Genomic DNA, 72,089 nt, shown 5'->3' with positions numbered 1-72,089 from the left:
CGGGACGAAGTGTACATCGTGCAAAGGCTTAACGAGGTCAGAGAGAAACTTGTGGATGTCAGCAGCGAGCAGATCGTCTACGACGCCGTGGACAGCTGGAAGGGGGTCGCACCAGCCGTTTGAGATGGGGAATGTGTGCAGCGCTACAGGATTAGCAAAGAGTCTGCTTAAACGCCGTATTAGGTGCGAGATGTCCGGTCTGTTGTACAAATACCTTACGGACCGTGTTGGTGTATCCGTAGTTGTAAACGGATGCGATGTTGACCCGAGACGTCTAACAAATCTCGTGAATCAGATGTGTCTTGTGCGAGGTACGGTGTGTGATTGGACTGCTTTGGTACATATGTGTATTAACGCATGCGTACCGATTTTGGTCTCTATCACAAAAATACTAGATATTGTGACTGAATGTGGCAGACGTATTAGAATTGCAGACATTTTATGTATGTGTACGTATGTGTATGATGTGTGTGAAATTCTGATGTCGAGAAATGACCAGACAGATGTCTGTGAAATAATAGACGCATTTATAGCGTATGTGGTTGACAAAAACATTGTGATGTGTATAAAATTCCTACACTCCCTCAATGATGTTGTATGATAACGTTTATGATCTTTCACTGAAATAAATACCAAGACGTTTAAGACCGTCTGTGTTATTCTATTGTACTTGTTAAAGTGTCGACATGTCAGGAGACATGACAGCAGACCTGAAAAAAGTCTATTACACACCTTCAAATGCGGGGTCTTTTGGTGGTAAAAAACGTTTAAAAGACGGTGTTTTAAAGGAAACAGGGGTTCGTCTAACAGATAAACAAGTTTCGGATTGGCTCGCCGGCGAGGATGCCTACACGTTACACAGAACTGCACCGCTAAAATACAAAAGAAATCGTGTTTTTGTTTATGGTATTGATATGCAGTTTCAGGCAGATCTGGTCGATATGTCTGCATACGCCAAGGAAAACGACAGCGTTCATTTTCTGTTGACGTGCATAGACATGTTTAGTAAATATGCGTGGACTCGGGTTTTAAAAAACAAATCCGGTGTCGAGGTGTCTAAAGCTTTCCAATCTATACTGGATGAGGGCAGGGTGCCCCGTAAACTACAGACAGATAATGGGAAAGAATTTTTTAATAAACATTTTCAAAGCATGACAAAAAAGTACAACATAGAACATTTTGCAACAGCCACCGATTTAAAAGCGTGCATCGTCGAGCGGTTTAATAGAACCTTAAAAGGTCGGATGTGGAGATATTTAACTGCTACAAACTCCAAACGCTATATCGATGTTCTACAAGACATCACGGACGGATACAACGCCAGCTATCACAGGAGCATTAAGATGAGACCTATTGATGTGTCCAAAGAAAATGAATCTGCCGTGTATAAAAACCTATATGGATCTAAAGACGGCCCCGGCGTAACCCCTAAATTTAAATATAAAGTTGGCGACGTTGTTAGAATTTCTAAAGTAAGAGGGCCGTTCGCAAAAGGTTATAAAGAAAACTACACGCACGAGTTTTTCACTATAACAGAATGCATATCACGCGAACGTCCCGTCTATAGGTTGTGTGATTATGACGGCGATGTCATCGATGGTGTATTTTATGAAGAGGAATTACAAAAAATATTTGTGAACAAAAACAAAACATTTAAAGTGGAAAAAATTTTAGACAAGAAGAAACAAGGTCGAAAAACAATGGTATTGGTTAGATGGCTCGGATGGCCCTCAAAATTCGCATCGTGGATCGACCAGAAAGAATTGGTCGATGTACAGAACCCCATAAAAACAGACGAAACCTCGTAGATGGCACACATTCATGTAAAAACCAACCATGACTGCTGGTGGTTTTTATGTAACGCTTCCCTGTAATGCCTCAAGGACCGTTTATCCGGAAAATAGTATCTCGTGTTATACAACTCGATTATCGAAAACTATCAATCTAAAAGGAGAATGGCAAGTCGGGTTAATCGAATTTGAATATCCGCTGTCGTGGTACACATTTAATGAGGAAGATGCTACGTTAATTTTCAACTGTGGTGAAACAACGAAGACTGAGAATCGGGTCACCGAATATAATATTGAAGGCAGTATATCAAACGCATCTTACAGGTTAAAGACTGGATATTATGACGACGTCGTTTTTTTGATCAGGGAGATCAACGCGACTCTCACACAACGTGCGAGTCTCGGCTATGACCATGTTAAAAATAAAAATTTTCTCAAAGGCCCCCCGAAGACATCGCTGACATTTTATGGGAAGATGGCCAACATTTTAGGATTAAAACCGGGAGTTGCTATTGAAACTACGGACCATGCTGTTGAAAGATCTGGCATGACTTATGCACCTTTTCAGGCTGATATTAACGCGGGGTTTTACAGTATGTATATTTATACTGATATCATAGAATACCAGAACGTGGGGGATTTCTACGTGCCGCTACTGAGATGTGTACATATAGAGGGGGAGAACCACAAGAATGTTAGTGTTAGATACGACACCCCACACTACGTATCGGTTAATAAATCGTCCGTCAGTGAGATAACCATACAGGTGAAAGACGATCAAAATCGAGACGTGCGCTTCAGTTACGGGAAGGTGTGTGCCAAGCTGCATTTTAGGCCTGTGAAACAATTTGTTTAAAAAATAATCATAATGGCATATTTCAACAATCACCACACAGACCCTTTGCGTTACGTGCAATATTACCAGAATCAAGCGGGGAATGGTCTCCCCGGTTATGCAGGGGGCGGAGTTATGTACGGAGCCGGGTTAGGGGGTGTGTTTAGAGGTCTCTTTAGAATGGCCATTCTTTTGCTAAAACGCGGTTTTAGCATAGCCAAACCACATCTTAAATCAGCAGCAAAAAACATACTAAGCGATGTTGTTAGCAATACATTATCGCATACATTTAATAATAATAACAACAACAATAATAACACTCAAGATGGATCCGGACTAATGGTGATGGCTCGCAGAAGAGCATCTAAACCGCCAGGGACTCGGAGGAGTGGCCAAACGACGAAGAAAAGAAAACATAACACCAAGAAATCGTCAGTTGTAAAACGCAAGCACAAGAAGACGCCAACCAGCTCTACAGCAAAAAGACCAAAGACCTGCGTTAAAACAATATTTTAGACCATGTCTTTACTACACAATATGTCAGAAGAATGTTTAAAAACCGAGCTGGACCTATTCACAGTACCATTAACACAGACCGTTATTGAAAAAAATACATATATAGAAGTGCCACCGTTGTCAGCAATATCAGAAACATCGCCTCTGGAGTTTTTTATAGCGGGGACTGGCGAGGATTATGTGGACCTAAACAACACCTTGGTTTTTTTACGTCTCAAAATCACTAACGCAGACGGCACAGACATAGTAGACGGAGCCCTCGTGGGGCTTATTAACTATGCCGGATCTATGATATTTTCACAAGTGGACGTGTCGCTTGGAGACCGTCGCATATCACAAAGTTCCAACACATATCCTTATCGATGCATAATAGAGTGTCTCACCAATTATGGTAAAGACGCTTTTGAAACGCTGTTTTCAGCGGGGCTCTTTTACAAAGACACCGCCGGTCACATGGACGTAACGGACCCCGCTGGCTGTAACAGAGGTTTGACCAAACGAGCTGCATTTACCAACGCCAGCAACGTTGTTGAACTACTGGCCCCCATTCACAGTGACATATTCTTTCAAGAAAAACTAATGCTTAACGGCGTGGACATTAAACAGATTCTTTTTTTAAAAAAAGACGCTTTAACTCCTAAACTTTTTATTCAAAGGTAAAACGGGATCCCTAAAAAACATAATCAACAATTGTTTTCATTTATTTCACAAAACAAATATTCTACTCATATATGTACACATTCAAACATCATGCTTTTCTAACAATGTGTTTACACAAACGAAATAACGCCACAAAGTAACACAAACACAGCCCCATATTAAAAACATTATTTCTTTTCAGACGTATTTCACCCCACCAAAAACCAAACTCATTAACATAAACACCTTTTGTCGGGAGGGGGACTATTCCCCCCCAACACACACCTCTCCACAACACCCCCAGACACAAAGGAGCCAGATTGACCATCTGATAAACTCCATAGGGTTACCCCCCCTCACCACCCCTACAGACCTGTCAGTCAGGGAAGCACAGAGGGTCATAAATTATCACACACAACACTTTGATTGACAGTTTGACAGAAAGTGTATGATATAACTACTATGGTAGTTGTATTTGAACAATGAGAGACAGAATAACAACAAAAAAAATTCAGAAAAACGCATGTCAAAAATTTTATAAATTAATTTGCATTTTAATGAGGGAAAAAAGTATTTGACCCCCTCTCAATCAGAAAGATTTCTGGCTCCCAGGTGTCTTTTATACAGGTAACGAGCTGAGATTAGGAGCACCCTCTTAAAGGGAGTGCTCCTAATAACAGTTTGTTACCTGTATAAAAGACACCTGTCCACAGAAGCAATCAATCAGTCATATTCCAAACTCTCCACCATGGCCAAGACCAAAGAGCTTTCCAAGGATGTCAGGGACAAGACTGTAGACCTACACAAGTCTGGAATGGGCTACAAGACCATTGCCAAGCAGCTTGGTGAGAAGGGGACAACAGTTGGTGCGATTATTCGCAAATGGAAGAAGCACAAAAGAACTGTTGATCTCCCTCGGCCTGGGGCTCCATGCAAGATCTCACCTCGTGGAGTTGCATTGATCATGAGAACAGTGAGGAATCAGCCCAGAACTACACGGGAGGATCTTGTCAATGATCTCAAGGCAGCTGGGACCATAGTCACCAAGAAAACAATTGGTAACACACTACGCCATGAAGGACTGAAATCCTGCAGCGCGCGCAAGGTCCGCTGCTCAAGAAAACACATATACATGCCCGTCTGAAGTTTGCCAATGAACATCTGAATGATTCTGAGGACAACTGGGTGAAAGCGTTGAGGTCAGATGAGACCAAAATGGAGCTCTTTGGCATCAACTCAACTCGCCGTGTTTGGAGGAGGAGGAATGCTGCCTATGACCCCTGGAACACCATCCCCACCGTCAAACATGGAGGTGGAAACATTATGCTTTGGGGTTTTTTTTCTGCTAAGGGGACAGGACAACTTCACCGCATCAAAGGGACGATGGACGGGGCCATGTACCGTCAAATCTTGGGTGAGAACCTCCTTCCCTCAGCCAGGGCATTGAAAATGGGTCGTGGATGGATATTCCAGCATGACAATGACCCAAAACACATGGCCAAGGCAACAAAGGAGTGGCTCAAGAAGAAGCACATTAAGGTCCTGGAGTGACCTAGGCAGTCTCCAGACCTTAATCCCATAGAAAATCTGTGGAGAGAGCTGAAGGTTCGAGTTGCCAAACGTCAGCCTCGAAACCTTAATGATTTGGAGAAGATCTGCAAAGAGGAGTGGGACAAAATCCCTCCTGAGATGTGTGCAAACCTGGTTGCCAACTACAAGAAACATCTGACCTCTGTGATTGCCAACAAGGGTTTTTAAACCAAATACTAAGTCATGTTTTGCAGAGGGGTCAAATACTTATTTCCCTCATTAAAATGCAAATCAATTTATAACATTTTTGATGTGCGTTTTTCTGGATTTTTTTGTTGTTATTCTGTCTCTCACTGTTCAAATAAATCTACCATTAAAGTTATAGACTGATCATTTCTTTGTCAGTGGGTAAACATACAAAATCAGCAGGGGATCAAATACTTTTTTCCCTCACTGTATATATATATATATATGAAAAGATGACCCAAAACATCAGATTTTTACACAAGTCCTTGTATCCGGGTCCGCACTTGTTCAGGAAGTAGAGTAACCTGTGCTGAAGGCCTGTTGTGGTGATGACGCGTCATGACATGTTTTGGCCCAAATCTGCAGTAACTTTGAAAAAGTGGAAGCTCCTCTGAATATTGTGGAGTTTCTTGATTTTGTGTTAATTTCTGTGATCACAAAAAGGTGAAATTCTGGACTGACACATGGAAGATATGGAATGATGACAGAAGAATGTGACTTTGGGTTGTACCGTGTATTTTATTTTATTTTTTTCATGTAGCTTAATTATTTAGTATAAATGAAGGCAAGTGTGTGTTCTGTTCATCTTTGCAATCGTGTGTTCCCTGATAGTCAATGATTGCTGGAGCTCTGGAAATAGCAGGTGAGATTGCAGGCCGGAGTCCCATTGCTGTCCAGGGAACCAAAGTCAACCTCCTCTACTCCTGAGACCACAGTGTGACTGAGAGCCTAGACTACATGGTAAGAATCTGCTTAAGACATGAATAGCATTTTTAGCCTCAAGGTAGACCCATGCACACACAGTATGGCCACAAACACAAAGTAGAGCGGTCGAAATCTGAGATTTCTGCTCTGCGTCTCCAGGCTACTTGGAACATGAACATGTTGCAGACACAGGATCTTATGAAGTCAGCGCAGGCAGCCCTGGAAAAGAAGAGTCCGAAAGACGTGCCCTTCTCCAAGCTTTAAAGGAGAAGATCCAGGGCTGTTGAAGCTGCGGTGGAACTGAGACTTCATCATCCACATATCTTCAGTTCTTCTTGCTAAGTCTGTTTCTTTTTAGTCTTTTTATTTTTAGACTGGTCAAAAGACTGATTAGTGGAAGTGAAATGATAGATGAACTTTTAATTACTTGCTTTATTATTTGCAGGTGCTTTGTACAGTAAGACAGGGTAACTAATACTCAAAAGCTTGTTTTGTGTGTTAACATGTACAGTAGATGTACTTTTTTTTTTTTTTCTGGTCCTGTGTGACTGCAGAATGTAGTGCAGTTAACACAGTAAATTTCCTTGGATGCTCACTTTTAATTCGAGGAGGTCACAATTTGCCTGGACATCTTTGTTTAAATCCATCAATCCGTCACCCACACGTCATTCTGGGGGACGAAGAGGAGGAAGCTGGACAGATAAATTTATTTATTTATCATTGCTGTGTTTCCTCAGTCGAGTGCAGAAAGAAGAAAAACACAACTGATTTAAAATAAAAATATAGAAAACAATCTAATGTAAGGTTCTGATCCGGTTTGCTTTCAGCAGGAAGGCTGTCCTCTTTCCTGTTGCTCTTTCTCTTCTATTAGTCCATTTGTCCAATCTGAATCGGTTTGATTGTTTGATTCGTCTCGAGACGATTCGGAGTCAAATAATTTTCTAGTGAGAGTCGCACACTTCCAAATGAACTAGACTGAGATGAGTATTTGATTCTCACTAGAAAGTGATTTGACTCTGAATGAACTCGAAATGAATCAGTCAAACTGATTCAGACTCTATAAAAGGACTATGAGATGTGATTAAGATATATATTCCAATGTTTTGCTTTACAATTCTACTCTGTGTGTGTGCACGCATGTGTTTTTTTCAGGAGAACGAGAAACTCTGACATGAGTACATCCTGACCATTGGTACTGTGTACACATCAACATACACACACGTCTCCATGCTGGACATCTCGGGGAGCTTTCACACAGTGCTAGGAATATCCCGGGACAGAGAAACGCACCTCCTAAGTGAGCGAGTTTAGCGTCAACCGGTGAAATTTGCTGTAGCGTGAACACTTCGCCTCTGTGAGCTTCACTCTCCGTCAGGTTCACTGTAATTAGACATAAAATGTACATAATGTTTATTTTTCATACATTTAGGACTTAAGGTGGTTTTTTAAAATTTATTTTTATTTATTTTTTTTACCCTTCGAGGAACAGAAATGATATTTCGAGGCAGCTTCTTCATCACTACCTGCTCCATTTGACTCAAAAATGCAACGACCGGTTTCAAAAAGTCACGATGTCTTCAGTTCATGTGATTTTACTGTTGAATTTAAACAGGAAATGTGAAATATTTTTGTTCCTTTGTTTCCTCTACTGTCTTTTTGCTGTGATCTTGAACACAGTTGTAATTTTAAAAAAAATAAAAATAAATAAATTATCATTCTAGTTCTCACTTTGCTTGTCCTAATTGTCCTGTATCTGTTAAATCTGTTTCATCTCTGGTCTTTCTGTCTGTATGAACACTTGTAGAAATTACATGTAGTCCATATTTTTAAATGATTTTATTCATGATTTTGAATTTAAATAAAGATATTCTTTAATTCTGTATTTTGTCATTTAATTATCATTAGAAATCAGAAGATCAGATTAAAGCCACGGCTTCTTTACCTGCCGAAGCTGTAAACCTTTCAATAAACCAGTCAATAGATCAACTGAATAAATGTACATTTTTAATTTACTGATTAGATGTATTGATGGTGTTGATAGATTATTTGAAGATTTTTATTGATCTTGAACAATCATTCAGTTAAATATTTTTTTTAAACTTGATAAATAGTTGATTAAATAAATTTAGTGTAATGTACTGAGTCAAATATGAAAACTACAAATAAAATATATCTGTGTATAATTAAAAACCTCACTTAATACAAGAAATTCATATCCTAAATGTTGCAAGTGATTAATATGATCATTTTATTCAGCTGTTTAATTATTACTTTCTAAATAATGAACAAATGAATGTTCTGGATTCATGAGGAATGTTTACATTTTGTGTCCAAACTCAAAAGTTTATACAAAGTGTATATTTATGATAATAACGCACAAAGAACGTGAAACCTCAACATGTCTACAATCATCGATTAATTAAAAAAATTAAATTGAACAAGAGTAAGAAAGTATATTTTTAATTAAAATTTAATTAGAAAGGAGCACTTTTTTTATGTATTTGTATATCTTATCCTGTATCGTGTTTAAGAAGAAGGGAATAATGAACCTTTTTATGAAATAATATTTGGGTTTATTTTATTTTATTTTCTCCTCACAGATTCAAATTTACGTCAACGTCCGTTACGTTGGTGACGTCACCGCGAGCGCGAGAAGACGAAGTGAGGAGCAGAAAGCGGTGTTCGTGTTAGTTCTGGCCCGTTTGGACCCAAACTAAAGTGAGTTTATTCGGTTCTGTGTAACCGAACCCGTTTTGTTCTGTATCGTGTGTATGTGTGTAGTTAACGGTGTTAACACCTGTGTTTCAGGTGTATCAGTATGAAGCAGGCGGTGACGGCGCAGTGGTTCACTGTCGGAGCTCGGTTCACTAATGACCGAATCACCGAGGAACCGACCAAAGATAACTCACACCCGCACAGAGAAGAAGAACAAGAGAAGTGAGAAATAACATTTTATAACATTTTTTTATTCAGTCCTCTGGTTCAATATTAATGTTAATATTATACAAATATACTAGCGGTGCTAGCTTTTGAGGAGGCAGTCCAGTCCACGCATGCGCAGTGTAATTAATGAGCAAGCTAATCGAAATGAGATTAGCAAATAGGTCGATGTTATTTTTGATTCTATTTAAAACGATGAATTCACTCTGTCAATAACTGCTCAGTCTGAGAATACTGCATGATTTACTTTTATAAGTGGACGTGGCTGAACGACATTTAGCTTCACTGGCTAATTAGAGCTCTTTTGCTAGTTTAATGGCGGAGTCATCCGGCTTCGCGCATGCGCAGTGTGGGTTAAGGCGCTATAGTTCTCTTTTTTGTTTTAACGCTAAAGGTGCATTACCGCCACCTACTGGACTGGAGTGTGGGCAGAAAAAATCAAATAAAATGGGGAAAAAAAATTATACCAAAACAATACTACGTAAATAAAGGAAAATAAAGAGATAAATAACTATATACTGGATATTCAGCCACAGTTCTTGTATACTAACTTACAACCACTGCATATAGACATGTGCATAACCTAATAGACCTAATAGACCTATATAAGATATAACCCAGCACACCTATACTATAGCACTTGCATTGGAAACATGCATTACCGTCAAACATTTAGACACATTCATTCTTTATTCACCCCCCGAAAAAAATAAATCCAAAATAGATAAAAAATAATTTAGGATATAAATTTTTAATTTTTAGGATCTTCAAAGTAGATGCCCTTTTTCCAGAAATGTATTCTTGGCATTTCTCACTTGATATCTTGAGGAATTTCCCTGAGATGCTTTTTAAACAGTAGCTGAGTTTATGTGGACAACAATAATCCACTCTTAATCCGATTAAGACCATACTGTAATTAAGAAACTACCATGTAAACAGCAATTTTTACTTACCTTAATCTAATTAAGGTCATAATCGAAGTAAGCAATAATCTAATTAACCCTCTTACCCCGTATGGCTGAAAAACCGTGTTCCAGCTAAAGTTACACCTACAGTGAACACAGGTACATCTAAAACAGTGAAAAAAAGAAAAAACACACAGTTACACAGGTGAGAGCGAGGATTCTAGAAGCCGAAACTGATAGAGACGCAATCTCTCCTGATTCAGACCCTGATCCGTCTTCATCTTCAGCATCAACCAGTGCAACTGACACTGCAGGGGTCTGGAGTCATAACGGGACCATTTCTGTGCATTCGTGAAAACACTACCTGCTGGTCTGATTATCACCAGAAACTTGACTTTTGGCGCTAAAATGCATTTATTTATTTATTATTTATAAAGGCATTGACCACGCTGATGCTCGTGTGGTACTTCTAAACGAGTAGAAGGATTTTAGCGAGCATTTTTTCGTAATTTCTCTAGTTAAGAATTGTGGTCTAAGTTTAGTAAAAACACTGAACTGCTTCATTTTCAAAGTAATATTACACAAATACATTATTATAAGTTGTTTCAAGGCCTAAAAATGTTCAAATTAAAATGTTGATTTTGGCCCAGGAACTCAGGGTTGGCGTGCTGTTTCTCTGGGGAATATAGGGTTATGGGACATAATACTGTGGGAACTTAGGGGTAAGAGGGTTAAAACAGGTGGAGTACTCCTGTTTTAGTCGCATTATGGACGTGTATTACAGACATGTAAACATCTTAATCACATTATGAACGTCGTGTGGGAGTTTTCACCGCATTTTGTGACAGGACACGATCACACACGGCAGTTTTACGGTGAACAAGAGAGCTCCACTGTGTCCCAAATCGCATACTTTCCTACTACAGGCCTGTAGGGGGGAAAAATACATGTATCTCAGCTACTATATAGAAGGTAACTACGCGATTTGGGAGACACCCACCGCTTCAAGCAGTTGTCTATTAGCACGTACAGCATGACAAATAATTAACTGCACTTAAAGCGTTCGTAAAAAAAATAAAATAAATAAAAACACTCAAAACTGTATACGGTACCATAACGAAGACGAACTGTATGTTGATGCGTGAAATTCTGGAGGGACGGCGTGGCGCGGTGATGTAATGACGCAGGCTGTTAATCTAATTATGTTCTAAAACATGTAAAACGGGAACATGACAGGAGTATTCTAAAAGCGACTCATGTAAACACCTTAATCACATTATCTTACTCAGATTAAGGTCAATAATTAGATTACTGCTGTCCATGTAAACGTAGTCAGTATTAAAGGAGCCTCATTTCACTGCTGACTTTGTTCCCGTCTTAATTTCTTTGTGGGATATAATATATATTTTTTAGGAATACGATCTGCAGATCACTGATAGGAACCAGGTTCTGCTGGTCAGTCACGTTAGGAGGTTGGGTCCTGCAGGAGCTCCTCCACCAGGACCTGTCTTACTCATCCCGGAGTTCTGCTACCTCACAGGTCTCCCTCACAGAGCGGGAGAAACACAGCGCTTAATCATTGTCTGCTTCTTATCGCACTAATTGTTGTAACTTGCTCAGGTCTGACGGATAAGATGCGCACGACTTTAACATCATGAAGGACCTTTCCACTCACACCAGACTGACCCCAGAACAGTGGGAGAACCGCCTCAACAGATTCATCAACAACATGAGCAGGTACTGGATAAAAGCGACTGCATTATTAATTCAATTCTGCTTTTGTCTGAATAGCGTGTTTAACAGTGTACGATGTCACAGAGCAGCTTTACAGAAACTTATACATTCTTTACATTTAGAAATTTATGTGCATGCCAGAGACAAATTTTATAAAAGAAACATTTGTAGCATGCATATAAGGGATGTGTATTTACTTTACAGAGACTATCCCGGGCAACACGAGGCTGAACATATAGCGTGATGGTTTTTCTGATTATATCATTCTTAAGTTTAATGATAGATATACACTACCGATCAAAAGTTTGTGGACACCCGACTAGAATGTTTTTCATGATCTTAAAAGCCTTTTGATCTGAAGGTGTACGATTAAATGTTTGAAATGAACGTTATACCAATTTACGCTGCTGAATTTTTCAGTGAATCTCTTCCAGGAATGCCAGTGTTCAGACTACACTCAGCACATGGGGTCTAAGCTTTGAGAACAAGCTGCTGAATCTGACTGGAAGAGTTCTTCCTGCTGAGAGGATCCTACAGGGAGCGAGAGCAGTAAGGGGGACCACAGAGAACACAACTGCACACGACACGTGTCGCACTCTTGCTGAGTGTAGTGTGTGTGCGCAGTACGAGTACAACCCATGTGACGCGGATTGGTCTAAAGAGATGCGAGGGCTTCCTTTGATGACCAGCATGCCTCTGGAGACCTGGCTGCTGTCCCATACGCGCCGTAACGCTGAAGTCGCTCACTCACTGCTGCAGACCCTCAACAAAGTGCCCGTGGGCATCCACCTTCAGAGGCCGGGAATGTGAGCCAACACACTTGACCAGTGTTTAGAAAGAAATTGTAGCCTGTGCCATTACTGCGTCCTGGGCACATTTTTAAAATTCACTCCTCGTGAGCTTCATGAAAGGGACGCTAGTGTGTAGCACTGTTAATTTCAAATTATTAAAGCGGTCCTCGTCAATTAGGTAGTGCAGAACTTTGCTCTCATATTGTCCGTATTCAGCTGCAGTCCATCAGTTAGGCACAAACGTTTCAATGGTCTCTGCAAATAAACGTGTTTCTCGAACTGCACGCTCTAAAATGAAGAGCTTCTCGACAGCTTTTCTTTCATTCATAGCGGAAGGCAGTGGTTACTGTGCGTAGTGTTTTATTTGAACCAGAGCCATGTTGAGCAAGGATCATGTCTTAATTGCAGCATTAACACTTTTTATCCCCCCCCACATTTTTTTTCTGTGTGCAGGATGGAGTACGATGATCGACAGGAGGCTCTGCTCAGAGCTCTGCAGCAGAGAGTGGGGCAACAGGTTCAGATGGTGGGTCTCACACACTGGGTAGAATCAAGTGTGACCATGTAGTTTGTTTAGGATTCAAATATTAAAGTATTTTACTATGCTGAAAATGTTCAGGTGAGCAGCCGTACTTTTTAGGGGTTAAGGTATAGAAAATGTATTGTATTGCTTTGAAAAACCATACATGTGACTAGTAATGTAACGACCGTTATATTCATTATTTGAATGAATAATTAATGCACTCGCTGTCCATTTTATTAGAAACACCCTCACATTCATGGGGCAGCGGCACGATGCATAAAAAGAACTTGAGTTAACGTTCACGTCAATGCATAAAAAGTTACCGTTCATGTCAAGCATCACAATGGGTGAAAATTGTGACCTCTGTGACCTTTACCGTGGCATGGTTGTTTGTATTAGATGGGCAGGTTTGAGTATTTCAGAAATTGCTGATCTCCTGGGCTTTTCACACAGAACAGTCTGTAGAGAAAGGACTTTGATTTAAAAATAAATAAAATAAAGTGGCGCGAGAAGAAAAAACCCACATTACTTTGGGTAAATAATATAGATGGCACTAGTGCTGCACAATTAATCGAATATCGATCGCGATTACGTTTTTGACGGCCCACGATTAAATGAACATGATCGACTGCGATATTAATGTTTAAAGTTCGTCCTCCGCTAATAGAAAACTCAGCTGCAGATCAAATCAAGCACTTCCTACACTTATAGCCAATCACCATAGGGCAGCGCAGAGATGAGGTCATTTTGTAGTGCCAAAACCCAGAAACGGCATTAGCATTTTATCCCTCGAGCTGCCAGGTTCGCTTCGAGCTCCAGCGCTTTGCGTGAGGAGAAATCATGACATTAACACGCTATAAGGTGGGTTTAATTCAAACTTCTTTATTAAAAAATTCCTCACCAATCACAATCAAGAGTAGCAACTGTTCCGTCTGTAAACATACAGTGCACTGCCGCTCTCCTTCACTAACTCTAATTCACTTCATTTAAACTCACGGTTGCCAGATATCACTAGAAAAGTCAACTCCAGTTTCCATGTTTTGATTTAATCCCCCCAAAACATTATCAGCAGACATGGACACTGTACTGGGGAACTGATCTATCTATATATATATATATATATATATATATATATATATATATATATATATATATATATATATATATATATATATATAAAATAATATATTGGGCACACGGTGGCTTAGTGTTTAGCACGTTCGCCTCACACCACCAGGGTCGGGCTCGATTCCTGTGGCCCTGTGTGTGTGGAGTTTGCATGTTCTCCCCGTGCTGCGGGGGTTTCCTCCGGGTACTCCGGTTAACTCCCCCAGTCCAAACACATGCATGGTAGGCTGATTGGCGTGTCTAAAGTGTCCGTAGTGTATGAGTGGGAGTGTGATTGTGCCCTGTGATGGACTGTCCAGGGTGTACCCCTCCTTGTACCCGATGTTCCCTGGGATAGGCTCCAGGTTGGATGGATGGATGGATATATATTATTATAATAACTTCATTAAATATAAATGAAATGAGAAATGAAATAATGTTTAATTACTATGGGTTGCATTTAATATCAATTTGACATTAAACTTAGTTCGTTATTTCATTGAAAGCTATTAGCCTTTTTCCTAATATGGATCAGTTTTGTGTTAGTCTACTTTTAATTAGGACTCTTTATTGTTTTTAAGATATCTAAAAATAAATATTTTATGTTTGTTTATTTATCAATTAACCAACAGTATCTCATTGCTATTATTTTAATTCAGTTAACAGTGTCCATGAGCAGAGAGCTTACATTTAACTGTTTATGATAGACTGTATGATTAAAGTTTAAATAAAAAAAGATTGGTATCTGGACCGGTTTCGTCTATAAAAATCCTGATCGGAGCGTCCCTAAGGAACACCATTAAACTAAAGCGCTCTGCATCTGACGGGTAAATGAACTCACCCAATCACATCCTATATGAGATTATTCAGATATCTACACAATACACACAGAGCGGTTCGAGAACTGACTCCAGCCCAGAACCATGACAGTGGAAATGTCTAATAGTGCAGCTTTAAATATATTTAAGAGGAGCAGACTCCAAACAGGTTGACGGTTGTTTTGTGCATACAGTCTGTAAAATGAACTGAAAATATTAGATTTAGTTTATCAGAAGGTAAATTAATGTGTCATGGCTCACACGATGTTCCTAAATTCTGTCATAATTGACCAGCTCAAGTTTTCTCATGCCTACTTGTGTGTTGTATTGTGGCATGAGAGAACTTAATAAATGTGAAAGTGCAATAAAAAATATGATATCAATAAAATCAATGAATAATCGTGATAATCGAGATCTCAGTATTAATCTAAATAATCGGGATTATCATTTTGGCCATAATCGTGCATCCCTAGGTGGCACTGATCCAGGACCTGATAGCAGCAAAAACACGGTGGATCAGCTATCAGAGATAACAGAAATCAAATATAACTGATGCATGTAAAAGAGACGTGACTGTTCTTTCGCTAGGATTGAATTCGTTATATTCATACTTTATGTATGGGTTTCTGTATGAAAGTTTAATGGTAAACCGAGTGCTTCAGTTAAAATAATGAGCGTTGTAGATCTTAAAGAAAACAATATCGGATCATGACACTTCTAGTAGATAAGTCAAATGAAACTGTTTTTATTTATTTAATTAATTTTTAAATTGAATGTTTAAGGATATTGCTGTTTGATTTTCTTTGTTAAAGTCGTTTCACCTTTTGTGATGTGACACACGCAGTGCAGTGCAACTGCTTCTATGTGATTTTTGTCACAGTATATCCTTTTACGGGTCTAAGCATACGGCATAAGAGAATTTCAGATTAACAGCCTCAGTCTACAGATTACCATTACTTCTTGTTCTGAAGCACTCACTTTAAATCATGTGTGTAAGGTGGTTGTGATCCTGTCAGCCAACCGTAAGGATAAATACGATTGTGTGAAGAAGTACCTGTGTGTGGACTGTCCCACTCCAAGCCAGTGTGTGGTGGCTCGCACCCTCAGCAGACCTCAGACCCTCATGACCATAGCCACAAAGATCTCCTTGCAGATGAACTGCAAGATGGAAGGAGAGCCGTGGAGCGTCGAGATCCCGGTACGGTTCTGTTCTTCAAGCACTGGGAGTTTTTCAAGTAACTGAAATATATCCGGCATTGGGATTTCAACTACAACCAAAATCATCACTTAAAAGCATATCTGATCTTGTAACTGATCAACAGTGGTACCTCCTAACCCTGATGTTATTCTATTAAAACATTGTTTTAGTGACTTCTCCTGCTCTTTCAGTTGAAGCACCTGATGATGTTGGTATCGACTGATACCACGACAGTGCCGCAGGAAAGAGATCCATCGGTGCACTGGTGGCCAGCCTCAACCCGGGCATGTCCAGGTACTTAAAGCATGACTTGTGTGGACTCTGTAAACAGCTTTAAGAAGGCTTGTGTTTAATGAACTAGATTTTAGATTTGAACTTTTCCACCAGTCTTCAGAAGAGAGGGCATTACCCTTTGTGGTTCATCGTAACTTTAGGAGAGAGAAAAAGTACAATATCGTTCTTTTAAAATGATTAAAAATGGTTCTCTTAATCTCACACACTGTTCTCTGTATTTCCATTTCCTTCCGGTTGAAGGACAGAATCACAATTTTTTAGACTTGAATCCTCTGAATGTTGTTTTCCTCGCTGCTACCGCCACCTTCATCCTCCTCATAAAGGGTCTGGGCCATGCTCTGTATGCTATGTGCTCTGTATGCTATGTGCCACTGCTCTGTAACCATGAGAGCACCGTCCTTCTCTCAGGTGGTTTTCAAAGTGTGCAGGGTATGAAATGCACTCTGGGAGGAACATCATGCTCATAAATGACCTCGTTACACTGCAGTCTCTTTGAATTCCGACTTTACACTCAGGATGAAATACTCACGCTGCAGTCTGATGGAACGTTGGAGAAAAAGCGAGCAATTTTAGAATTGTCGCTTCATTTAAGAAGTGCATTAAGACATGGCTTTTTGTTTTGATTTCTTTTCCTCAGCTGCGCTGAAGGCCTACTTCAAATACAACGAATGTTTGCCGTCACGCATCGTGGTGTGGGCGACGGCGTGCTGCTGAGCGTAGTCGACTACAAAGTGCCTCAGTTCACGCAGTCCATCAAGGCCATGGGTGAAGATTACGCGTCTTTCTGATCGCAGCTTCAGGTTGCGTTCGGTGTATTTTAAACGCTGATGGCTTGATTTGTCAGGTACAACTTCTTCCACGTGAGTCACAAAGTGCGCTTCGGCAGTGTGGCCCCCACTCACTACAACATGGTGTACGACAGCAGTGTCCTCAAACCAGACCACATGCAGAGACTCGCTTACAAACTCTGCCACATGTATTACAACTGGCAGGTAAAAGCCACACACACACACACGTGTTCATACAAGCCCGCTTTCTACACAACCCCAGATCATGCTGATTGATGATGTAAGGATTGAGGATGTGGTCATTTTCTTTAATCGCACGTCTATCATTAGAGAATCCGCATCGTGTGATCAAAAACGGAGAACGCGCATGAATTTGTTACAGAATTTGTCCAAGATTTTATTGGGAATGTTTCGTACAGTGTTGACGATCTAAATAGCTTAATTTAGCTTAAAACCATGTAATTGCAGGGTTAAAGATACGAGCTATACGAGATCAAGCCTGCGATCGGAGCGTCCGTATACTCGATGTTTACAAAACCGCAAGAACGGAAGCGAAATGCTATCAGTCAAACAAGTCAGAGTTAATGTATTGTTCTGATGACTGAAGGAAAATTTTACTTAACGGTTCTATCTTAAGGGTGAGCTGAGGTTGTGTATAATTAGTTTAGTAGAGAGAGAGTGAGTAATGTAGAAAAAGGAAATAAAGAATTAACAGGTGTTGTGAATTGAGGATGTGTAGAAAAAGTATATTTAAAGCAGATGAATGAATGTATTAGAAGCCGGGAAAGATGAGGTTTCCTTCACGTGTTTCCTGGAGGATGCAGTAGAGGTGTGTGTGTGTGTGTGTGTGTGTGTGTGTGTGTGTGTGTGTGTGTCTGTGTGTGTTTTCATATGGTTGTGTGTAGTTTTAGAAACATCTGGCACTTGAATTTTCAGTGTGCACATGATAGATGTGCTATATATTGTAATTTAGAAACAGGTGGATTACACGAATATTTTACACTAAATATGAAACTTATTCACTTCGACTGAACATTAAATGAATCTCAGAACTGAGACAGTATTACACAGTCAGTAACAGAGGCCCCTGTGAGAATCAGAACCTCAGGTTTAATCAGTGTTGTGGAATGTGATATGATCAAATCAACAAGTTAGTATATTTGACTTGTACTCAGCACTTTCCTTTAACTGGAGCTGAAACTTGTTGTTAAAGCGTTTTTGGCCTTTTGTCAACCCTACAGTTCTCTGTTCACGTTTTCCTACAAAATGTCACCTCCTGTAATAACACGAGCACTGCTTTTTATTTATTTAAATATTTTACATATATGGATTATATACTTTATGTACGTTTACAAAAGGCTGGTGTAGATTTAAAACGCTCTGAAAGTTTTCACCAAAGGAACAGAAATTATTATAAATTTTTTAAACCGGTTTATGATGCTCGTGAGTGTGGCTCTGTGACATTTAACACCTTCAGCAAGACTTTAACGCGAACACGCTTTAAACCGGTATTTCCCGTCGCAGCACGCGCACAGGTTTGTTTAAGATTAGCACGCGCACACTCATAATATCGTCACTACAGAGCCCATGGAAATTAATGCTACTTTTGAATGGTTTTACTCTTCACCTTATAAATCTGAATTTCCTGCAGACGATACTAAAGTGAATGCATTTCTTCAAGACCTTTGTAACCCTGTTATTGATTTGAATACTGCCATGCAACTGGACTCCCCACTCTCTCTTGAAGAAATGTGAAATTCAGTTAAAACTATGCAGTGTAACAAAGCTCCTGGCCCGGACGGGTTCCAGTTGAATTGTTTAAAGCATCTATTGGAAAATTAGCTCCACTGCTTTTATCTGTGTTCAACGAATCCTTGGAATGTGGGTCTTTGCCTCCAGCTCTGACACAAGCCACGATAGCTCTCCTTCTTAAGGAGGGTAAGGATCCGTCCTCCTGCGGTTCTTATAGGCCGCTGTCTCTGCTTAATGCAGATGTAAAGGTGTTGGTGAAAGTAATGGCATCTCGTTTAGAGAACATTATCCCTTATATCTGAAGAGCAAACTTCTTTTATAAAGGGACATCAGTTGTTTTTCAATACCCGTACGCTCTTTAAATTATTCAAAGCATTCGGCTGAGATTGGGATTTCTTTAGATGCTGAAAAAGCATTTGACAGGGTTGAGTGAGTTTAATCCACATCAGAGAGGAATGATTTCTAGGATTTATGATTTTATTCTGGCGTTAGGTAGTGAGGCGAGTACCAAAATTAACAATGCGTGGGAAACGGAGTTAGGAGTACAGATAAGTGAAGAGTGTTGGGAATGTGCTATAGGTAGGATACAGTCTACCACTTCCTGTGCTCGTCTTGGACTCATCCAGTTCAGTTTTACACAGAGTCCATTTGTCCAAGTCGAGACTTTCTGTAATATATCCAGAAGTAGAGGACAAGTGTGATAAATGCCATGGCTCTCCCTGTCATCTTGGCCATATGTTTTTCTTTTGCCCAGATCGCTATGGTTTTTGGACTGGTTTCTTTACTGTCATGTCCACTATTCTCAGAGTAGATTTAAATCCTTGCCCATTCATTGCTACATTTGGGATTCCTGATGCCTCAGTTCTATTACGCTGTGTACAAAAAGATATTATCACTTTCACATCCCTAATAGCAAGACGTTCCTGCAACTGGTTCATGTAAATAACTCGTACAGTCAGGCAGGTGTTGGTTGTTTAAAGAAACCTTTTAACAAAAAACAAAATAAAAATCAGCTCCTCAATCTTCCACCTCCTTCTGGAAACACAGACGAAATAGAAATCACACGCTGCAAGGACACAGCCAGGTTCTCTTTTACACACACCTGAGAGGAGATAAACCAGCTGAACTTTCTAATCTTACATTAAACATCCAACAAGCAGCTTTCGGGTCACAGTGAGATATTAATGACAAGTTCCTGTAACGCTTCTTCTGCTTTAAACTCGAACCTGAGGGTGACGACGCCATCTCAAACTAAAACAACTTCTATCTACAATGCTACAGTGCAGAAGAGTTACTCTGACCGGGGTGGAGTATTTCAGTGTAGTACCTTCTGATCGGCGATCAGCCTGCCATCATGCAGCTCACCTTCCGTCACCATGTCCTCCATCTCGGCTGCACGTTAAATGCAGTCAGTGAAACCGGTGCGTAATGAACCTGTAGAGAGAGAGAGAATGACAGTGAATGAGTTCAGATGTTACTTGAACACATCTGTGATCTGAGTGCCTTGACCTCAGACATGATCTGCCTGCGAGGTAGGAACTGTGAGGTTAAACGCTGTGACTGTAAATAAACACTTGAACAGGTGTTGACTCCAAGTGTGCGCTTACCCTATGCGCTGAAGTTGCTGCCTTAGATCACGGATGATTGCAATCAGAGTCGCTCGTCTCTGCGCCTGAGCTGCCAACACCTACAGGAACACAGCTGCTGGAATAACATATTGATCCTATTGATCAGATGGTTACGTCTCGCCAACACCTACAGGAACACACAGATCTTTTAAACTCACGCATGTTGTTTTACATCTAAACCGTTATCCATGGACAGAACACACACTCTCCCCAAACAATATAAACACAGTAAAATAAAACTCAAGTGATCGAGTCACCGATGAATCGTTAGCAGAGTGGTTGAACGTAGTTAAAAAAAAAAAAAAAGGACAAGTTTTAATTAGCTGAATTGTGCATCCTTACTGCCGGGTCTGGAGCTGCAGCCTGTTGGCCGTGCCCTACGCCACGGTATGGCGCATTTCCTTCACCCTGTCCTCCTTCTCGACTGCACGTGAAGCGTGAGGTTAAACACTGTGACTGTAAATAAACACTGATAAACAGGTGTTGACTTACCCTACTGAACTTCCAGCCTTAGACTATTGATCCGAGCGATCAGAGCCGCACGTCTCGCCCGCTGAGCTGCCAACAACTACAGGAACACACGGGTCTTTTAAACTCACGCACTTCGTTTTACATCTCCATCAGAAGACGCAGTAGGCCTAATCAAAGGCCAGATAGAGGTCATCTAGTCCAGATACCTTGTTGTTCACTATTGACTGAACAAACAAGTAAACAAATAAATAATATTTTAAATTCATTTAAGATCTGTTGCACTTTTATTATTATTATTATTATTATTATTATTATTATTATTAAATTATTCAACTGTTGGTTAAAGGCGCAAAAAAGGAATCCACAATGCAATTAATGATTAACCACTTTAAATCGAATACATGTATGTTCTAGTATTTCCCCCCAGAAGTTTATGTAAATATAAATAAAAGCTTCTCATTGTTGCCAGATTGAACAATCGAGTGCAATTTGAAACGTTTTTTTTCTTCTGTGCATTAATTAGTTCATTATCAATTTAATCACAGTTTGCTGATTTATTCCTAAAATATATTTATTACTAAAATAAAAAAGGAAATCCAGTAGGCAGTGATGTCAATAATTAATACATTTAAATATTAAAATTAAATAAAACTATTTTAGTATTTTCCTCCAGATATTGTACACTTAAAAAAAAAAGTAAAAGACAAAGAAAAACACAGCTTCTCATTGTTGCCAGAGAGAGAGACTGAATGCAAATTACATATAAATAATTTTATTAGCTCATTATTTGGTTATACTTTGTTCTGATTTATTCCCAAAATGGAAATAGGAATTTCCCTGCTGAAAAAATCTAAACAAAAATCAATCACAACAGAAACCCTCATAGAATCTGTAATGTCCCTGTAGGTCTGCTGGTAATTTGTTGCTTTGGTGGCATGTTGTGTCTAGTGGATACCATTAAGAACCAATAATGGCACTGGTTTTAATGGTTAACAAATTAACATGCGTTCTCTGTTTTTGATCACACGATGCGGATTCTCTAATGATAGACATGCGATTAAAGAAAATGACCACATCCTCAATCCTTACATCATCAATCAGCATGATCCGGGGTTGTGTAGAAAGCGGGCTTGTATGAACACAGGGGTGTGTGTGTGTGTGTGAGTGAGTGGGGTCCACGCTGCTGAAGTGCACTTTGACTCACGATGAAGAAGTCGTACCTGACAAATCAAGCCGTCAGCGTTTAAAACACACCGAACGCAACCTGAAGCTGCGATCAGAAAGACCGCCAGAGAAAGAGAAAAAGATGGATGAACTATGCCTGAACACACCACTCGGGTCACGTGACTTCGCCGTCGATGACCGTTCCGGGAGGAGGGTTGCTCAGTCAACGATTTTCATTATCGATTTTCATCAACTATTATGGATTAGTTGTTGCAGCTCTATTTACAACACATTATACTAAGCATTGTGTGGTATTTAAAGATGTATGTTCAAGGTAATGCAGTTAATACCCATTGCAGTTCTTTATACTTCGGGGTTATTACTCTGATTATAAATGTATTTGAGTGAGGACATTTATCACCTGTGTGCTTTTTCTGCATTGTTATTAGTGTATGTACTGTATGATTTAGTAAAATAATCATTAGCCACGTTGTGAAGCTCTGTGCAGTAGCTGATGTGAAAGTACATTTTATGTGGTGGCGAGGTGGAAATATGATCCATACGTATTATGAATGAGATAAGAATGATCTGAGACAACTTCAGACTGTGGAAGTGTTATAATATTTTCTATATTTAATCCGTACGTATGAGGTCAAGAGTGTGACCACCATTATGAGTAGGTCCGATTACGTTCTGATTGACCTCTACTGAATCTAAGATGGACACAACCGCTGTTCTCAGAGGGTCTTCTGGGTTATCTAAAATGAATATTAAAGTCTCAGACGATTAATGCTTTATCTACAGACACAACCAGGTTTGAGATAAAGTCTGTAAATTCACTAAGAAATTCAGCATATGGCCCTGGGGGTCTGTAAATAATAATTAGAGGAATTTACTTATTTTTTGTGGCTACATAAGTTATGCTGGTATAAAGAATTTCAAAAGAATTAAATTTATGACTAGGTTTTTGTGTGACGACTAGATTTTGACTATGGATGAGTCCAACACCTCCTCCTCTACCAGTTGAACGAGGCTGATGTACATAACTGTATCCAGGAGGACTGGCTTCATTTAATGCTATGTACTCGTTTGGTTTAATCCAAGTTTCCGTTAAACACATTAAATTACATTCCTGATCAGTAATGATGTCGTTAACAATAAGAGCCTTAGACGCAAGAGATCTAATGTTTAATAGTCCTAGCTTCAGATTAAAGGTGCTGGATGTGCATTCAGTATGATCTAATTTTAGGTTAATTAGGTTACTAAAACAAACATTCTGAAATTGTCTATGTATTTGTATAGCTCGGGGAACAGACACAGTCTCTATAGTATGTACTACAGGTGTTGGACTATTAATTGAACATTGCTTATGATGAACGTTGTTATTGTAGATGATGTGCTTACTGTAGTCACTTGGAGTGTAGCGTCTTGGAGATGTTGTTAGACAGCAGTTCCGCTCCGAGGCTGCTGGAGTGCAGGCCATCAGGACGAAACAACCTAGGACGCTCAGAACAGATTCCAGTTATTAACAAACAGCAGATTCTGTTCATTACACTGTGAGGGAAATTATTCATTTTTACTTTGAAATAGTTTTGTTCTTGTTCTGTTTCATTCTCATGTGAGGATAACGACTCAGAAGGCCATGTGATGTCACTGAGATCAGAATGTTTATCTGCTTAAAGAGACACAAACATGTTCTTCTGTTCAATGTTCGTCTAAACATCATCTAAGATCCTAAAACAAAGCCTGTTTGAACTGCCTCAAACTGCTTCTTATCGGTACACAGAATGATGTCATGCTCTGAGTTTCGTGTGTGTGTGTATGCATGTGTATATATATATATATATATATATATATATATATATATATATATATATATATATATATATATATATATATATATATATATATATATATATTAGTAGTGGTTTAGTACAAGGACTTCAGAGCGCTTTCATTATTCTATCCTGCTTTATTCTATCCTGTATTAACCGTCTGAGAGAGGGGGCGTCGCTGCAGGGGTCCCGGCTCAGGAGTATGGGGGCGCTTGCAGGTCTTTAGTTTATTTATCGAAAACATTGGATTTGGTGTCACAAGGATCGCCAGCACGTTTGCGTGCCATGGCTCGAGCTGCTCTCTTAGTGCAGATCACTGGGAAAATTGCTCTCACACATTGATCTTACACTCATCACACCAGGTCACTTCTATTTTGAATTAGATCCACATGCAACACGACAGCTCAACAAAGAACAGGATATGAAGTTATTCTATGTGTCACCCAAAATTTAAATATTAAACCTAATTAGTGTGTCTAATACACCAACTGTAGTGTTGTATTGCCTAATTAATTCTGTGGAGCCAGTCACTGAGAACACTCACGATTGCCTAGCCGAAATTCATATTTCCTCGAGTTAAAGTTTGAACTTTTTAGACGTTCCATCTGGAAGATTTTGTGAGCACCCTGTTCTGCCCAATTGGCCGAATTAAAAGCTATCACTACAGAGTGCGAACTGGTTACGGTAGAATTGCTAATATATACACTGACTCTGATTGTGCCCATGGATTGTGTCATCCGTTTGGAGCTGTTTGAATGCAGTGAGGTTTTAGTAAAAGTGCTGGAACGCCACTTTAACATACCGAGCAAATAGTTTAATTGAATTCTGATTGTACCTACTGCACTTCTCACTGTATGAATTTCAGATGCACATGGTTTTAACCAGTGCGCGAGGGGGAAGTTATGGGAAAAGATAAAACAGCAAGAGGACTGGTCTCTGTACTTACAGGCAATTATGGATAATTATTATTATTTTTTTAAACTTCCAGGCAATGGTGAATAATAACCTGAGTGTGAAATTTATGCTCAAAACAATGTCAGAAAGGGAAAATCAGTATCGACAGGGCTCATATCAATGCTAGAAGGACCGTTTAAGCACCTGGTGATAGACAGGTTTAGCAGATGGAGGGAGGCAATACAATCAGCAGACTAAACTGCTGGAACAATGATTCAATTTTTAACCAGAGAGGTAATTCCTAGAGACAGCATACCATCTCAGATTAGCTCTGACAATGGCTCAGCGTTCGTTTAAAAAACAGTGTTACAGTAACTGTGATTAAATTAAAATTTTGATGTGTTTATCACCATTAGTCACAGGGAATAGTGGAAAAGGTAAGTGGTACCTTTAAGGCTAAGTTTAACGCAATTTGTGCTGACTCTGAACTCTTTTCGGTAGATGCTCTACCTCCTGCAATAATGACCTATCGCATGCAGACTAACAGAAATATGCATCTAACACCGCATGAAATGCCTATGGGCCAACCCATGTCTGTGTCATACCTGAGAGGTCCTTATGAAGAACTGCCGCTGAAGTAATTACAGATGGAACTAAGAGCATATATGCGATAACTAACTGCTATGTATGAAGCTATCTATTCACAGGACCAGAGCTGGGGACTGAGAGAGGAGACAGAAGTTCCTTGTCCTGTGACTCCTGGAGAACAGGTGTACCTAGTGGTGTTCCAGCCCAGAAGGGAAAGGCCGTACAAAGTGAGCACTTAGATTAAGACCTAGGAGAAAGGAAGATCAGCTGATCGAAGGGGACGATCCAGTGGTTGACATTGCAGAAGAAAGAACAAGACAAGACGTGAGAGAGGGTCTAAATGAAGATAAAGGAGAATGGCAGTCTCAGGTGATGGCAAAGAAGAAGGTCTGTCAGGGGTCGTACCAACAGAGCAGGAGGAAAGAAGGGCTCCTGCTGCTGAGAGCGGTTCTGACGAGCCTGATACACCTGCTGAAGGAGAAAGAGGCCCAAGCAGACGTTCTTTACAGGACAACTTTTCCATAATTGACTTTTCAGCCCTTGACTAGTCTCCAAAACAGTACTGAACTAGAACTGAATGAGACAATCAGTGAGCCAGATTGGAACTCTGATCGGCTGCAACAGGATGGAACAGATTCCAGTTCCTCCTGTGAGGACGAAGAAGTAGTATGATGAGCCATGCCATGGGTGTAAGTGCTAGTTTGACCTCTCCTCAAGGGTGGTCCCCGCGATATGCAAAGTATCTGGGTCGAAGACAAACATTAACACATCCCCTGAAAAAGGATGTGATGGAGTTTTTATTTTTTGCTTTTTCCATTTTTCTATTTTTAAATTTTTACATTTTCTATTACAATATAAAGTGTGATTAAGAGACAGGGTGATCACTGTCATGATTAATCAAACTGAGAAAATTTGATTCGTATTCATGTTTATTAGTCTATACTTGTATCAGCTATATGTGCTTAATCAACTGTGTACTCTACATAACGATGACAACCACAGGCAAGTGCTGAACCAAACGCATGCTCACGCTTACAAACAATGTCTTGATTTTTGTGGGTAGGGAAAGAGACAGAATCTTTTACTCCTTTCTAGCCAATGGGAGATGTTTGTTTCTGGTCTCCAGAGAGTGGTTTCAGGATTTGGTCATTGGTAGAAGGCTGACGTGGTCATACATTGATCACTAGTTAGTGTAAATGAAGGGACTGGATTGTGAGATTACTCTCTCTAGCTAGATGGGGCTTAGTTAGCCCCAGAGGGGGAGAATATATGGAAAATATCTGAAGTGCAAACAATATGTGTAACTGACATCTGGATATGTTAATGAAGTGAATTCAATATGTAACCAACATTTAGAATTATTACTTGAGCATTATCATATAATCAATATTGGTTAAAAAACATAATCTATATGTATAATCAATGGTTAGAAGCATAATCTAAATCCATAGAACAATGTTTGATCAGGTTATATTCTGAGTGGATTTGAGTTGAATGAACTGTGTTTCAGTGCACAACAATTGTTCTTCTGTATTACCTGTCTCCTGTCTCCACAGCAATAAAAATTGGCAGTAGATATTCGCATGCGTGAGTAAATAACTTTGAGGCAGATACAAAGTAGGGATTAAAAGAGATTAGAGAAATTAGAGAGGGCCTCGGGAAAGGAGGTAGATATCAGCGGGGAAAACCGATAGAGACAGACAGATGCTCATTGAGGCCTAAGAAGGGAGTCAAGGTAAAGACACACAAGCCTGTGTGAAACCTTTTTTTGTAAAAGAAACCTTGTGCTCATGAAACCTTTTCAATAAAAACAACTAACTGCGCATGTTCCACAAATTTAAGATAACGCATAGACATGAATATTTAATTGTGGCAAAAGAAGATTGGTCTATTTTCAACGAGGAAAAGCAAAACCTTACCTACAGAGACTATGCTGTGGAGATAGGTATATAAAGACATGTTTGTGTATGCATAATCCGGACACTCTGCAGACTGTCACACTTTATTGATTTCCAATAAAGTTTATTTACTTTTTGACATCTACTAAACTCTCTCTCTCTGAAGTTTTTGACCTAGGCTAAAAGGTTGATTTTATTCACGACACTCGCAGGCCACAATGGGTTCTACAATTTGACAGAGGGGCCGGGCCAGGAACAGACGGATGGAGTGTTTGTGTGAACTAATATAAATGACATGTAAAAGCCATTACATGAAAGGATTTGGCCTTTAACAGGTAGCAAAGCATGAATATGCAAGGCTCATTGTACCAATTGTTTTTGAAAATGCATCAATTTGATAACACAGTAGAGAAACCCGCGTCCAGTTTCAGAGGGAACAGTGTTGTTGATCTCCCTTTTTTGCCAGTGCATCAAACTTTGGAGTTAGTTTTGTTGTGGCAATTCTCAGGATAGATCCGAGGTGTTGGTCAGTTAACCTGGATCTGTGAGGGGCTTTGTTGATGTTCATGACGCTGAATGTCTGCTCACATACATAGGTCGAGCCAAACCATGTCAGCATCTTCTGTGCCGTCCTCTGGAGGTTTGGAAACGTCTCTTCATTAAGTGAAGCATAAAAGTCATTCAGTTTAAGAGAGTTGAAGTTCTCCTTTAAGTCAGATTCAGTCAGACTGAAGATCGATCAGTACCAATTGCAGCTCCTGTGGTGCTGTTTCAGGGTCTTGTGACAGGGGACAGGACACCAGCTGAACCGACGGCAGAATTCTCTGTGCAGGTCGCCCAGTGATCTGTATTTCTTCACGTTTCGGGACGCCTCTTTCTCCATGGCTAGTGTGGGGGAATGAGAGAGAGATTTGTTTGAAATTTGACTGGAGAATAAAGTCAGCTTGGATTTGAAGGCTCTAACATTTGTGTACATGTCGTGCACAAACTGATCTTTCCCCTGTAGCTTGACGTTCAGCTCATTCGTGTGTGTCCACAGCAAACGCAAAGTCACAAAGCCAGTTGTTGTCGCTTAGCTCAGGAAATTCGTCGGATTTCCAAAATAACTCCAAAAATGCGATAACTTCCTCTTTTAGCTCCCACACTCGTTGAAACACTTTTCCCAAACTTAACCAGCGGACACGAGAGTGGTAGAGGAGTCCTGGTGATCCGCATCAGTTTCCTCCAGGAACGTAAGAAACTGACGATGCTGAAGTCCCCTTGCTCGTATAAAGTTAACAAGTTTTATGACCGGATTCACGACATGATTAAGCTGCAATATAGACTTACACAGAGATTCCTGATGAATTCAGAGATTCCAGTGAAGGAAAATAACATCCTGCTCAGGGTTTTCCTCCTTCACTTTGTCCTGGATTCTTTTCAACACCCCAACGTTTTTTCCAGTTAAATTTGCGGATCCATCCGTGGTGACATTGGCAAGTTTACTCCAAGGTATCTTCATTCTCTCGATGACAGCAGACACCTGGTTATACAAGTCCTCTCCCCGTCTTTTTCCTTTCAGGGACTCCATGGTCAAAAACTCCTCCGTTATCTCAAAACTGTCGTTAATCCCTCGGATAAAATTAGGAGCTGAGCAGTGTCTTTTATGTCGTTACTTTCATCCAGTGCTCGTGAATATAACTTAAAAGACTCCGCCTTTTTGTTCAATTCGCTGGTGATATCTTCGTCAATTAGTTCCACACGGCGAGTCACAGTCCTGTGTGATGAACTGATTTTTTCAAAATTGCCTTTGCTCTCCGGACACAGGAGACCTGCTGTCTCTACCATGCATTCTTTCAAAAACTCGCCTTCGGAGAAAGGCTTGCTAGCTTTTGCTAATTTGAATGCCAGCAAAACACTTTCCTTGGTACTTGACTCCTGAATCGCAGCTTGTCGGTGAAATTTTTTTTGCTGAGTCTGTAAATTATCCATCAACCTCTGAGCCGTAGCCGCCCGTTCTTGCGTTGACTGCTTGCTAGCATAGTTGGCATGCTTCGTGGCAAAGTGACGGCTGATATTGTATTCTTTGAAAACCGCAACAGTTTCTTGGCATATCAGGCATACAACCATTGATCGGACTTCAGTGGAAAAATATTTTGTTGTCCACTCCTTATTAAACACTCGGCACTCACTGTCCACTTTTCTTTTCTTTGGTCCACTCATTTTTACAGAAGGGCTCAAAGGGCAAAGCGAAAAAGTGAAGTAGAGAGTAATACACCACACTGAGGTTTAATCATATAATTTGGACAAGTTCGGATTAAAGCCGGATTAAAAATCCCAACGGGCCGTATATGGCCCTCAGGCCGTAGTTTGCCCATGCCTGTCTAAACATACATGCATCGACAGCTCTGTGTCAATAACACGATTTCCTACCACAAAAACGTGAGCGACTGCAAGCAAATATGACTCATTTGATCTACAGCTACTGTGCGGCTAGAAAGTTTAACGTTTACAGTTTTCTGTATTTCTCCATACATTTGACCTGAAACCTGATCAGATCTTCATCTAAGTCCTTAAACTAGGTAAAAGAGAACCCGGTTAACAACAGATGCAAAAAAAAAAAAAACAGTAGTTTTTACAGTTATTTATTAAGCAAAAATGATCCAGAGTTAAATATCTTTGTAGGAGAAGGAATGTGAAGTCTAGGAGTACGAGTTCATTTAAATGGGGCTGATTGAAGTCAGGCGTTTCAATCAAGGGAATGGCAATTAGGCCCGCCCATGTTTCAAGGACATTAACTTGGGTCTTCACCTTCAAAGTCTGGTCTTCACCTCACAGGTTTATGGAAGTGTGCCTTGCCTCGATCAAAGGACATTCCTGAGGACCTCAGAAAAAGAGAGTTGTCAATGCTCACCGGCTTGGAAAGGATTACAGAGCCATTTCTAAAGAGTTTGGCTTCCACCAATCCACTGTGAGGTAAATGACATACAGATGCAGGAAATTCAGCACCACTGTTACTCTCCCAAGGACTGGGCGTCCAGCAAAAAAGATTACTCCAAGGGTGTGGTGAATAATATCACAGTAAGTCATATAGGACCCCAGGGTAACATCTGAGAACCTACAGGCCACTACTTTCCATAAAAGAACACTGCTGCCTGTCTGAAGTTTGCTCACAACCATGTGGAAATGCCAGGAGCCTACTGGAAGAATGTTCTGTGGACAGATGAGTCCAGAATAGAACTTCTTGCTTTAATTGAAAATCATTGTTCGATACAAACCGAAAATAGCATCCCAACATAAGAACTTCATCCCAACCGTGAAGCATGGGGGTGGCAGCATTATGGTTTGGGGCTCCTTTGGGTCCGAACCAGCTGGCGATTATTGATGGACCTATGAATCCTAGATTGTACCAGGAGAATGTCAGGGTATCTGTCTGTGAACTCAAGCTTAACTGTAAGTGGGCCTTGCAGCAGAGACAACAACCTTAAGCACACAAGTACGTCTACAGAGAAATGGTTAAAGCAGAAGAAATTGAACATTTTGGAATGGCCAAGTCAGACCTTAACCCAATAGAAATGTTGTGGAGGACCTAAAAAGAGCAGTTCGTGCAAAGAAGCCTGCCGGCATCGTTGAGTTGAAGCAGGAGGAGTGAGCCAAAATTCCTCAAACCCATTGTGCAGGATTGAGTGAGTCATCGGAAATGTTTGCTTCAAGTTATTGCTGCTCGAAAGTCTCACACCGGTTACTGAAATCAAAAGTTTACATACTTTTTTCAGCAAAGGTGTTTAATGTTGGGTAATTGTGCTCAGTGAATAAATGTGAAAACTATAATGCATTTGTTTAATTGGGTTCTCTTTATCTAGTTTTAGGGCTTGGATGGAAGTTCTGTTCACATTTCAGATCAAATGAATTTAATTTTATACTTGTTTGCATTCTTTTTTGATTTTGGCTATACAATCATCATATTTTTATCTTTCATATATTTTCTGGATTGTTCTGGTAAAGTCTTTAAATTGCTGCTCCTGAAATCAAAACTGGTGTTTCGAGATGTTTTTGTATCTGTTATGGCCTCCAATACCATAGTTAAAAAAAAATTAGAAAGTCACTTCTGGGGAAAAATGATACAATATTAATGCTTCAACATGCACCAGACTTTGTCCAATTAAATGCTCTCTAGAATGTGTAGGAATGTGGGGGTCTTGAGGCGGGTCTTGCTCAACAGTAGCAGCTCATTAGCATCAATGTTCTTCAGAGCTGGGCGTATCCCAAACACTGTTAGCTGTTGTGTAACACTTCAACATGCCGCCACTCTTATTTCCTGTTTCAAAAAGAAATACGTCGTCATACTGAATCAAATCACAGCTCTCAAAGTTGTTTTGTGGGGACTGTAAAGTAAAAAAAATGAGCGCATTGTTCATCTTCCTTTAAAAGGTGCAATAATTTTATTTATTTATTTATTTTTCACTTGTACAAATAACCTGGGAGATGTGTAGAACATGATAAAAATAATGGATTAAGTTGTGGCCTTAGCAAAAGTGCATCAAGTCACTTAGAAAACCTGTTTAAAAAAAACAGACTTCTGGTCTGGAAAGCTTGTTTGTGTTTGGATGTGCCTCCTGTCAATCATTTTAGAGACACTCTATGGGCAACCATAGATCCCGGGCTGGAGCTTTGTGAACATGAGCGGGAAACATTCAAATGTCAAAGTTACTATTCCATCAGCTCTGCATGACGTGACATCAATTAAATGTGCTAGAGCTCTGCTTCTCTGCACTTCTCCTTACAGTTTAGTCATTATGATGTAGTTCAACGCTACAAAAGGTTTGAGCAAACAGTGCAGCCCTTCCTCAAACTGGGTTGCCTTGCAGAATGTTGTCAAGTTGCCTGGTAACTTTTAGATTAAATATCCGTGCAGTTAAAAGGATGTTAAACAGTTTTGTCCCTGTGAGCCTTTACTCTTTCAATTTTGACTCCAGCATGAGCCAGTCTAGTGTTTCTGACAACAGCTGAGTACCAGTAACAAGTAACAATAGTCTTCACAACACTGACACTGCAAATCTGCAGTTTGACCAAGCATGTGGCCTGAACGAGTGCGAGTTCAAATCCTGTTTGGTTCCCGAAGATCCATAATCACTAATATCCCTCCAACTATGTGCTAAACGTTCATCACCTGTCAGTTACTTTGAAACAAAAAGTTTCTGCTGAATATATGGTTTGTACAGTATGTAAGATGTACCTTTTTATAAGTCCTGATTCTTTTTTTATTTTAAAGTGCACCTATTATATTTAAAAGTTTCAAAAATCAAAGCGTACGACAAACGGGTTTATTAACCCACAAAAGAAGGAACCGATTCTCAAGAGCTGAAACGAGTCGTTAGTAATTCCAGACTTACTTCCTGTACTAACCTACATAGGTTTGTAATAAAAATCCCTGGATCTGGTCTTCATCGGCTGCTCGGGAACAGACTGAGCTGAAACTCATTATGGTAGTGGGCGTTTCCTTTTCGACACGCTGACAGCGGTAGACCAATCACAACAGACTGGGACACCTGACCAATCAGAACAGCGTATGCTCTCTGAAAGGAGGACTTTAGAGTGAATCTTTTAGAATGAATCATTTAACGAGTCGTTTTTGACGCTGGGTTGAAAAAAGGTAATGTTGCAATTTAAATCATGATGACATTAAACCCTCACCCTATATATATATATATATATATATATATATATATATATATATATATATATATATAACCTTGGATGCATATAAATCTATTGTACAAGACCTTTTTATAACAAAATTAGGCACGTTTCAAAGCCATAATGGGTGCGGTTTAATTTTCTGTAAGATCAACTCATACAGTAATGATGGCTTGAAGGGAATTGCAGGTTTATATTCACAGGCTCATAAAAAGTATGATGTATTGTTCTTTAATTATTGTAGGGCTGCAACTAACGATTATTTTGATAATTGATTAATCGGACGATTATTTTTTCTGATTAATCTGATTTTTTTTTAACTAAACTTTTTTTTCAATTAGATTTTGTTTATTATAATAAAATAAACCCCCAATACCCTCAGGGTATTTGTGCTTGGACTTTTTAAAAAAAATGCAAAAGGCACATACAGTTTTACTAATATAATCTTTCATTTTTACATTTAAACCTTTCAAATGTTGGTCATTTGTCTACAGTTTGTCCAGTTTTAAGCAGCAAAACTTTAAATAATACCCAAAATATAAATAATCAAAAACAAAGGTAAAAATTTTGTTTTAGTGCATGGGGGATTTCTCCTCCGAACAAATTCACTCATGGAGAGCTGTTTCTTTCTGAAATAAATAAATTTAAAAAACAGCAATTGAGTATGCAAGAAGCAATTTATATGTAAATTAATATTTTCATTGTTTATAATGATAATTGCTGATGGCAACCGTGATTAATATAAGAAATCTAAATAATATATAATTAATATAATTTTTGTTAAATTTCTTTTACACAGACATGCTGTACTTCAGATGTGACAATATAAACATATAAAATATCATAAAAATAACATAACATAACATAAAAATATCTCAAATATATAATTCATTCTGTTAATGTATATAACAGTAGAGCCGCAGTAGATGGCATTTGAAACACAGATCAAAGTTAACTGTAGCAGACACACAGAGAAACGCAGCAAGCTAACAGGCTTGTTTAAAAGGACAGGAACAATTATACACTAACACATAAGCATTCGATGAAAACCACTACAGTGACTACAAAATCTTTTACTGCTGCTGTTATCAGCTGCCTTTACATTCACTGCTTGACTTTGTTCACACCGTGTTTAATTTAACCTGTTTCTGTGGTAGCGCGATTTTAATCCATCAATATGCTGCACGACCTGACGCTCCAGACAAAATACATCTAGTGTGACTGTCCCGAAGTTAGTAAACAAAGCTTTCTACACAATAGCATGGAATTAAACTAGACTACACCATTTTCACATCTTCATATAATGTGGATATACTCAGGTTTTTGCTTACCGTGCTGATGTTCCACCTTCGTCCGTGACACCGTGTTTTCGTTTCATGTGCTCGTGCATCACTGTGGTACTCCCGCGTCACACAAACTCCACTTTGAAGAACATGCACGTTACCATCTTCTTTGCTGCATTCAATGTAAAATGCTCCCACGCCTTAGATGACTTGGGATGCACACTTTTTTTTACCTCCAGGTTATCTGTTTTGCACCTGTGTTTTCATGAAAGCGACATCATACGTAAACGCCACCCGTGACGTCAGCAGACTAATTAATCGATAATGGCATTCATTGCCGAAGGTTTTCATAATTGATTATTATCGATTAGTTGTTGCAGCCGTAAATTATTGTAATCGTAATCACTCAGTACATCGTCTATTTGCATGTATAGCATGACAAATAATTAACTATGAAGCGTTCATCCATCCATCCATCTTCCATACTGCTTATCCTCTTCAGGGTGACGGGGAACCTGGAGCCTATCCCAGGGAGCATCGGGCACAAGGCGGGGTACACCCTGGACAGGGTGCCAATCCATCACAGGGCACAATCACACACATCCATTCATACACTACGGATGCTTTGGACATGCCAATCAGCATACCATGCATGTGTTTGGACTGGGGGAGGAAACCGGAGTACCCGGAGGAAACCCCCGCAGCAAGGTCCATCGAGGAAAGGAATTCCGTATTATAAGCTGATGTTTTCCGACTTCACTAACCAATTTAAAGATCTAAACATCGATTGGGTGGAAGACTCGAACAAAGAAATATATCTTTTAATTGTTGATCGAGTTTATAGTAACCCTGTGGCTTTCAGAAATTTGGAGGAAGACCAAAACAACGAATGTCTCCAAAACTTACAGAATAAAATCCTATCTGAACACCTGAGAGATACAACTTGGTTAGTCGCTGTAAGAAGGCTCCCAGTAAGAGCGGTTGTTAAATGGAGCTGTTTTGTAAAAACCAGTAGATGCCTGATGCCTAACTGTAATGAAGAGGAAACACTCGAACACTTTCCTGTTAGAGTGTTATCGCTTTAAAGAAACATGGGCTAAATTAAAAATCGCTGGTCTCAATATAGAAATAAATATGAACTCAATTTTCTATGGCATTTTTAAAGAAAATTGTAGCAAGACTCAGCATGACTTCATTTGGTTCATAATATGTTTGACTAAATCTAAACTCTGGAAAACAAGGTCCAGAATGACTATAAATCAAACGTTTATATCCAGTGATGTTGTTCTCAAAGACATTCAAAAAGAGCTAAGAAGATTAAAAAGCAGCACATCTTGGTTTAAAGACTATTCAGTGTGGGACACTTTTTTCGTGTAATTGTACCTTGACTATGTAAGTTTTTTTTTTCTTTCTTTCTGAATATGGTCAGTTTTGGAAAATTGCACTGTTGAGTGTCTAGGGAAAATGCGTCTGCACATTCCTCAGTAATGTCTTACGATACATTCTTGAATCATTCAACGCTATAAGCTCACGAGGAGTTCGTCTGTTGCATCACTGTTAGATGTTTACACAAAAGGGGAGGTTTAAGTGAAATATTAATCAAGTTGTACATGATTTTTGTATCATGTGTAACTTGTTATTCCTCCATTACAGTGAAGAGGAAATGGAAAATCATTACAATATGATTGAACAAATCAGAGAGGATGTCAGAGTGGGGGAATATGTGTAAAAGTAACCCCAACACATGCACAAGATTTGCAATTTATTTATCCACATCATGAATTATTCCTGTGTTTCCATTTGATTTCAAGCCCTTTAAAGTGAAAAAGCCATGCTGTGTTTGTGACACTCCATGCTGATCTGGGTTTTTTTTTCTTCTTCTTTTTTTCTTCTTCTTTTTAAGCTTGGAAGTGGAAGGATGTGAATTTTCTCAGGAATAAAATGTTTATCATTCATCAGTGGTCGTCTGCTATGTCTGGAGTTATGTTATTGCATCAACGTGTACAGATATTAATCTACTCTCCCTGATGATAGTGACTCTACCTGTTCTACCTACTCTTTATTATTTACATTTTTGTGCACAAAGGGCTAGCTTCAAGAGCAAGGTATAATCAGTAGTCTGATTTCACAATAAGCTAGAAACCAGAAAACACTTGATAGTGCAGATTTGTGCTTGCTAAAAACTGCTGCTGTACTCATCCTAGGATGTTGACACGAACACATTTGTTTGCCTTTTCCTCTATTACATCTGCATACTGGTAATGATTTGTAATCCCACTATCCAGTGTCAACAGGACCCTTTTGAGTTTGCTTCCTCTCTTAGGTTTCTTCTTCATGATGTCTCGGGGAGTTTTTCACCTCCAGCTTGCTCGATAGGGATCTAAATCTACATCTGTCAGTCCAGATGCTTTGTGACGATGTCTGTAAGTGCTATACAAAATGAAAAGTTCAACTAAAGGAATCCTCCAATAGTGATTTGCATTACAACAGCGAAATCGGAGAATAATGTCACTTTCTTTTTAATTAAATACGTAATATCTTTAATTGTGTATTTACAATGCAGCATTATTTCATTGATAGAAAAATAGTGCAGTCTCCTATACACACACACACACACACACACACACACACACACACACACAATAGTTTTAGGATAGTTGGTTGCTTGGGAATGAACCCCCACACTCTGATGGTCCCTGAAATAATTACTTTATATAATACCACTTAGCTCAGCTTGGCAAGTCTGAGAATATTCAACAGCATGCGATGAATCTTCATGCCACAGTGGCTTCTGTAGCCACATCTATGGCAGTTAGTGTCAAATAGGTTCAACAGGTTACACTTCTCGCTGGATGCTGTGGGCTCAAATTTAGCCTATTACCCAAAAACATTTTAAATTCAACTTAGAAGCCAATACTCACATCTACCTCTGAGACCAGTTGGAGATAGAAAAAATACACCAGCCGTGAGTGAGAAGAAGCAAGGGTCCAGCTTTATTGTTCCATTCCACCACACGAGATCCACACCGATGAGAATTCTCAAAACTGATCCCCCTACCCTGAGCTTAAGCTCCAGTATTTATACTGTATTTAAACACTAAATAACCCATATGTTTCAAGAAGACTATGATCTCACTACCAATAGGGTTAAAAAAGAGCTCATTTACCTTACTCTTATGTTCCAGAAAAGGGCTATTTTACTTACACATAGAATTGAAACCAGGGGTTTTAATTTACACATAAAATCAGAACCCAGGCATTTCTAATAACCCAGAAAATAAAAACCCTGAGTTTCTAGTTACTCAGAGGATCAGAAACCAGAATTTTCAGTTACCTAGGGCATCAGAAACTTCGTTTTTCAGTTACCCAGAGGACAGAACGTGGACAAGACTAAACAACCTAGAGGGACCTTGGTCTTATCGTTATCTCGGGGGGTGGGGGGGCAGCTTGACTCAGCCACCCTTATAAATGGCTCCTCATGGTTCTTTCTTAAAATTAAGGCCTTCCTTGCGAGCCAAGAACCCTCACCATTTGAGTCATGAGTAAGTTTACATTTTCCTGTATTTCTAGTTTATAATTTATTTTCATATTTGCACTATATTTCTTATTTATATATATTTATACTACTTGAAAAGCGGTTTGCTGTACTTCCAACTTCTTAATATCATTACAGTTCTACTGTCCTGCATATCCTACTATTCTGTTTTTTTTATAGAGTTTCTCTATTACTATAAGATATTATTAAAGTTATTCATGTGTGTGTATGAGAAAGAGAGAGTGTGTGTATGTTGTGTCTGCTTGCCCGCCCTTGACTGTACGAGCGTGTGTGTGTGTATTAGCCCTCCTCAGCTCAGCTCGTATACCTCTTTTTGACTTTTTTGACTATTACTGCTCTTAAAGATCTTTAAAGTGTAATTCCAATTTGTCAATGTCCGCCTAATCCCGCTTCTATGTGTCTAGGTGCCCGTCTTTTCTTCTTCTCCCCTTTGCTGGATGCTAGGTCTCCCTTATGTTTATTTTATGACATTTTTTATCCACAACATTTTCCCCCTCTGAGGCTATAAAGCCTCATACACTACCTTAATTAAGCGGGTATCTGTGGAGGAACTGGTTCTGCCGCACCCTATGGCCGTCCCCCGCTAGCTGTCGGAGGATTACTCTAACGAAGCCATAATCCCTGCGCCCGTCCCCGTACTCAAATGGGTCTCTTACATTAACCACTTCTACGCAACACTGATCCAAATAGGAGCTGAGGAGGTTTTGTAGACCTGGTGGGAGACGTGCTAGCGTTGTGCGCCCTGGGGTCTCATAGTAGATTGGCAGCTGGAGAATGGGCCTTAGGACCCCCCTACATCCACTTTGCGCCGGACATGTGTAGATGTACCTAGCCATAACTCTTAACCCTTAACTTACTTCTCCTTTCAACTATATATATATATATATATATATCTTATTTTGAATCTAACTACCTTGATTGTACGTTTGTTTGCCTACATCGATTATAAGTGTGATTAACTGAGTTCCCCTAATCATTCATTACTACTACTACTGCCGTACGTATGAGTGGCCACTACAGTAACTAACTACTTGATTGGATCTACACATCCCTATCTTTCTCAACTAGGCCCGTCAGCCCACAGTTTTGTATTTGTCGGGACCTGCAGATTCTTGCTTCCCCTCAAAAACCAAACCCCAGTCTTTCGCAGTCAGGGGTGGGCGAAAAAACCTCCTACGAGGAAAAATTCCCACCCTGCCAGCACTATGTGCTCGGCAGCACCATTATACTTTTCTGTGCCTGATTGCGTCACACTTTGTTGCACATCACATTACATGTCATGTCACATATCACAGCATTTTATAACACTCGACATAACAGTCTCTATCGGCAGTATCCCTCTGTATTCCAGTTGTCTTCGGCTCAAGCACTTTACGTACTGTAGAGAACCACCCTTTGGGGAGAGGTTAGGCTAGCACTTACACCCGGGGTATGGATCATCACATCTTCTCACCCCTCAGGGTTCAGTAGATCTGCAACACAAATGAACACATAGAAAACACCAATAGGTCCCGTTTGTCTCGGATAGGCCCATTACCTTGCCACTACCTTGTACAAACGGGTCCTTGCGCCCCCTTTCCCATCAGTCCTGGCTCATGTCCCATCTCATGTTCTCGTAGACGGTCTCGCTGGTGTCGCTGCTGTTACTGCTCATTGACCCCTGTCTGTTGCTGCTGTCGCTGCTCATTGTCTCCCGTCGCATGGTCTCAATCACCACCCCCCATTGAGGTGGCCTCACCCTTAACAACATACTGGCCAGAAAAGGAGGCTGAGGACATCACCATCCGCCGTGCGCAGGAGATCACACAGCAGGCCACCAGAGCCACAAGGAGAAGGAGGACGAACAGGGATGCTCCCAAGCGGGTCAAGGCAGCAGTCAATTCTCCAGAAAGAACCCAGGAGAGCCACGGCGGGAGGCGGAGACTAGACCCAAAGCTGGAGTTAGTCGCTTGCTCCGTCTGGAGGGCCTGTAGTTGGCCCAGGACCTTGGAGAGAGCTCCCTCAGAACCAGTGTGCAAAGGGATTGCAGCACAGCACTCGGGACCAATCATTGTACAGACACCTTCCTCTGGGGCCCGCATCTGGTCCAGGAAAAAACGGTTCTGAGCAGCCATGAGGGAAGTGGCATGGAGCTGATCACGGACCAGTCCGAGAGCACTCAGCGAGTAGTTAATGAAGCGTTGCTCGTTGTACCACATGTATTAATCCATGCCACGTTGCGGTTGATCTGCACGGCCGGGAGCAAAATAGACGCTACACCACTGCCAACGGCCTCCATGGCTCTGTAGCGAGCAGGAACGCCAACGGGGGTACCCCCAAAGTCAAGATGGATGGTCTCATCAGCAGCCCAGTCAGAATAGTTCGCTGCACCAGCGTCACGGACATACTGAGTCCATAGGGCCACGTTGCGGCGTGAACGGGACCGGCCGGATGACGGTCGGTCAGCCACCAACAAAACACGGGTCTTACCGTCCAACCTAACCGGGGCGCAGCATCCCTGCCATTCCGCAGGCAAAGTCTGGCGTACACGTTGGCCCCCGCAAAACCAGAAAACATCCGCAAGGGGAACAGTACCACCACTAAGATCAGGTAGGGGAATTGTCACGTTGGGGGTGCATGGGGGTGAATCACAAACAGAGGGGGTTTCAATTTGCAAATCATTAGCGAACAGGGAGACATTACATCGGGCAGACACATTTCCCACAGGATATATGCCAACAGAGGAGCAGAGGCAGATGGGAAAAAACGAGGGCAGAGACGGTTGGACGTGGACAAAAGTCGACACTTGGGTGGTTACAGGGTGAAACAGGCATGAGGAGCTTGCATTGTGCATCCACGATGGGCCAAAATCAGCAGAAAGGGCCCCAAGGAGGCACACAGTAGGACACAAAAAATCAACAGAATAGGGGTTGGTGAGGCATTCCGTGAGGTTCCCCATAGGCAGCATAAAATGGGGGGTGAGGCTACGATCATGACATATGAGACACGAGCGATCCGTCACAGATCGAGCAGTATGGACCATCCATGCCATATACATGTTACTCTGCTCCTCCGTGAGCGAGGTGTTAGCGGTAGAGATTGAATAGTATTGTAATTTCATTAATTTATGTGCGATCGGAATTGACATCGGGGCAATGAGGAGGGGGTGGAGAGCCCGGGATGCGAAGGGTGACCCTGTACTATCATGGTAAGAACATGCCGTAGCCGAGCAAAGGAACGGTAGCCACAGGGGGCCAATCGTGGGCCGCTCGAAGGAGCACCTACTCGTCCGTGCCCTACCAGTAATTCTAAGATGTTCTACGCGAATCTCCACAGACCGAGCTGGGGAGAAAGTGAATGAGGTCAAATAGGGACTTCTCCCAATCAGGGACTCTTCATGGGCGAGTCTAAGGAGAGCTAACGCGCACATCGAGCTACGGGAACCTATAGTTGAGCCAGGGGCCGTCCAGGATCGAACATGCCTAATACGGGGATAGGGGGCTGTGCGGGAAGTAGCAGCCACTAGTTGGCGTAACGTATGATAGGAATCGAGGGCATTCCTTTTAAACATTGGGTCGTAGAAAAAGAAAAAGAGTGCTATTAGCCCTGCTGTAAAAATCACTCTACCCACATACAGTGAGGGAAAAAAGTATTTGATCCCCTGCTGATTTTGTATGTTTGCCCACTGACAAAGAAATGATCATTCTATAATTTTAATGGTAGATTTATTTGAACAGTGAGAGACAGAATAACAACAAAAAAATCCAGAAAAACGCATGTCAAAAATTTTATAAATTAATTTGCATTTTAATGAGGGAAAAAAGTATTTGACGCCCTCTCAATCAGAAAGATTTCTGGCTCCCACGTGTCTTTTATACAGGTAACGAGCTGAGATTAGGAGCACACTCTTAAAGGAAGTGCTCCTAATATCAGTTTGTTACCTGTATAAAAGACACCTGTCCACAGAAGCAATCAATCAATCAGATTCCAAACTCTCCACCATGGCCAAGACCAAAGAGCTCTCCAAGGATGTCAGGGACAAGATTGTAGACTTACACAAGTCTGGAATGGGCTACAAGACCATTGCCAAGCAGCTTGGTGAGAAGGGGACAACAGTTGGTGCGATTATTCGCAAATGGAAGAAGCACAAAAGAACTGTCAATCTCCCTTGGCCTGGGGCTCCATGCAAGATCTCACCTCGTGGAGTTGCAGTGATCATGAGAACAGTGAGGAATCAGCCCAGAACTACACGGGAGGATCTTGTCAATGATCTCAAGGCAGCTGGGACCATAGTCACCAAGAAAACAATTGGTAACACACTACACCGTGAAGGACTGAAATCCTGCAGTGCCCGCAAGGTCTGCTGCTCAAGAAAGCACATATACATGCCCATCTGAAGTTTGCCTATGAACATCTGAATGATTCAGAGGACAACTGGGTGAAAGTGTTGAGGTCAGATGAGACCAAAATGGAGCTCTTTGGCATCAACTCAACTCGCCGTGTTTGGAGGAGGAGGAATGCTGCCTATGACCCCTGGAACACCATCCCCACCATCAAACATGGAGGTGGAAACATTATGCTTTGGGGGTGTTTTTCTGCTAAGGAGACAGGACAACTTCACCGCATCAAAGGGACGATGGACGGGGCCATGTACCGTCAAATCTTGGGTGAAAACCTCCTTCCCTCAGACAGGGCATTGAAAATGGGTCGTGGATGGATATTCCAGCATGACAATGACCCAAAACACACGGCCAAGGCAACAAAGGAGTGGCTCAAGAAGAAGCACATTAAGGTCCTGGAGTGACCTAGGCAGTCTCCAGACCTAAATCCCATAGAAAATCTGTGGAGAGAGCTGAAGGTTTGAGTTGCCAAACGTCAGCCTCGAAACCTTAATGACTTGGAGAAGATCTGCAAAGAGGAGTGGGACAAAATCCCTCCTGAGATGTGTGCAAACCTGGTGACCAACTACAAGAAACGTCTGACCTCTGTGACTGCCAACAAGGGTTTTTAAACCAAGTACTAAGTCATGTTTTGCAGAGGGGTCAAATACTTATTTCCCTCATTAAAATGCAAATCAATTTATAACATTTTTGTCGTGCGTTTTTCTGGATTTTTTTGTTGTTATTCTGTCTCTCACTGTTCAAATAAATCTACCATTAAAATTATGCACTGATCATTTTTTTGTCAGTGGGCAAACGTACAAAATCAGCAGGGGATCAAATACTTTTTTCCCTCACTGTACGTAATACTATTCTGTGGAGCTCGTCCCACCGGTCCCCTCCAGAACCGGTGGTAGGGGAGTGCGCAAGGATTCATGCGGAGACTGAAGTTCAGGAGTAAGCTCAGGTAAGTTCAACTGCGCTGCTAGAGACTGTAGCGTATCTGAGTTGATTAGGGTCAGAGGCAAAGCGGGGTCGTCAAGGTCCTGACAGAGAGTGGCAAACGTAGACAGAAAATCCTCCGTTGTTGAGGTTACAACTTCCTGTGGGCTGGTAACTACACCCGTCACTTCTACTCGGGGCGTGAGAACGGTAAGGCTACTGGCATCAGACTGAGACAGTTTATCTAGTTTTTCCACAGCTCGCCGCTTAGTCTGGGCTCGAGTGCCGTAGGCAGCGCTCAGGGATGCACCCGAATCACTGTCGCTATCAGTGAACACCACTTCCCTAATGGGCTTCCTTGTACTGACTAGTCTTGAGGTCGATGGTTGTTCATCGGTAGTGTCTTGCAGTAGCGGTCCCTTACCTGGTTCGGCGCTGCTGCAGTGGTTCAAGTGATACCAGTAATTCCTCCCCTCTACTTTCACAGCCGTGGGGGTTGCAGCGACCACGGTGAACGGTCCTTCCCGACGTCCCGCAAGGGGGCTCTTTCTCTTGAAAACACGAATGTATACCTGGTCCCCCGGTGCCACTAGGCGCACGTCCTCCCGTACCTGGTTCTCTCCATGGATTGCCTCACGAACCTGTGAATACAAATGTCTATGGATTTTGGTGAGGGTTCGCACATAATCCTGCATTTCGTCCTCCAATTGTGCCAAAGACGGCCCTGTGTATGGACCTCGGGTGAACGCCATAGGCATTGGGCGCCCAGTAAGCATTTCATGAGGAGTCAAGTGCGTCATACGATTGGTCTGAAAACGCATCTTCATCAATGCCAGTGGTAAGGCCTGTACCCAGTTCAGGCGAGAGCTCTCACATATTTTTGCCAGTTTATTAACTAGGGTACCGTTCACTCGTTCTACCATGCCCTGGGATTGAGGATGATATACACAGCCTAGCTTATGATCAATCCCCAAGGCAGATGCCACATTGTCAATGACGTTATTCACAAAGTTGGTACTGTTGTCCGAACTCAGAAAATCTGGAATACCGAACCGGGGAATGACCTCGCAACATAAAAATTTTGCCGCGGCCCTCGCATCTTCCTTGGAAGTTGCAGCTGCCTCCACCCACCTGCTGAAGTGGTCTACTATTACTAGAATGTAGCGCTTCCCTTCTTTCCGGTTGTCTGCTCCCATGTCTACATAATCCATCATTATATACCGGAACGGCCCCGTCGGTGGGGGAATATGTCCTAAAGGAGCAGTGAAGTTCTTTCGCACATTGTTCTTGATGCACACTTCACATTTTTTCAACGCATAGTCCACCATACTGGCCAGAAATGGGGACCACCATTCCTGACGGATTTTTCAGATAGTTTCTGTTCTATGGGCATGATCCAAGCCATGGGCTTCTTTGATCAAGAGCGGGAGGTAACAGGCTGGGGCTATACACAATCCTTCTATGCTGCGCCACAATCCAGTACCCGCCTCTTTTCTCGCCCCCCATTTTATCCACGCCGATACTTCAGCCACACCTGCGGTGTTCTGCAGCTCCACCAAGTGGGCCACATTGTCTACCTGCGGATGCCGCATCGGACTTTCCCCAGGCTGAGTTAGGGCCATCATCTGCCCCGGCCCTACGGCAGCTTTCTTAGCTGCCTCATCCGCCAGTGAGTTCCCTTTAGTGATAAAGGAGTCATCGGTCCTATGTGCCCTGCATTTCACTACAGCTAATTTTGTGGGCAATGTCATAGCATATAGTAAATCTGAAATCGCCAGGACCCCGTGGGTCCCGGCGGACCCATCTGCCCGCTGGAATCCCCTTTGAGCCCAGATTGGTCCAAACACATGGCAGACTCCATGAGCATAGGCTGAGTCCGTATATATAGTGCAACTCTCATTACGGCCCAAATTACATGCAGCTGTCAACGCCCGTAGTTCAGCTAGCTGGGCCGAGCAGAGTTGGGGGAGCGGAACACTCATCACTACCTCAAACATCGCCGGGTTTCGTCGTGCTTCTACTACTGCCAACCCAGCCTTATTGCCCGTATCAGTACGATAACAGGAACCGTCCACAAAATACGTATGCTTAGCATTATCAATAGGGCAGTTCTCCAAATCTGAACGCGCTTTCAAAAATATCTCTGATATCACTACGCACTCATGGGGTACACCATCTATCGGGGTTACCAGTTTATCGGCCGGATTCACCGTGGTGCACCGTTCTATGGTGAGCTCCGGGGCTGACAGAATGGCGTCATATCCTGTTCCACGGGAGTTCGTTATCACAAAGGTCTGACTCGTTAGGAGCGCATGCAGTGCATGGGTCGTATATAATGTAACTGGGTGCCCCATGGTGATTGAGGACGCTTTCTGATATGCAAATGCGGCCACTGCCAAAGACCGATAACAGGGGGGCATCCCTTTTTCCACGTTATCGAGAGCCGTGCTGTAATAGGCGATGGCCTGTTTTCCCATCCCTTGTTACTGCTGAGTTAGGACAGCCGATGCGTACCCCTTTCTTTCGGATACATAGAGGTGAAACGGTTTGCTATAATCTGGGTTAGCCAATGCAGGAGCGGTCATTAAGGCCATTTTAATATCTGTGAGTGCAGCTAGAGCTTCAGGAGTCCAGATGAGGGGGGCATTTGGCTGTGATTGGTCTGCTGCCTTAATCATATCCCATAATGGTTGGACCCTTAGCGCGAACTCACATATCCATGGGCGACTGAACCCCGCCATTCCTAGAAACGCCAACATCTGTCGCACGGTGGTTGGCTGTGGGGCCTTGCGTATGGCCTCTACATGCTTTGGCGCTATAGTACGGCTTTCTCCCTCTAACACACGACCTAGGTATTCCACTTTTTGTCTACAAAATTGCAACTTTTCTTTACTTACTTTGTGGCCATTTTCGGCCAACATTCTTAGAACCTTTAGAGAGTCGTGCTGGCATTGCTCTTTGGACGCACTACAAATCAAAAGGTCGTCGACATATTGCAAGATGGTGCTACGGCACTCCAGGGCTGAGAGGTCTTGAGCCAGTACCTGATTAAATATGGATGGGCTTTCACATTATCCCTGCGGAAGTCTAGTGTATGTGTACTGCTGCCCTTCGTATGTGAAAGCAAACAAATGCTGTGAGTCTGGGTGCAGTGGCACGCTAAAAAATGCTGAGCATAAATCTATGACAGTATACCATTTGGTCCGTTCTGGAATGTTCGACAATAGGGTGTGTGCGTCTGGCACTACTGGTGTTTCCAGTATCACAATTTGGTTAATAGCACGCAAATCATGTACTAGCCTCCACTTCTCTGAGTCAGGTTTTCTAACTGGAAAAATGGGGGTATTGCACTGACTTCGCGTGGAGATTAGTACTCCGGCCTCTACCAATCCGTGTATTGTGGGCCGTATGCCTTCTCTAGCTTGCACTGACAACGGATACTGTTTCTGGTAGGGCAACCTTGCATTCTCTTTTACCTTAATCTGAGCTAGGTCGGCGGATTTAACCAACCCTACGTCAGTCGGATGTTTTGTCCATAGCTGTTCTGGAATAGTTTTCAGTATTTCCTCATTGTCCTGATCTTTTGCTGCCTTAACTGCCATTTGTAAACCACTCCGGTCCGTGCTCGTGCATATGCAGACACTAGTGGCCACGGCGGTATCAACTGCTGTTACTGAGATTCACACAAACTTTCCATCAGGCGACTTGTGCAACGATGGATTGGTAGTTGGCTTCCACTCTTTTACTTCTTTTGCCTGTCCTATCATTGGCTCTACATCTTCCCGTTCCAGGCCTTTGGTGACCATGAGTGTGACATGGGGCGCTGTCCCTTCCAGCTGATACCAGTTAGTGATTCTATCTGGGAGCTTTATCATAGCCGCCACTCCCTGTGGGCCGCTTATTATTTCCATGGTTTTAATGTCCATCCATTACTTGTCCCTGTTCCATGTCCTTCCAAAGCTGAGCATATTCCTGGTCTCGTCCACCGTCATCATTTTTAATAGTGCAATATAAAGGGGCCTCCACTTCTGTGCAATCGGGTCGCATGTACTGTAACCATGGTTTCCATTCTGCGTATCTGTGCCAGAGTTCCGAGTTAGCTGGATCGGACATCTCTAGCCAGTATACCATCCTCACATTACGGGCGGTGCTAGGTGGCTCGTGCAACAGTAGGAATTGTGTGGATATTGATTTGGGGAACGTCACCCAAATCCCAGTCGCCTCGCACTGTATCTGAGCTCCCAACTTACACAGGGCATCACGTCCCAGTAGGTTAACAGGCGCTCCTGGCGAATATAACAGGGGTGCTTGTATTGTCATGCCATCCAGAGTTAGTTCTTGAGGCTCGGTGAATCGTAAGGTCTGTATTTTTCCTGAGAAGCCCATAGTTTGAATAGCCTTACAGGTGAGGGGGAGCTGTGAACCTTCTTTCCCTATACTTGAATATGTAGCTCCAGTGTCGATCATAAAAGGCGCTTGCAAGGTGTTTCCGATCGTCACTGTAACAGTTGGCTCTTGTTCTGGGTGCAGTGTGGTGACGGACTGCATGAGCTCCCCCCCGGGCTTCTCTAGGCCTCCTCAACTCTGGCTGGGTCCCGGCTCCCCATAGGGGCCATACATGGGGCCACCTTGGGGTACTGGGGGTAGCGGTTGACACCGAGGTGGCATTCCATAGCTCTCCGGCGCTCTCAGTCCAAGCACCTGACCTCTTCTTTCAGCCCTATCCACGTGGTCTCCCAAAGTTGGTCGTGGGACACGTGGACAATTTCTCCTGAAGTGGCTAGGATCACCGCATCCCCAACACCCTTCAGTTGCCATATCTGGTCTCGGCAAAACTCGACCCCGTCCGTATCCTCGTCCCCTCCCCCAGGCAGGTGGCATTCCCGGGTGCATGGGGGCCCTCATATGATATATGTAATCCATCTGGGTGGGGTGCAGCATAGTAGTTATGTGTGGGACTTGCTGTTGTGGGTGGAATCGTCCCAATTGGCACCCGTTTCATCTCTCCATTTATCTTGAAACTTTTGTATGAAGGTTATCACGTTTTCTTCGTCTTTCAGTTTTATATTTTCAAGCTTCCCAGGGTCCATCTTAGCCGGATACATACTCCTCACAGCATCCCATATTTCTTGTCGGTATAGGCCAAACGGGATGGCATCAGCCTTGGGGTCGTCTATCAAATCCCTGTGTTCTGCCCCATCGAAAATTTCTTCAGCCCGTCCCTTGCCCACTGTTTGGCAGAGAATGGCTTTGATATCGGCCATCGCCAGGTGCTGTCCTGATGTTTTCTCCTCAAACTGTGTAATCCATTTCTGCCCCCCTTCACACATGTTGGGATCAGGCCCGTTAGGTCCATGAAACTCCAGGGTGCATAATGTAGGGCTTTTCCTTTAACCATGAGGGGCATCATCTGACCTGGGGGTGACCCCCCAACCTGAGTAAGGCTGGGCTCCGACTGGGAGCGGGCATGCGCCAAGTACGCTGTGATACCAGGTTCGAATCTCACTGGGGGCTTCAGGCTTGCCCTGCTCCGTAGTGATCTAGCTCCTCTAAGCTCCAAATCCTCCAAGTCCTCCTCCTCACTGACGTCTTGTTCAACTTTTCCTTTGTTGTCTGTTTCAGTCCCCTCGCTCTCAGTCCCCACTTGTTCGTCCAGATCCATGTCTGAACTTACTTGCTTCTTCTTCTGCTGGTGATATATTAGGACTTTTGAGGCCTTACTCAGGCTTTTCACATGTTTTCCTGCTGACTGGATCAGTGCTCTTCTCGACCTCTCTGATTTTGACTCTCCCAAACCTTGTGCGCATACTTATTCTTCACAGCAGTCGCCATTTGGAACGCTTGACCTGCGAGATTTTTCAATTCATCCATTTTACCCACGCCGTATGATATCCCGTCCTCTAGCCGTCGAATCCTGCCCTCCAATTCCTTATCCTCCTCGATAGCATATGGGGAGAGCACCACATCCCCCTCTATACGGACCACCTGCCCCACATTGTCTCTCGGCTCACTTTTTCCTCCTCCTGTGGTATGTGGAGCCCCTCGTGCTCCGTTTCCACCCTCGTGCCCTCTCTCGCTCCTACGACCTTCTTGATTGCCCCTGGTCCCATGCCCCTCCTGCTTCTGTATTTCCCCCAGTTTCTTGTCTTTTTGCTTGTGCACCATCGGCCGTGACCCTGGCCTCGGGGTGCTAGTGCTGGGGGGAATCTCCCCGTGCTCCGGCCACCCCGGAGTGCAGGTCCAGTTTTTCATATACTCCTGTAATTCCCTGTCCCTCTCCTTGTTGCCTACCTGTGGGAGGTCCAGCCGTGGGCTTTCGCTCTCGACCGGGGTTCTATCCTCGTATTCGGCAGCTCCTTCTTCCATTTTGATAGGTTCTCCATCCTCCCGCATGCGATGCCTCATTCTTTGGTATCCGGTGAATGTTCCCTGTATGTCTACCTCAGTTTCCTTCCATTCATCTTCTCTGTCTTCCAGGTCTTGCATCATGTAGAGCCCGGCAGGTGGGGCACTTCCGACAGGTCTCACTGGAGGGCGGTACTGAGGATTATATGAGGGCAGGGCCTCGGCCCATTCCTCCTGAATGGCCTCTTTTATCTTTTTTCCTAGGCTTGCTTCCCTTTCTTCTTTCTTCCGTATCACCGCCTCTGCTCGTTCTCTCTGCCGTCTATCCTTCTCCTTCCCCTCTTTCCCTACCTCCGCAAACCAGTCCACTATCTTCTGTCTTCACACATTTCTCCCTCACTCTCAAGCCTTTTTTCTGTTCATTCCATACAGCTAATCTCTCTTTCATTATCTGGCATAGCTGTTCATCAAAAGTACCTTCCTCGGGCCATTTCCACTCACCACTAGTCTTCTCACTCCATTTTTTACAATAATGCCTAATGTCCTTCTCATCTGTATAGTGTTTGCTTATCACCCTCTCTATCGGGCTCATCTTTTTCTTACATTCAGCCATAACTCTGGCCGTGTCTCACACCTCTCAGCCCTTAGAGTCTGTTGTACATGCCCCCTAAATCCACTAAGTTATCCCTCACAGCCAAATGTTTTCCTCCTACCCTGTCCTGCTGTTCCAGCCTGCTTAGCCTATCTCGTACCGATTTATGCCCGCTTTTCCCTTCCGTCCGTACTCGGCCCAGCCAGCCTCCCTAGGGACTCACATACACTCAGAGTACATACATTCAATTTACTTATGACGATTAATTAATTAAGTAAAATGATTCAATTACTCTTATAAGTCTTAAGTTTAACCTTAGGTAATTCACACAGCCTCACACAACGGCCAATCCGGCAATTCTTACATGTTTACAATATTCTTAGACATAATATTTACCTATTCAACATTACCCAATTTTGGGTAATTAAACAAAAATTAAATTGTATTATTATTTGTCATTTAACTGAACAACACCTTCATAATTTATGGAATATAAATGAAAGGTCCCAATGGACTGACTCACTGATTTCTCAACAATTTTGTTATATATTACTGGTCTAGAAGTTCTTATTCACCCAATGGGCAGTCTGACAGATGCCTAAAATATTTACAATGTTCTTGCATGCTCCCCCAATTTTTAAAACAGCAGTTATTGATTATACCAATAAAGTTATAATACACATAGTCACACCCGACTCACAGAAAGTCCGTACCAGATTCAAAACATTAAAACAAATTTAAAAAAAAAAAAAATCTCACACTGTTCTATGTTACTCAGCTCAATCTGAAGTGCGCACACACACACATTTTTCTTCTTTTCCTTTTTTTATTTCCACACAGACGGCAGGCCTGCTTGCGCAGATAAGAACAACGCCGGCAAGCTCCCATACACACATTGTATTCCACATTATTACACTTATTTATGTTACTACATGAAGTTTTCAAAGTATAAAGCACCTCCATACCAGCTCCGTATGCATGAAGCTTACAGTCATACAAATTAAATTCAACTTTCTCCAAAAAAAATTTAATTTTCTCTAAATCTTATCCAACTTATCCAACACACATATCGCTTTAGGTATGGAGCTCATGTTCAGAGCACTAATAAATACATTTTCCCTGTCTCCAAAACTTACACGCTCTCACACCGCACTCATATTATAAGCACATATATTATAAGCACACACATTTGTTAGTACACATTCCATTCATACACCGGGCATGCTGTATTGCACGACCCGGACCTGGGCCCAGGATTTATTCCCCTCTCTATCCAGCCCTGGAATCTAATCTATCTATCTATCTATCTATCTTTTTCCAGCGGTATTAGGGGTCCCCACCAATGCAGCCGCCACTAGTCTGCTAGTCTAGTCTAGTAGCCGGTATCTGGGGTCTGAGGCCTCATTTTCCACCTGCTTTCTATCCCAGCCCTGGAGTATTTCTCTTTTTTTCTTCTACCTTTTTTCTACCTTCCTCCAGCGGTATTGCAGGACTTTCACTCACACAACACATATACCATATCCTTACACAGTCTTATGAACCTTATACAATTACAATAAGTACATTCTTCTACAATCTACACTTCTCTTACCTCTTCTCACTCACTCAAGGTTCTTTTGGAGACCCACTTAGTCTTTCTTCCCACCCCGGGGCTTCCCAATCGTAACAACAGACCACTAAAACAGAGCTTTGAAATAACAGGCATCTGCAATGCCTTTTCCTATACGGCCTGTCTGTTGCTTAGAGAGCAAAGTCCCACGGGAGAGATTCCAGACATATAGATCTTACCCAGTCCCATCTGGGGTGCCAAATGTTGGCTCAAATTTAGCCTATTACCCAAAAACATTTAAAATTCAACTTAGAAGCCAATACTCACATCTACCTCTGAGACCAGTTGGAGATAGAAAAAATACACCAGCCGTGAGTGAGAAGAAGCAAGGGTCCAGCTTTATTGTTCCATTCCACCACACGAGATCCACACCGATGAGAATTCTCAGAAGTGATCCCCCTACCCTGAGCTCCAGTATTTATACTGTATTTACACACTAAATAACCCATATGTTTCAAGAAGACTATGATCTCACTACCAATAGGGTTAAAAAAGCTCATTTACCTTACTCTTATGTTCCAGAAAAGGGCTATTTCACTTACACATAGAATTGAAACCAGGGGTTTTAATTTACACATAAAATCAGAACCCAGGCATTTCTAATAACCCAGAAAATAAAAACCCTGAGTTTCTAGTTACTCAGAGGATCAGAAACCAGAATGTTCAGTTACCTAGGGCATCAGAAACTTCGTTTTTCAGTTACCCAGAGGACAGAACGTGGACAAGACTAAACAACCTAGAGGGACCTTGGTCTTATCGTTATCTCGGGGGGGGGGGGGCTTGACTCAGCTTGACTCAGCCACCCTTATAACTGGCTCCTCATGGTTCTTTCTTAAAATTAAGGCCTTCCTTGCGAGCCAAGAACCCTCACCATTTGAGTCATGAGTAAGTTTACATTTTCCTGTATTTCTAGTTTATAATTTATTTTCATATTTGCACTATATTTCTTATTTATATATATTTATACTACTTGAAAAGCGGTTTACTGTACTTCCAACTTCTTAATATCATTACAGTTCTACTGTCCTGCATATCCTACTATTCTGTTTTTTTATAGAGTTTCTCTATTACTATAAGATATTATTAATGTTATTCATGTGTGGGTATGAGAAAGAGAGAGTGTGTGTGTATGTTGTGTCTGCTTGCCCACCCTTGACTGTACGAGCGTGTGTGGGTGTATTAGCCCTCCTCAGCTCAGCTCGTATACCTCTTTTGACTTTTTTGACTATTACTGCTCTTAAAGATCTTTAAAGTGTAATTCCAATTTGTCAATGTCCGCCTAATCCTGCTTCTATGTGTCTAGGTGCCCGTCTTTTCTTCTTCTCCCCTTTGCTGGATGCTAGATCTCCCTTATGTTTATTTTATGACATTTTTTATCCACAACAATGGCTGATGGTATATATTCAGATCAGACTGATGTCCTCCTGGATGATCTCAGTTAAAGTTGAATTTAAAGTTGAACAGTCCAGAGCCAAAAGGGTTAAAGCCCTGGAAACTCTCCCAGGCCTCCTGGAAGTGGTGATGGCCTTCTCCGTGCTTGCTCTCCGGGTCCAGGGGGTCTTCACCCTTGTCAAACGAACTCCTCATTTCTGCACAAGAACAGAGAAAAGGTGTCAGATATACCAGCATCTTTCGAGACTCGTGTTTTATATTACCAGAGGTGCAAACAGCTACAGTTTTCCCCCTTTTACAGTGATATAGGAGACACCTGAAAACTGCTTTTCTGCTATTTCAAAGTGCTCAAGCCAAACAGGAATAAAATTAGCCAATTCGCAAAGAATGTGGTACATGAACGATGCATTCACTTCTGCAAGAGGTTAATTATTTATAACCGTCACACCAAACCAGTGATCGATTAATTTTTTAACCGTTCCATCTGGGGAAAAACAATACCATTACATCCAATCTAATATACTGTTGATCGATGCACCTTGACATTTAGTCTACATGCTGCCCAAAAAAATTAAAGTCTGTCTGGACCTCTAGAAATTCTGCAATGTCAGTATAATAATAAAAGAATAGGATTTGCAGTGACCCACCATTCAATTTTCTTTTCAGTATTGTAGGCTATACTTTTTAATTACTAAAATGAAAGGAAAATTCATTTTACAGACATACAAACAAGAATGTGTTAATCAACAGTCAATATATTTTATTAAGGTCAGAATCAGCCAGCCGTCCATTGTCTGTACCCCTTATCCTACACAGGGGCGCAGGGAGCCTAGAGTCTATGCCAGGGGACTCCGGGCATAAGGCTGGGATGCCATCACACACCCATTCACACACTACAGACAATTTAGAGATGCCAGTCAGGTTACAACACATTTCTCTGGACTGGGGGGGAAATCGGAGTACCCAGAGGAAACCCCCAAAGCAGGAGGAGAACATGCAAACTCTGTGCACACAGGGCAGAGGCGACAATCGAACCCCTAACCCTGGAGGTGTGAGGCAAACGTGATCACCAGTCAGCCATCGTGCATTAGAGTTCATAATTGTTCTAAAAATACTAACAATACATGCAGGCCTGACATACACTTAGGTTAATTTTGTAATAACTGTATAAAGTAAACTTATACTGTGTGTCTCGCGACAGACCGACAGCCGGCGCACAAGGAACTAAAATCGCTCCTCCCGCGACTGCCGCGCTGGCGCTGAAGAGACAGCCCCGCTTCAATGTTTTGGACAGTCGGAAAGCACGTGGAGGTGGGGCGGAGCCGCCGACACACTCTCGGGCGATGAATGGCGCGCCGCACGTGAAAATTCCACCATCCAGCAGACGAAGGAAGAGTGGAAGGCCGCTTTTCCGCTCGAATGGAGAGAATCCTCTCACATGAAGTGTGCCTGGCTTACTGCCAGTTATCAGTATTGTTGGTTTTGTATGTTTTCTTTCAGACGACCCGGACCCGAGCGAATTCTCCGCTCCCTAGCTACAAACGCGGCGTTACCTGACGGCTGAGAAGAGCCCCTGTTTCTCCGGAAAGCCCCGGAGCGACTCTGGCAACCCCGCAATACACTGACCTCTCACCACACGCTATCACGCCCACACGCGAGCACACACACACACCCCAGAACGTTATAAATAAATGAAAAAAAATCTCACTTGTTAACGTTACGACGGCCTCCCGTGTGTCTGTCTCCACCCACCGCTGGCTAATTTTCCTATATATGATATCATAATATTTCTGCAGATTACAGTTAAATATCAGTTCAACCAATACAATTAACCGTTTATGCTGCAAGCATGGATCCGATCCGTCCTTTCCAACAAAATGCATGTTTATTTCTCTTTGACTGTTAGTTATTTTGGCAGATCTGAATTAGCAAAAAATCAAAAACATATCTCAGACTGTGTTCAACATCCTCACTAATCACCAAGTCACAACCATAATTTCTGTTAATTTGATCTGAATTCCAATCTGATTCATCCTTCTTTATCTGCAGCTGTACTTACATACTTATATACTGTATTCCTCATCTATGTAAAACTATTCAAGCATGGGACACAAAAACCAACATCAAAAAACGGCTTAGCTTGGTATTTTTATATTAGCAGACAAAACTGATTGAGGGTTTACCTGGCTCAGTGAGCACTTCCTTGGCCTGTGCGATGTCTATGAACTTCTTCTCAGCCTTGTTCTTCTCTTCAGGATCCTGGAAGTTGTCTGGGTGTCACTGCTGTGACAACTTCCTGTAGGCTTTAATGAGCTTCTTCTGGGCTATCCTAGTGGTCACACAAGCCCAGCCGTTCAGAACACATTATAACACGACACACTTCAATATCAACCTAAGAAGCCAAAGGGTAGGTGACGGTCATTCTCGCTGTACTCCTTAGCACTTTCAAAGTCCTTAATGGCTGCATAGATGTGATGAACTCTGATTCAGGGGATCAGTCCCAGCTGTAATTTAGTCTAGGCCATTTACGGCAATTAATTCAGCTAATAAAGACTCGTATGAAGCTGTGCTTGATTAGGGATGATCAGAAACTAGACTCTCTATGGGGAGGGAGCTCAGGGGGAAATCTACAGATAGCAAATAGCAAACTAAAGTGGACCGTCAAGTGCATATACACAAATGCAATGTTGGTTGTAAAACATAAACAACTACAGTTGCACATGTTTGAGGCTCTATTTGTAACTGTTAGTAATATAAATTTTGAGTTTGATCAGCAGCAAAACAACTATAATCTATAGGACGTGTGAAATGTGACACTTTTCAGCAAAACAAACTCTAATTCTACTTTTGACTAAAGGTCATTACTAGTCATTTCCGACCTCCGACTAGGAAAAGGAACGAACTCGGAATTCCTACTTGGGACACTCTCCACAACCACAACATAAGGGCTATGTTGATTTGATGTCACTTGCTGAGCATCAACAAAATAGCACCTCTTACCTTTAAATGAGTTATGCTGTATATAGACAAGCATTTGTTTAAGATCACTCAACATCTTAGATCGAGCACATCTGGAGGTTGTTAAACTGACTATATCAGGGATGTCCAGTCTCCAAGCAAAGGGCCGGTGTGGGTGTAGGTTTTCATTCCAATCAAGCAAGACCACATCTGATTCCACCTGTTTAATCAGTTGAGCTTGGCTTTCAATAGACTCAGGTGTTGTTTCTGTTTTCTTTGAAAGCATGTCTAGTCAGATAACTAAGTTTAAGGGCAATTTCAAAGTAAAAGGAAAATGGAAATACAACTTGGCATCATTTTCACTATTGCACAAACAACACAGCTACAGTATAATCAGTTTTCATCATGTTTTATTGTGATCTGCGAGATGATGCACGCAATGGCCTTGACGGTGGTATTAGCATGAAAACTGAAGTTTGTTAATGATGTAATTAATGTGAACAGAGTGTATAGATAGGTCAATCGGGAGCTAAATTTTACTGGCACCAATATTAGCATGTTGTCAAACTTGATTGTGGGCAATACAAGAAACCAAAGTGAAAAATGACCAACAGGTCAATGAAAGAAGTCTAAACTAAAAAAGCAAACTCAAAATTTTCACTACAAAATGAATCCTGGATGCCACCTGTTAATTATAAAGATCAATATGCAAGTTGTTCATAGTGGATTTTTCCTTTAATGACTTAATTTTCCTTTAATGACAAGTCAAAGAGTTACAGTAGGCTCCCTCTCTGAAGTCTTGCCTGTGACAAATCACCTGTTACCACCAACTCTTTTCAACATGATGCATGTCAATCTTCTTTTCATGTCTTATCATGGAGTAAAACTCACCGATGTGAAATCAGGTTTAACTCGATGTCACGTATCGTGACGGAGCGGAGATAGGACGGATGCAATTGCAGTATGAACAATTGTTTATTTTAAAAGAGACAGACAGACAAATCCAAAACGTGATCCAAAACAGGCGAAGGTCAGGCGATCGGCAAACAGGCATACACAGGGTTAAACATGAATCAAGGTCGTGGCCACGGAAAACAGGGTCGATAAACTAAACGAGAAACATGAACTATGACGAGGAACTGGGAGCGGATAATCCAGCGTGAACGAACTCTAAACATGGACCGTGACTATGACTACCATACGAACCAATCTAACTCCAGGATAATCTTCCGCGTTGTGTGCTGGGAGGCGCGCGGTATATATGTGGACATGATCAGCGTCTAAACTGATAAGCCTCTAAACTTGCTGAGGGCAATACAGGCACACGTGAAATCCCAGCCAATGACAGAACAGGGAGGAGACGTGACAGAAACATAAACAAAACACACGTGTCCAGATGTCACTACTGTCAACAACGGAAAAGCAGGTGCTCGCGCATTCGCGCTTAGAGCACGCTGCTTCAAGGGGAAATCATGACACTCGATGACTTTGCTTAGATCCGGTAAAGCGGATTTAGACTTGTCCGTGGCCAGGTAGACGGTGGCTCTTCTGTAGTAGGCCAAGTATTTTTTCGGGTCACCGTCTACACACGGATGTCAGAAAGTGGTCGGTTAAGATTCAGACAGAATATATTTTTTTTGCAGAAATAAAGAAATGATTGCTGGTGACTTTCTGAGAAAAGCTCACCGACTCACCAACAGCTGCGTGGAAATGGGAAAGTGCGTCGGCCAGCTGTCCGCCAGCCAGGAGCTTCTTCCCCATCTCCAGGTGCTTCTCGACACTGTTCTCACTGCTGCACAGCACTCCTTTAATCAAAAGTAAACTCAGGCCAGGATATAGTAAAGTAAAAATATAGTGACAAATGGATGGGTAGAATAATACCATTGCATTTCACTATGCTTGCAATTATTATTATTATTTTATTATTATTATTATTGATAAAAGACATGGACACTAATTTCCCTGTGTCATATTTTAAATACAAAGCACACATCATTATCTTGGACTTTATCATAATCATCAGCACAGAGAGGTCTCATTATCAAGTCACATCTCTTTAGAGTCTATAGAAAAGCTTGGCTTTGTATGTAGAGTACTACTTAGTGCACTAGAAGAAACTTGTGAGATTCATTCCTTAAGACTAGTGAGGTCTAATGAAAAGTATTTCTGTAGAATCTGTACAGCTGTGTGACAGTTCAGTTTCCACACTATCTATCCAGTATATGAAGTCAGTACCTTCTTACCTTCGTATCGAAGATCCAGCAGCACAAGCACAAAGGGCACATAATTTACTAGTTTGTATGCGACTGGTGTTATAGTTACCATGATATAATGTTTTGTTTTGTTTTTTTGTAAACTCAGGTGTAGGAATATGAAGGCTTGGCTACAATGATGTTTAAAGAAGATAACCACAGCGCAGGACATGGTTTCCTCACATGCATATGATAAAATCAGCTGCTGATTTGGTCCTTTTAATGTGTTCTCACTGAACATGAGACTAGTTAAGCAATGAAGGCAATACATCCCAGACCATAATATTTTCTGGACACGTCTTGGACACACTTTATTTGAACTTCCAATACACCAGGCACAAGAACGGTTTCTTTCCAGAGGCCTTCATTCATGGCCCTTAAAGAGTATTCTTAATCTTCAATACAATGTCACTGTGACCTGTGATATACATATCAGTTATTGTATAAACGATTACAATTATTTATTATACATATTTTTTGCATTTAGCAATTTCATTCTTTACATATAAGTCATATATTACAAGGAACAACTCCAATTTATTGTTGTTGTTTTGTTGTGTTTATCTAGGCTAGTTAATATTAACTATGTAAACACAACAAAACAACAACAACCATAAATTGGTTATAGATATTGCGATAAATTAGGTCACAATACACTTTTCTATGATGTTGTAGGTAAGGTGATATCCATCCATCCATCCATCTTCAATACCACTTATCCTTCAGGGTCACGGGGAACCTGGCGCCTATCCCAGGGAGCATCGGGCACAAGTATATCCTGGACAGGCCAATCCATTACGGCACAATCACATACACACTCGCACACCCATTCATACACTACGGACACTTTTAGACATGCCAATCAGCCTACCATGCATGTCTTTGGACTGGGGGAGGAAACCGGAGTACCCGGAGGAAACCCCCACAGCACGGGGAGAACATGAATACTCCGCACACACAGGGCCGCAGTGGGAATCGAGCCCCCGACCCTGGAGTGAGGCGAACGTGCTAACCGTTAAGCCACCATCCATCTGGTATTGTGATATCTTTTTTTAGTAATTACAAAATAAATAGAATTGAATGGAAGCAGCTAATTATATGTAAATTTGCTGGGTTTTTAAAAAGCCTAATCTTTCAAATATCTCCCTCCTTTTTAAAAAAAACTAATTTTCAGTGTTAGAATTTAGTTTTTAAATGTTAAATGTAAATTTAAAGTAAATGTAATGTACTTTAAATCTATTAATTTATTTTACATCCCCCCCCCTCTGTTTACACGTTTTCACATCACGGCTACTTTGGTGACAGTTTGTTAGCTAAATTATATAGCATGATACATATCCCTGCTTGAGTGTGCGGGCATACTTGGCCAATAAAACTGATCCTGAATCTGATTCAGAAAAATGGCAGTGATCCGTACGGAAGCCGAAGGAATCGACTCTTATTGAAGAGCTGAGCCAAAGGATTCGGTTCACTTAAAAGAGCCAGTGCTTTCCGTCACTGAAGGACGTGAAGTGCGCGGTGAAAAAGCATCATAATGGACGCTACAGTGGCATGTAGTAATTGTGGCTTACTGTACACGTTGTCGGGTAAAAAAAAAAAAAAAAAAAAATGTTTTTCAAATTTATCAAATTCTCTGTATTTACTTATACAAGTATTTACCGGACGCATCTTGGTTACACACTGCTGAATGCGCTGAATGCAATGTGGGTTCAGAACACACCTAATTAACCTAATTAGCTAGTGAACCTTTGACAATTAGCAGACTACATCCTCAAAGTGAGCGTTTTAAAGCTAAACAATGAGACTTAATTGATAAACATGGCCTTCAAGTTAGCTTGAGTTTAGTTGGCTAGCTAGCTAACGTCTTGCATTAAAGCTTAATTTTCTTCTTCTTCTTCTTCTTCTTCTTCTTCTTCTTCTTTTTGCAGCGTGGTTTCTTAAAAATGATAAATAACCAAATTCCACACAGCAAATGTTAGCCATGTGAAATGTTAAGAAGAGCAGTGGGGGAAATTTCCCCATGTGATGTTTAGCTTCATAAATAAGTGAACTTGATGTTTTTTGGTGGTTTTGTTGCTGTTTACAGAGGGTGAGGTTGTGGGGAGGCTGCCCCATGTGCTCTTCTGTGTGGAGTGTCTCTGCTCTCTGGAGTGTCCTCAGGACTCCAACTCTGTCCCCTCAGTCAGCTGTCCCGAGTGTACAGTGAGCACTGTTCACAACTCCTGTCCATGCAGCCATCACTCCCTTACTGCGCTACAGCATGTCAACCAGCTTTCACAACTCTTTTTAGGGAAAGTAGCTAAAGCATGCTCAATTTGTCACCAGATGACACCATAGACTAATTTTTTCTAATTACTTATGATATGGCAATGAATATTACTAACTAGTTTTAAAAAAGAAAGCGAGGCAGATAGGGTGCTGATACTTGTAGAGTTGCATAGATATATCATGAACATGCACATTTTTTAACGTGTTTACAAATGAAGAAGGCAGGCAAAGTCGTGAAAGGTGAGTAGTCTGAAGGAAATGGTTACTCGTTTGTAAGTATCAACAAGAAAAGTGTTTAAAATGAAGAACTATGGGACAGTAAAGTTATTAAAACATAACTTTCTCAGAATTACTAAGTAGATAACACTAGTTGGTCATTACTACACCCCATAACGTTAGATACGTGTGTCTGAGTTTAGTATTTATGCAGACCTTTTATTTATTTTTTTATGCCTCCACCACTAAGTCTGTCCATCCGTCTAAGGTTCTCGTTAATGCAATATCTCAAGAACCAGTGGTTGAATGTTTGTAGGAATTCTATAGACTATATAGTTGTTGTAACTAGCAGATAACTCGATTATTATTTGGAATTGATCCAAAAATAAACGAGGTCACAGCAGTTTCATGTTTAGGAACTCAAGGCCCTTTATTGTTTTTTTTGGCTAGCTACGGTTTTGCCATCATTCCATGCTTCTGTGCGTCCTTGCTTTTGCATGAGATTCTTGTTTAGTGTGACATCTCAAGAACGAAAGGTTGAATGTTTTATAGTGTAGCAGCAGCGGCAGGTGGAACACAGACAGAGTGAGACTGGTTAAGAGAGCTTTTATTTTGTAGAATGGGAGTGCAGAAGGGCCATGGGACACTCTGTCCTGGGGCAGCAGTCTGTGAGGGAGGTGTTAGAGAGGAGTGTGGTCGCTATGGGCCAGGAAGAGCGGTGTAGGCCGGTAGCAGAGTGCGGAGGAAGCGTTGGTAGTGGGGATGAGGGCTCTTGGGGGGAGAGACTTGCTGTCGTCATCGTCATCTGCAAGACATAGAACAGAATTGATCAGCATAGACACCTAGACAAAAGCTGCTCAAGCTGCTGAGGTTGTGATGCCTTTTTATCCTCTCCAGTCTTCTCTGAGAGGGTGAGGAGTTGCAGTGTTTATCTGCCGCAAGTTGTGCTCTATTTCCCCACCTCATGCTCTGCTGCAGTCGACAACAGTGATGCTGAAATGACTGTCTGTTCAGCACCTGGGTGGCAGGAGTGTGAGGAGCGTTTTTCACCTCTTCAACAGGTTCACGTGGTACCTGTACGTTTCTGCTCGCTTACAGGCTGCTGAAGACGTTATTGTCAGCTGCTGGAGGCTGGCCTCCATTAGTTGCTGCAGCATGGAATCCATGTTTTTATTTTTAAATTTTTTATTATCATTATATATTTTTTCCTTTATTTTTTATTTGGCCGGGTCTGTGCTCATTCCCACATTCTTCACCAGACTTACAAATGAGAAAATACAAAATGCAAGCAAAGCAGTATATCAAGCAGAGAACACTGCATGTAGTGCTACAATAGAAGATTTTTAATTGAGTTCTAGAAGATGCAAAAATGTAATCAGCCCTGAGATTCTAACCAGTGACCTTGGCGTTCTTAACACCACGCACTAACTAGCTGAGCTACATTGCCATATATATAATATATCATAATAGTTTCGAAGAGAATTTTTAAGCGAATATTTTTAAGTGTCCAAAATTATATGGACAACGCTCCGTGCAGCGGGGAAAGCACTCAGACATAGCCCGGGGAGGGAGCATCATGTCGCACAGACTCTGGCCAGCTCCAGGCCGATCATCGCTAATTTTTTCCCTGGGCGTTGAAGAGTTACCATTGATGAAATTGTTACTTTACATTTATTTGGTAAAAAGCTTAGACTTTTCTGGAACATTTGGCCGTTAGGGGCGATGAAGAGTTCCCGGATAGCAAGCACATTTGGGCCGATTCTGGTAGAAATGCGCCCCTGTCGGCTCAATGCCGGTATCGGTGAAAAGGTAATTGCCCAGAGCCCTGCTGACCGTTCACACCACTTCTCGCTGACAGACGGTTTTTGCTATGTGGGCCAATCTCGGCTGAAAGCAGGTGTACTTGCGGCAGGTCCATACTCGGTGTAGCGGTGTGTATCTGCTTTTTCGAGTTCATTAAGTCACAGACAGGCCACAGCTAAAATTAAGGAGCTCAGCAGCCTGGAAAAAACTTTTGACGGTTAAATCAGTTAGGATACTCGAGGCTGCAGTCATTCTTCGTTTTCAAGAGGAATCATTTCAGCTGAAGAAGGTAAGTAATTTAATTGAGTAATTTCAGTCTACAATATTGTTTGATATTTAAAATGTCATGGAGAAAATGTTTTTTAAAAATCTTTTCAATGGTATGTGTGATTGTGACGAGAACATCAGACGGCGTACTAGCAGCTAGCTAGCCGGCTAGCTAATTTAGATTAAGAGGCAGCTCGACACTTTTTTTTATAAAGCTTTTTTAATTGCTGTACAAATAAGATAAACTCCTAGTTTATTCCTCCCCTTTCCTGTTTTACTACTTTTTATTTAACTTTTTTAATATGTTGTGTCAGAAAACCCACACAGTTTGCAGCATGCTGTGTCCCGTTATTAGATTATATTGTCCACTTGGCAGTATAACAGACCTGTTGTTCGGCTCAACACTGTATTTCTTATGTGCAATCCTTAGCCTTAGTCTAGCAATATACTAATTTTTTGTCTCTTTGAGTGATCCTGAAGGCATTGAATAATGTTTAAATGCAACTGTATTTTAAAGACAGCGATAAAGAGGGCAGGACCCGGTCAGACCTCCAGTCAGACGTGGAAGTGTCTGGGTAAAGACCACCAAGGTGTAAAACATGCAGATATTTGTTCAGCACATCGCTATTGCTATTCCCTCATGCTTTGAGAGCATATTCAAAGTTGTATTTTTCATGAAACATTGTAGAATTTGGCAATATAGTCAATATTTTAGACTCTTTCACAGAGTCTGGAAAGAGTGGAGGATATGCCATGTGAGCGTATTCTTCTGCTTTCTGATTGACTTTCTTTTGTAGGTATTAATTAACCATGATTTCCACTCAGCCATCTTACTGGAATTGTGTAGGTTAGGAATAAGACTGAGGATGGAGTTGTACAGTTTTGTAGTGTGTATCATTTGTAAATATTGTTAACTTCTTTACCATAGCCATGCTGAGGGAGGTGTTGACTAAATTAGAGATGGTGCTGGACCAACAAACCACTGAGATTGCTTCAACTACAGGAGGTCCAGGTGCAGCCTTTGGATATTGATGAAGATTTACTGCCCTGCAAGACCTTCCTCAACTGCATAGTCTGGAGCGAAGGATGCAACAGAGCCCAGATTACAAGCAAAATCTGGTGAGAATTTTTTCTCTTTTTTTTTGTTAACAACTGCTTGCACAATTACACAGCGACTGAGAGCATTTCTGTTTTCTCAAGGTGACACACTCGTACTCAAAGCACAACACTGAACACCACTTTGATATGAGGGAACAGTTATGACCTACTCTTTAGTAGAGATGGAAAACACACAGGGCAGGGTAACTGCAGGAGTAGTGAGAAGCACTGACACTTTTGACGAGGCAATACATGCTTATTAATTTAATATATTTTATATTATTTTATATTATATTATTGTTTTAAGAATCCTCAGTTTCAGGTAAACTGGTTGGAGCTTATTGACAGGGTGGATGTGCTCGACTGCACCTGGTGCATATTGGTGATTACTAACTCCCTGGAAAAGAACCTCAATTGGAGGGGAATCAATAGAAAGACTTCACTGTCCGCTCTCCAACTCGGAGAGGTCGTGATTGGGAAGTATATCTGTTTACATACAGAATTAGCTGTCTCTCTCAGTTGATATGTAAGGGGTAATCCACGGCTAGATGTGCATTAAACGATTTTAGTGCATGATGTGGAGGAAATGAACCACTCGTTCAAATCGTTTAATGCACACCTAGCCATGGATTACCCCGCTTATACCATGGTCTTTCCACAATTAATAACGTTAAAGCTGTCATTGGTTTAGAAGTGCAAACTTTGATTAGAAGTTTAAAATGATCGTTAATTTCTGTTAGTTAGGTCGTTAGATCTGGAATTTTGCCCATTATAAATCAGACACAGAGGTAAAGTAGTGTGATGAGATTGCATTTATTTGAATGAATTGACAGATATCTATCAGAGAGAGAGAGAAAGAGAGAGAGAGAGAGATCAAGCGTGTATGAATTACGTGCATCATAGGTGCCTCTCAGCAGTCAGTGTTGCGCAGCAGTAGTGTAGTAAAACTAAGAGTTGAATTACTTCAGAAACAGTGATGGTACCACCTCGTTGCTGAGAAATATCATGTAGCTTTTCACCAGCAAAGCTATTTTTATTGTTAAAGTTGCAGAAAGCGCTGGCAAGATGTGTCTGTTCATATGAATGTCTCTGTATGCTCAAGTGTCTGCGTGTGTGTGCATGTAGGCTGCGCATTGATATAGAAATGATTACGGTGATCAATCTGACGGGAACTACCTGTGCAATAAACGGTTATAATGCACACCTTCCAGCCAATCAGAATCCAGTATTCACAATGACCATGGTATAAGCATAGTTAATGCTTAAGATTCATAATGACTGTATGATATGTATTGCTTTATTCCAAAGTTCATAGAAACCTCTTTACGGCTAATGCTGCAGAGATGGAGGCCGAGGGGACCATGAAGAGGTGGCTCCAGCTGGCATCAGATCAAGAGTGTGGGTGCAAGAGAAGTCTTTTGCAAAAGGAAGGTATGTAGTGTTTTAACTGTGATGTTTTTGTGGTATTTGTTAAAATGTTCCTACTGTAGTCTATTTTTAATTGTTTATAAAAAATTGTTTTTAAAAAAATCCTTGCTGTTTTTAAATGGTGGAATTTGTGTGTGTGTGTGTGTGTGCTTGGTAGCTGGGTGGGTACACAGTTGCGGTCGGAAGTTTACATACCCCTTGCTGAATCTACAAAATATTAATGCTCTTAACAAAATAAGATTGATCCTGTGCAATCGTTGGGAACTCCATTGTGCGAAACGTCCGCGTCGCTTCAACAAGGGGTAAGGTGCACACACAGTTTTTCTTTTGCTTGTGTCCTTGATGTCGCTGAGCAGCTACCAGGAATCCTGAAGAAGGACGAGTGCATTGGAGCAGTCGTGCTGCACGTGGGGGCAAACATCAGGCTGAGGCAGACGGAGGTTCTGAAGAGGAACTTCGCCAGCCTGATCGAGACGGTACGAGGCAGATCACTAACCGCGAAGATCATCGTCTCTGGACCTCTTCCCTCATACAGATGTGGAGCTGAAAAGTTCAGTAGACTTCTAGCACTAAATGATTGGTTAGTTTCTTGGTGTAATTAACAGGAATCTGCTGTTTGTTAATAACTGGAATCTGTTCTGGGAGCGTCCTAGGTTGTTTCATCCTGATGGCCTGCACTCCAGCAGCTTCGGAGCGGAACTGCTGTCAGACAACATCTCCAAGACACTACAAACCAAGTGACTGCCTACCGTAAGCACATCTTCCTACAATAATGTTCATCATAAGCAATGTTCAATTAATAGTTTAACACCTGTAGTACATACTATGGAGACTGTGTCTGTTCCCTGAGCTATACAAATACATAGACAATTTCAGAATGTTTGTTTTAGTAACCTAATTAACCTAAAATTATATCATACTGAATGCACATCCAGCACCTTTAATCAGAAGCTAGGACTATTAAACATTAGATCTCTTGCGTCTAAGGCTCTTATTGTTAACGAAATCATTACTGATCAGGGATGTAATTTAATGTGTTTAACGGAGACTTGGATTAAACCAAACGAGTACCTAGCATTAAATGAAGCCAGTCCTCCTGGATACAGTTATGTACATCAGCCTCATTCAACTGGTAGAGGAGGAGGTGTTGGTCTCATTCATAGTAAAAATCTAGGCGTCACACACAAACCTAGTCATAAATTTAATTCTTTTGAAATTCTTTATACCAGCATAACTTATGTAGCCACTAAAAATAAGTAAATTCCTCTAATTATTATTTACCGTCCCCCAGGGCCATATACTGAATTTCTTAGTGAATTTGCAAACTTTATCTCAAACCTGGTTGTTTCTGTAGATAAAGCATTAATCGTCTGTGATTTTAATATTCATTTTGATAACCTGGAAGACCCTCTGAGAATAGCGGTTGTGTCCATCTTAGATGTAGTAGGGATTAATCAGAACGTAATCGGACCTACTCATAATGGTGGTCACACTCTTGACCTCATCCTAACATACGGATTAAATATAGAAAATATTGTAATTTTTCCACAGTCTGAAGTTGTCTCAGACCATTATCTTATCTCGTTCATAATACATATTGATCATAATATTTCCACCTCGCCTCGCTACCGCGTAAAACGTACTTTCACATCAGCTACTGCACCGAGCTTCATAAATAACCTCCCAGAGACATCAATTATATTTGGATCACCGTCTGATCCCACAGAACTCGATCAGGCAACTGAAAGCTTGGAGTCAACACTCCGCTACACGATAGATAGAGTGGCTCCACTCAAATGAAAAATAATTACAGAGAAAAAGCTAGCACCCTGGTATAACGATCAAACGCGAACCTTAAAACAGACCACTCAACAATTAGAACGTAAATGGCATCAAACCAAATTGGTGATATTCCAAACAGCATGGAAGGAGAGCCTACTGAAATATAGGAAATCTCTTAGCGAGGCTAGAAAAATCTATTTCTCCACCTTAATAGGAGATAAAAAAAACAATTCTAGATTTCTATTCAACACAGTAGCAAAATTTACTAGGAATAAAATCACTACAGAGAGAAACACTCAATCATTACATAGCAGTGAAGATTTCATCAAATTTTTCATTGGTAAAGTTGAAAATATTAGATGTGAAATTCAGGCTATTAAATTAAAACCAGACAGTATTATAACTCACCCTGTAGATGATAATATAGCAATATCGGATCAATGTTTAGAATGTTTTACTCCCCTTAGAGAGACCGAACTAGCTTCATTAATCTCTTCAGCAAATTCAACTTGCTTACTAGATCCTGTGCCTACATGTTTCTTAAAGATTTGTCCAGGAGTAATTGAACCACTTTTAAATATAATCAACTCTTCCCTTAGCACTGGCTATGTACCTAAATCACTTAAACTAGCAGTTATTAAAACCCTGATTAAAAAACCTGACTGACCCGTCTCAACTGTCCAGCTATAGACCAATATCACATCTCCCCTTCATCTCCAAGGTCTTAGAAAAGGTTGTAGCAAAGCAGTTATGCTCGTACTTACATAGGAACAACATTCATGAAATGTATCAGTCAGGATTTAGACCTCATCATAGCACAGAGACAGCGTTAGTTAAAGTAGTAAATGACCTTCTACTGACCTATGATCAGGGTTGTGTCTCGCTGCTTGTGCTACTCGACCTTAGTGCAGCTTTTGATACTATAGATCACACTATTCTACTCGATAGATTAGAAAATGTTGGCATTAAGGGAACAGTCCTCTCCTGCCTCAGGTCTTATTAGACCGATCGTTATCAGTTCAGTTCGTAGATGTAAATGGAGACTTCTCCACGCATACCGAGGTTAAATTTGGTGTTCCACAAGGTTCTGTTTGAGGCCCACTGCTTTTTACTTTGTATATGCTACCTCTAGGTCAAATTATTCGTAAACATGGAATGAATTTCCACTGTTATGCTGATGATACAGAGCTGCATGTTTGCAACTGAACAAGAACAACAATAAACAACAACTGAAGAATAGCGAAAAACTTCAACTGTTTTGTAAGTCAAACTTTTTAATGTTCACCTGGAATTTGACTCCTATGTGACTAAATGATGGAATTGTATCTTATGTTGGACCATGTATTCCAGAGATTTTTTATTTGAATTTCTTGTAGCGTGCTTACTTGAAGACGATGAGGCAGAGCAGCATCGGAGAGACAGTTCGCTCCATTCTCCAAAGAATCGGGGAGAACAGTCTGTGGTGTATGTTTTTGTTGAAAGTGTCAAAAGGTGGGAAGCTGGCTTTGACTGATCAGGATGAAGTGTGTCGCCTTGTACACTGTGAGTATGAAGGATAAAAAATGTATACCGTAATTTTCGGACTATTGAGCGCACCTGAATATAAGCCGCACACACTTTAAAAAGAAAAAAAAAATTGTACATATATAGGCCGCACTTGTCTGTAAGCTGCAGGTGTCCACGTTGTAACGTGAGATATTTACACAGAAGGATGTTACACAGATAGATTTTTTTAACTTTTAATTAAATACATACCGTAAATGCTTTTTTCCTGAACAGTGCGTGCCAAGCTTACGTGCAGCAGCTCTATTTCCTTCTTCAACAGCCAGATCGATCGCCTTTAACTTGAAAGCTGCATCAAATGCATTTCTTCGTGTGTTTTCCATGATGAGGGTGTGTGCATGAAGCGTAAAATGACTGATCTGAAGAATTTAGTGTGAGTGTGTTTGATTTAATTCGAACAGTTTCATTGGTCCACTGTGACCTGTTCGGTAATTTCATTGGTCCGATGTGACGAGGCTAAATGTTTTGGCGGCATGAAACTCGTTAACCCGTAAAAATCCATAAATTAGCCGCATCATTGTTTAAGCCGCAGTGTTCAAAGCGTGTGAAAAAAGTAGCAGCTTATAGTCTGGAAATTACGGTACGTGACATCATATGACTCCTTTGAAAACTCTTGAAAAGAAAGTCTTGCCTTCAGAAATTGGACATTTTCTCTGTTATTGCATTCCAAGGCTGAATGTTTTTGTTGATATTTATGTTACAGATATTGCCGAACAAGCACATGGACGTGAATATACTGTTGCCGGTTGCAGAGAGGCCATCAGCAGCTACCTAAAAAATGCCCCAGGCAGGAAAAGTGGCAAGAAACATATTATGAGTGTTTATGATGAAGGTTAGAATTTAAATCTACAACTTCTGTGATTCTTTTTCTTTTCTCATTCATACAAATGTGCCATTGTGTAACACTGTTGACTGACTCATTAGTTTTTATATGCATTTGAAAAGCAAAAACCTTTCCACTATGCATATAACTGAAAGTGCATACATGCTCCAAACCTTTTGTGAATACTGATGATTGATTTGGAGGTTTCAAATTATGAGTGAATTGTGGTTCACTTTCTTGCGATCAGGAATGTGTAGCTAATGTCTGTAGTTTACTGATTCCGAAATTGTTGGTTCAGACTGCATCATATAGTACAAGTATATAACAATGAAATGAAATGCCATATATTCAGATATATCCACTGTCTGTTCACAGCAGAGCTACATGGGATCTCTAGTGCGTCCTGCAAGAATTGGGCCTTAGTCCAGTTCAGATTCAATTTTGTAATCTCATTCCTCTCCCTCGCGTGACAGCCTCCAAACAGTACAATTCTAATGAGCTTGAATATACGGGGAATTCCATTGGGTTTGATGTCTGACTAATTAAAGACCCACCTCTTCTATGAACACCTAACCAACTCATAATAAAAAATTTTTAAAAAAAATGCACTTACACCTCTAGTCTGCACTTTGCTTCTTCTAGAATTCAATGAATAGATCTTGTATGGTAGCTGCTCTTGTATTGTTCTCTGCTTGATATATCGCTTTGCTTGTATCTTTCTTATTTGTAAGTCGCTTTGGATAAAAGCGTCTGCTAAGTGAATAAATGTAATGCAAATGTAGTAAATTGTTTTCTTTGATTAGCAATACATAGGTACTATATCTGGCTGTTTTCTGTGTTACAATATTGAATGTCATTTTTCAGCTATTCACTTTGTCTGCATTTACTAAAATTCATGCATGTTTATTAAAAATATTCACGGAGTTTGTTAAACTATATAATTGTTGTCTATCATTTATAAGATTCGTCATGGGAATTCCATAGACCAGAATCTAACATCCACATTATTGAAGCATTGTTTAATTACGGATTTTTTTAAGCATGCGGTATGTTATATGCTTTAATTGTATCTTGCCACATAATGTTGGAAAATGATTACTTGTGTACTTTTCAAGAAATTAGATACAAAAAGAATTACACATATGTGATTAGAAAAAATAGCATCGTAATGTGTGTAACTTTGTGTATAAATATTTGTGTAGTGTATTTACACCACATTATGAGGTGTATATACAGGCAATTACAAAATACTATGTGCATGTTGAGTTTTTCTGGAATTCCATATCCCAGTTTTACTGTTTTATAAAGCACTGAATGGTTTGGGTCCAATATATATTTCTGATCTACTGGTACATTATGAACCATCCAGACCTCTGAGGACATAAATATGAGATTCCATGAGATACTTGGAAATCTAACTATATATATATATATATATCCCCTTCTCTCTGTACCACGTTCTAAATTTTCAAACTGCCCAAGAAAGAAAATTTGCTGTTTTCTGAGACGAAGAAGTGGCTCTTAAAAGAGCCTTTGTGTTTATTAGACGGAGTTGTGGTTTAAGCGCGTTCTCCGCGAATACGCCGGGCCAGCTGAATATCCTTGGGCATGATGGTCACTCTCTTGGCCTGCGTTGTCTAGATTTGACATATCAAAAACAGTACACGGAGCTTCTGAACTGTTTACCAGCATTATTATTATTATTATTATTATTATTATTATTATTATTATTATTACATTTTTAAAGAACATACCCTCGATTCTTGACATGGAAATGTTGTTTGTAAGTTTACATTGAAATAATATATCCAGATATCTGTACAGCTGCTTTGTGACAATGTCCATTATTAAAACACGCTACATAAACTAACAAAATGCAAAGGTTAGATACAGCAATGATTTAATACAACTCCGTTCAAATGGCCAACTCCGTTCATAGGCCTGCTCAGACACCACAGCGTTTAAAAACTCGACATTCGCGGCGTCATAAACGGGGAAAATGGTCACGCATACCACCAGGACAGGTCTAGAACTCTGAACGCTGCTCCGATTTCACTATATATGTGCGCGCGCTGGCCAGACAGACGGAAAGAGACACGTATACAGACAGCACACCAACACATTTAAAGCATATTCACACATGATGATGATGATGATGATAAATAGTTTGATATTTCTGTAAAGCTGCTTTGAGACAATGTCTATTGTAAAAGCGCTATACAAATAAATAAAAATCGAATTGATAAATATACTGCTATGTATATTATATAATGTTAAAGTACACAAATTG

The 72,089-nt window shown here is 41.3% G+C and overlaps 1 protein-coding gene and 2 long non-coding RNA genes across 4 annotated transcripts; 2 read left to right on the top strand and 1 right to left on the bottom strand.

Moving 5' to 3' along the window:
* The first annotated feature begins 8,878 nt into the window (after positions 1–8,878).
* Positions 8,879–20,178, top strand: LOC108261649 (piwi-like protein 1). 2 transcript variants are annotated; one of them, XM_053678474.1, is made up of 9 exons: positions 8,879–8,979; positions 9,070–9,198; positions 11,727–11,843; positions 12,275–12,389; positions 12,465–12,646; positions 13,085–13,157; positions 16,077–16,277; positions 16,469–16,571; positions 17,209–20,178. In XM_053678474.1, exons 3-9 carry the CDS (start codon positions 11,761–11,763, stop codon positions 17,283–17,285), a joined length of 834 nt encoding a protein of 277 aa, XP_053534449.1. In that variant the 5' UTR covers positions 8,879–8,979; positions 9,070–9,198; positions 11,727–11,760; the 3' UTR covers positions 17,286–20,178. The 2 variants fall into 2 exon arrangements, with proteins under 2 accessions (XP_053534449.1, XP_053534448.1); XM_053678473.1 differs by having other exon boundaries at positions 12,275–12,646.
* Positions 20,179–50,677: 30,499 nt separating this feature from the next.
* LOC128629722 (uncharacterized) lies at positions 50,678–57,599 on the bottom strand. The gene is made up of 3 exons (XR_008394100.1): positions 57,191–57,599; positions 55,525–55,670; positions 50,678–53,538 (listed from the first exon to the last, which is right to left on the bottom strand). It is a non-coding gene; the product is annotated as an uncharacterized LOC128629722 (long non-coding RNA).
* A 116-nt stretch (positions 57,600–57,715) lies between these two features.
* Positions 57,716–70,711, top strand: LOC128629720 (uncharacterized). Its single transcript, XR_008394099.1, has 11 exons — positions 57,716–57,831; positions 57,943–58,066; positions 58,661–60,104; positions 60,638–63,127; positions 63,623–64,224; positions 65,512–65,634; positions 65,789–66,381; positions 68,546–68,673; positions 68,790–68,955; positions 69,680–69,808; positions 70,175–70,711. It is a non-coding gene; the product is annotated as an uncharacterized LOC128629720 (long non-coding RNA).
* Positions 70,712–72,089: the final 1,378 nt, after the last annotated feature.

Source organism: Ictalurus punctatus, unplaced genomic scaffold (assembly GCF_001660625.3).
Source record: "Ictalurus punctatus breed USDA103 unplaced genomic scaffold, Coco_2.0 Super-Scaffold_100, whole genome shotgun sequence".
NCBI lineage: Eukaryota > Metazoa > Chordata > Actinopteri > Siluriformes > Ictaluridae > Ictalurus > Ictalurus punctatus.
This window is presented reverse-complemented; position numbering and strand designations above follow the sequence as displayed.

Bases quoted from the DNA above. Each gene is read 5' to 3' on its own strand.
- LOC108261649 (XM_053678473.1), top strand. From the start codon at position 11,761: ATGAAGGACCTTTCCACTCACACCAGACTGACCCCAGAACAGTGGGAG. The intron at 13,158-16,076 runs GTGGGTCTCACA...CATGTGTGTAAG, and splicing joins TGGGGCAACAGGTTCAGATG to GTGGTTGTGATCCTGTCAGC. The intron at 16,278-16,468 runs GTACGGTTCTGT...CTGCTCTTTCAG, and splicing joins CGTGGAGCGTCGAGATCCCG to TTGAAGCACCTGATGATGTT.